Here is a 72089-nt window from a genome sequence, read left to right on the forward strand (position 1 = left end):
CTTATGTACCTACTGTATGCAGGAAATACAAAATGTACTAGAAATATATACCAACAGTGCAAGGTTTTTTTACCCCGGTTCAAACTCACAACAAGGTCACATTATATAAGTCGATGAGATTGGTGTTATCTGTTGTAAAAGTTTGGAGTGATGGTATTATGCTTTTTCTATTTACATTAACTGTAGCGACAGTCCCCCTCAGTTAGCTATGGTTGATTGCCTTATACTCTTTCTAAGCCATAATGGTGATAAAGACAGTGTTATCCGTAACTCTCCTTTCATTAGACCACAGAATAATGGAATAGGGTGAACAGTATATTGCACTGATTTAACTGAAGGCTCATCTAATGGACCATGTCACCACAAACGACTGATGTTACAATTTGAACTAAGCAAAAGAACAGTTTCAGGTAGACTTGCTACGGAGCACTAAAAAAACAAACGTTATATTCTCAGCCTATAAGGTTTACATATGATGCCACATCCCTCCTAAAAATAAATGTATCAAAAACAATATTATGAGGCCTGACAGGGCTAACAGTGCTGACATTGACCTGGTATGATAGACACTACCAGACCAGGTTAATGTCAGTCCTGGTGGTCCAAATGATCAATCATCTAGACCAGCGAATCACCGGCTTGGTCGAAGTCAAACCAGCTGCCATCATAAGCTGCATTTTCCGAGGGGAACACGAGTGTGCTTTAGCACTGCTATAATTAGCTATTATAGCATATTAGGAATCTCCAGGCTATATGACATGCTATCTCCTAATAGCATGATAATTAATGATCATAATCCAACAGAACATTATACAAAGTGTTCCACTTTATATTCTTATATATATATATATATATATATATATATATATATATATATATATATATATATATATATATATATAAGAATATAAAGTGGAACACTTTGTATAATGTTCTGTTGGATTATGATCATTAATTATCATTATCATATATATATATATATATATATAGAGAGAGAGAGAGAGAGAGAGAGAGAGAGAGAGAGAGAGAGAGAGAGAGAGAGAGAGAAGCTTATGCTCACGACGAGCATATACATTTGCAGCTAAATATGTATGTATGTAACATATGAGATTGAGAGAAGCTTGATATACATTTTGAGGATGTCAAGCAAAGTAATTTGAGGATTTAGGATACTTTTAGGATACATAACTTCAGCAAAAGACATCCCTTTTCCTAGTTATTTTCAATCACTTTTGTCATTTCATAATATTTCAATATGGATGGACCCACTTTGCACATGTATTTGCAAATTTATTCATCCCAGAAAAAAAAAAAAAAAAAAACTACTTATCAAAAATAATTTAAAATAATGTATTTAAAAAAAAAAAAAAAGAGCTGATTGATATGATTAATGGAATCACAAATAATTAATTAAAGCTACATAAAGTAGACACCATGGTCAAAAATAAAACAATGAGGGCCCAATGCAGGAAAGGAAGAATGATTAAAAAAAAAATACCGACGATGCTTCTCTGTATATAAAAGTTAGAGATGTAGCTAGTGTTTCTGGTGATGGTTGGCAAATTGGCAGAGACCAGAAATATCGAGAGGGCGATGAAAACCGGTAGGTGGCAATCCCACGTCAATTTGTGCCCAAAAAAATCACTACGGAGAACACACACACATATTAATAAAGCCAAGTTTAAATAAAGATATTGCGCTGTTCTTTTGGCTTTGGACGAAATGAGTGAGTAAAGACTGGGCGCGCGCCCGAGCGCACACACTGTGATGCGCATCATTCAGCAACAGATGCGTTTCAAACGCGCAGTGTCAGGTTTAATACATCATCCGTCAATCGCTGCAAATAACCCTTCTCCTGAGCCACATTTTCTCTTTTCGTGTGCTTACACTTTCTCTTTACATTTTCTGACGAAACATAGACCTGGCCGGCGCAACAGCGATATTTTGTAAGCAACACTAAGCAACACAAAACTGCAGCGCCAAACAAACGTCGCTTTAAATGAACCCAGACGCTGTGAGCTGAGATTCACGAAGGCAACGTATTAAGTTAATACGCTGACATTAAACGACAGAATTAGCCAGAAGATGCATTACCAACACGAATTAAAACGTTACTGTTGGATGTTGAGTCTCAAGTGTTCATTCGAGCCTATGGTTCAACTTTGAGGAGGCTCTGCAGTGGACATCGCTCACGAGAAATGAAGGCGTGCAGACTCAAGGAAGGAAGCTGAGAGGTGATGCTGTAACACATTCAACAGCATTCAGCGGAGTCAGCACGTTATGTTACATATGTGGACTGCGGTGGTGGATGTGGGCAAGATCTGAGGAGCGAGGGGCCAGAATGCGTTGAAGAACGACAGTATATGGAAGTGGTTTTAAAGAGCACATCTCGATCAGAGAAACCTACCAAACTACTAACTCTACTGGATTTTACCCAAAGGGGGGCTGTTGAAAGCCCATGTGGTTTAGACATTTCCTTCCCGGATGTGGATACTAGGCTTATTTTATGTGTCCAGCAAAACATGCCAACGGTGGTAGATTTATCCCCGTTTTCTTTACAGATTTTGTAGAAGATTTGTTCTCTTCCAGCCCCCCCTCCCCCTTTTTTTGCACCTGCTTTGCTTTGTCAAAGCTCACCGAGCGCTTTAGAGCGCACTGCTCTTACTTGCATCTCCGTACATCGTGCATGGATTCTACATGAACTGGGGTTTTGTGAGGGCTGCAGTGATGCTCCCATTTACTGATATCGCTTCACAGCTCGCATTTCCAGACAAAAATGGGTAAGGAACCGTAGCCTAATCTAACCGGTCTGTGCAGATCTATTTTAAAACGAACCTATTTTCTAATAAGTTGACGCTGAATGGATGCATTTCATCTTTTTGAACATTTTCATATCTATCTATCTATCTATCTATCTATCTATCTATCTATCTATCTATCTATCTATCTAGCTATCTATCTATCTATCTATCTATCTATCTATCTATCTATCTATCTCTGCTGCAGGGGGAAATGGTTTTGCATTATTTCTGTGGCTGTAATGTGGTAGATTGTGCAATATTGTGCATTTTTATCTGTCTTATGCTATTCTGTTGCTCTACTTACCATTACTTTTGCTAGAATATGGCGTTGGGTCATTCATATTCTGTTCACATGTGCATTGCTATGCTCTAAAGAGACAAGGGGAAAGAGGCAGTGTATCCATGATGGTCGACACAACTGTCCCTCATTGCTTCTAATAGACCCCAGTGACTTTTGAGGCTTCCTGAATACTGCAAGTAAAGCTTAGTAGTAAACAGCTTGCATCATAAACCATTTTATAATTATTTTGTGATTAAAAAAAAAAAAAAAAAAACTCCCTGCAGTGTAGTTCCAGGAAGGCTGGCATCTCGCACTGGTGCTAATCTGCATTTAACATTCAACCCTCACAAGGCTTCAGAACTTCACTAGGTAGAGACTGAGGTGCTGTAATGGACACTATAAGCAAGTATGATTCATTGGGAAAGCTTCTGAGCCATGTATTGGTTTTTGAGAGAGCTTACGCAATTTTTTATGGATGATTCATGGGTTCGTGGGTTGTTGCTTCACCAGAGGTATTGAGGAGCTATCTTTTTTTGGGAAGGTGCTGAAAACCATTGCAGAAAAGCACATTATGAGATGACTACATCAGAGTAGCTCAATTACAATATTTTAGAGAAAATTAATTCTCTCAAATTAAAAATCATTTAGGGTCACTTAAAAAATCATTATATTAATTTGTAGTTTGCAAGGATGGAGTGTTAATGTTTTCAGTAAAGTATCACCTGATAAACACACATTTCCGTTGTGAAAACATTCTTATTCAGTTGGTACTTATCAATGTTAACAGACAAGTATTGGCTAATTTAGTTCTATAAAAAGTTCTGTCAAATAAGTCTTAGACAAGTAGGCAATTTCGTAGAGGCTTGCTATAGCAAGCTACCTTCGAAAGCATGAGATCCCACATGAACACACAGAGCAGAGTCTGCAAAGCGTCATGAGAGACGACATTAAATTACCTTATGTCTCAAAGCACACAACATTACAATAAATATGAAATTAAACAAATTACAGAGCTCAGACTTGTACCACCTGACTGCTGCAAATTGATTTCATCGTTGGCAGTGTTGCGATAGATATGCATAAAATCGAGTCTGAGGATGTGAACAGTTCCAGGTAGAATGTCACAGGTTGCCATCTCTTCAGGTGTGAACACAGCATAAGCTCGTTGTTTTGGTTCAGGAGGAGCTATAAAAGGTGGCTGCTGTTTGTTTGCGGCGCTCTGTGACTGTCTGTCTACAACTCTGCATAGCCTTAAGGAACGCACTGATGACGTGTGATGTCTGCGCGAGCAGGGTGCAAATACATAAGTTGACAGGCAGGTATAGGACATCCTATTATTGCATTCGGACCTAATGAAATGATTGGACAAACATTTTTTTGTCCTGAGACTTCCACAAAATATATAAGTATATTTTTAGCGCAATTTTCCACCGGACAAAATTGCGATTGTTAACTCATGATTTCTGTTCTGTCTGTGCGCACCAATCTTGCACTTCTATCTACTCCTCAACCAGACCACCTAGAGACTTCGGGTTTTCGGCATTATGTTAAGGAAGGTCTAATCTCGGGAACGCACAAAAAAAAACCAGGAAAAGATTTACTATCTCTTAGTGTTGTGATCCCATGAGGTGAGAAAATTGCGCTAAAACACTCACCGAGTTTTTATTACTTGTTTAACATTTAAACCATATATTATTGATTGCTATCAGGAGAGTTTCAACCAGTTTAACAAAAAGTGTCAACGGAAAACATTGCCTATACCTTTAAACAAATGAGCTAATTCATGATGGGTTTTTTTATGGGTGTCCTTAATACATATTTTCCTTCAAGCACTTTTGTGCTCTGCTTAAGATCCTACGATGAAAGAGTAACAAATAATAACAGAACAGCAATACAATTTGACAGGTTAACGCTTGCAGATATAAAAATGATTCTCTACGTTTTAGATAAATATACTAGATGGGCTTTAATTTTGCCTTTTACTGCAAATAATCCATGACAGATGTTCTGAGCATTTTCAGTCCACTGTGGACCATAATCATCTTAGCCAGCTTAAATGAAAGCATCAAATAGCTTAATTACAGAAAATGAATTCTCTAAAATTAAATGTGTGATTAAAATCGCATATCCATTGGGGTCACTATAAAAAAAAATAAAAAAATAAAAAAAAGTTAAGAATGGAGTTATACTGTTCCCAGTAAAGTATCACCTGATAATCACAACTTTCTGTGTGATCACAATTTTCTATAAGATTGTGTCCTGAAATTAATTCCTGGACATTCATTATCCCCTCTTGTTTGGTTGATAATATTTCACAAGCAGTTCAAAGAAACAAGGTTCAATGTGTGATGCAGACACTGACGTGCTGTCATGAGGATGAGTGTTAATGTATTGAATGTGTCTTCTGAGCCAAAAAAATGCCAGATACCATTCAGTTCCCCTGAGGCAAGGAGAAGCCTGTAAACGAGAGAGCATTTAGCCAATATCACACACATTAACCTCAGTAATCTCTGCCATTTAGAGAAAAATGAAGCAGTTCAAATGCTTCTGCTCAACCTGATGCTTCATAAAGACCATCTCTAATGTGGGTTAGGCTGTGAAAAATTAAAAAAGTTTAACAACAGCGACTGAAGGGATTGTGTGGACTAACTTCTTCAAAAATGCAACCAAAAAAAAAAAAAACTGTATGTGCAAAAAACGAGGAAGATTGTGCTAGCAAAATTTGTAAATGCATTTTTTTATCTCATTGCTGGAGTGTTAATGCAGTAAGGCTGAATGAATGACCGCACCGTGGTGTACTGTTCTCAGGTCAGAGGAAGTGATGTTAGACAAGATATAATCCAGCCAACAGTGAGCCCTGCTTCTGCCAAACACACAGTCTCACTGGCTTTCTCTTTAAAAATTGTTTTATTAATCATGTGGCGTCCCTTTTACTCCATCCCAGCAGAATTTAAAGTAACAATAGTACAATGATGGAATATTAAGTGGGATAAATGTATGACTTCCTCTTTAGCTAAAATGTTTGACCTTTGGACCACTACTGTAGAATCGATAGCGCTTGTTAGATGCATTCATGCTTATGTCAGCCATTGTGAAATGTACAACAACAAATATTGAATTATTTTGTGGTTATTGATGAAATCTCTCTGTTATGTTTGAAGACAATATCAGCTACTCTATACATCGCTAACGCCAGACTAGCAAAGATAGTCACTCAAAAAGAAATTTGTGTATTAGTGTACTGCCAATAAATTAAAGAATCACTGTGCTAAAATATTGGATACAAGAAGACTACAAGGCACAAGCTTGTAAAGCTTTGTTTATCCTGTAACTTTTAACAATCCCCATATCTGATCTAGTGCCCAGGATGACTGAGGTACGAAAACCCCTCTGGTTTTTATGTGCTTTATGTTTATGTTTAATAAGGTCTCCAGTGGCAGATTCTTGCTGATGATAATTCTGGAAATCACCAAAAGCTGTTGCTGGGTCATGTGGCCTCTGTGAATGCCTGTTCACATTACTCTTCTGTGAATTTGTACTGGAGCGAAGATACCGTGGTTTATTACCTGCAGTATGTTGGTTGTCACAGTAGATCTCCCTTAACAATTTCGACTGCAATGAGGTGAATGTGCTCCTGGAATGGCCTAACCTGGTTTCCTTGCTCATTGCTTACTTGCCTCCCGAGCAATATTGGGGTCATGGGTTCAAATCCCACTTGGAGTCATGCTAAAATTCATCAAGCATATATGTAATGAGCTACCCTGCATAGTGACACAATCTAACAATTAGATCCATCCAAAATGGCTTCATTTATAGTCCTGTGAAGCTGTGTGAACTGATATATAAGCTCGTCCTATTGATGTTTTTAGCTCTAACACATTTTAGATTCTTTATCGTCTCTTTTATTATGTGATAGTGCAATGAATCAGTTGTTGATGTAGATATATCAGTCTGTGATTTATAATTAGTCTGCCTGTGGCCATTGCAAGGAGCAGAACGCCTGTGAATTACGTAAGCAAAAGATGTAGGTCTTGGAGAACAGGATGCAGCCCAAATGGCTACAGATAAATGATGGAGCGAACATGCTGCACTGGTTTTAGTTCTGCAGCAGATGTCTAATGCCATACATGGACACAAAAACCCTTTCTGAGAGACATTTGGCGCACTGGAGAGGAGCCAGGGTGTTGCACAGATGCATAGGCACAGAGAGGTGAACGTTCGTGCATTTTAAATCTATGAGAGGTCCTTTACGCAGCTTATTAAGCAAACCTCTCTTTTCAGTGAAAATGAAAATTGACTCCCATATCCTCAGGCCTCAGTAACTGTAATAAATGTCTGTGCATTTGAAATTCTCAGCCTTTGCGGTTCCGTCAGAGCCACCATAGAGATTGTGCTGTCACACACAACCACCACAAGCGACAACCTCTGTGTTGATTGTTAATTCAGAAATCCTATGTCAACACTATATCCTACAGATGAGCCAAATGGAATAAATTGTACTGTTCAGTGAGATTAGTCAGTGGAGACAGAGAGGGAGGTGTTCTCAGCTCAGCTCAGCTCAGCTTATAAATATCACTTTGCCTTGATTGCACTGTATGTTTGTCATCACCGCCGTGGAAGGCACAGTACAAATCTGGGTTGCTCATTATATTGGAACCCCTTTTCAAACAGCCACCCTCCCCTCCCCTAGAGGATGTCTTCTCCTACTCTCAGCATATTTCGGATATGGGAGAGGAACTTGAAGGCAGTTGGCTTTTTCAAGCCTCTCAGATCAGTTGGCCTGGATTCACAAACACAAGTGTGTCAAAGAGATCCATGTCTTTGAGGCTGATAAATCACAGACTTCCTAGAATACATACTGTTGTGACAGGGTCCAGGATCGAAGCTGTTCCACAATAAAAACATTTGCCAACTAACAGACTCTCCTAATATGATGGCAGAGGCGGATATAGATTGAAACAGCTTGGCATCTCAGCAGACACATCATTCTAGGGCATCATTCTATCTATCTATCTATCTATCTATCTATCTATCTATCTATCTATCTATCTATCTATCTATCTATCTATCTATCTATCTGTCTGTCTGTCTGTCTGTCTGTCTGTCTGTCTGTCTGTCTGTCTGTCTGTCTGTCTCTGTCTGTCAAGTTTCTTCTTCACACCAGATTTTAATTTCTTAATTAATTTAATCAAATTGCATGTGTTTTTGGCACATGTGTGTAAAAGAGAAATATAGTTATAGTTATAGTATACTTATAAACGTTCTTTCATCGTGTGAGCCATCACACGCAAAACGATCCATTCAATTATCAAAATCTGTTAGACAGATTTTGTGCATCTATATACCATAAATATCTATGACATAGAATGTTTGAAAGTAGCATATTGCTACAGAAATAAAAGTACTGTAAACATACAAATGTGCATGTTCTTTGTACTACAGTATCGACTTTTTATCAGTAAACTTTGGTAACACTTTATTTTGATGGTCAATTTTGAACATTCTGTTGACTATAAGTAACTTTGCAACTACATGTGAACTAACTCTCATTAGAGTAATAGTAGTCTGTCTGCTTCATATCTGCTAATACTTTATTATGATGCTCCCAACAGACACTCTACTGACTATAAGTAACTTTGCAACTACATTTCAACTTATTCTGACCCTAATCTTGACCAGTCTACTAATACTCTACTAACACTCTAATGAGAGTTAGTAGACATGTTGGTGCAACGTTACTTATAGTCAACAGAATGTGTTAAAGGGACCATCAAAATAAAGTAAAACCTAAATGTTTACCTACTGCTAAAATCTGTGTCTAAAAATCATACACACAATAGCATTCAGCTAGACAAAATGACATTCTTATCTTAGAACAACATGATTTTTTATGTAACAAACAGGATTGACTGCCAAAACCCTTTCCATTTTAGTTGCATTGGCCAATTTGCCGATACAATAACCATGTTTATAACTAGAGTTACTACATTTTGCAGACATGCAAAGTTGTGATGTCCCATAAAACAGTTGTGACAAAACTTACAGTTTAGAGAATTTCACTCATCTAATCAGATTTTAGTGGCAGATCTGTTTTAAAATTATTCTTAATTTTTTTTTTTGTGAAGCTTAAAAGCATTTGGGGGGAGCCAGGTGTTTTTTTTCTCTCTGTTTTATCAATCAGTTTTTGAGAGTTTGATAAGATATGGTATTACAGCATGATATGGAAACTTAACTGTTTAATCGAAATCGAAGCTTGCACGAGTAGTACATACTGCCCTAAAAATTGTAGAGTTGTAGTGGTGTCTATTTTAAAACAAGCAAAAAAAAAAATGCTACTGACAACACACATCTTACATGAGAATTTTAACGTTACAATCGGGGAGACGATTTAAGATTTTGATGTGTAAATCAAATCATTATAAAAATTCTTAAATTACTGAATAGAGAATTCCAAAACTGAGATTTTTAGATTGGTATATAGTAGGTTTTTAATACATATTGGATTGTTGCATTATTATTATTGTATTGTATGTTATGGTCAACGCACATTTCGTCTACATCCAACGCACATGGCACCCTTTAGCGTCAATATGACACGCACAGAGCTTTGTTCGGTTATGGGTAGGTTTAGGTTTGGGGTAGGGTTAGGGTTAGACCGCTAGGAGGCACCTTCTGGCCCATATCTATCTGCGTCTCATATTGACGCTAAAGGGTGCCATGTGCGTTGAATGTAGACGAAATGTCAAAAGCGTCAGTATATGACGCCTTGGGATGAGATCGGGCTGGTTATGGTATGTATTATGTGTTATGTGATTCCAATGTTGTTCATTGGCCGTGTTATGGTTGTCCAAGACAAATTTCCCAAAAATGGGACATTCTATTCTATTCTATTCTATTCTATTCTATTCTATTCTATTCTATTCTATTCTATTCTATTCCAAAAAAAAAAGTAAGAAAAGTCTTGCATCAGAATTGATTCCATCCCAAGCCAAGCCAAGTTTCTGTTGGAGATTCTATCACACACTATCCAAATATTCCAGTTGTTCTATAAAATTGAAAACCAGAATGAATTGAGGTAATGTGCTAGCCTCCTCGGAGAGCCACTCAGGGGCTTGAAACACACTGGATTTATGTGTGCCGGCATGCTAGCAGCTGAGTGCTTCAATTGGCCAGGCTTCATGCAGAGTCAATACTAATGACGGAGGAGACTATACGGCCACATTCAGATTATAGCTTGGAGGCCCTCAGCTGCTCCTATTATCATCTCAAGCAGGGAAAGTAATGCTTACCACTGTTTACCTCCCTGTCTGTGTTGCGCAGTCATTAAGGTTAATGACTAGGTGGATATATTTGTTTTGAACAGTGAAAAACATAGCTCACGGGAACATGTAGGTGCGCTGAATGAGATTTGGGGCAGTGTGCTTCACACCATGTTCCTCCACCAGAAGTAAGTTGTTGGTCTGGTGTAGCGCGTTCCCTTCACTTCGGTGGAGTGAGCGTTGCCGCTCGAATGCGCATGCAGCAGAAGCTTACATTGTAATTCATGTTTTTTGTATGTGACAGCACCGTGTTGGTGTGATAGATACCTCGGCAGAGGCGGCACTTCAGCCACATCTCATTCCTGCAAATGGATGCTGAGTGTCCAGCCGGATAACACCTCTGCCTGCAGGAGTGCAAACAAATGAGGGCGTTCCATACGTTGCTAAATTAATCAAGATTGTCATCACCAACAGCCCATCTCATTTGAAGACTTAAAACAGGCCTCGTTTCATCCACCGCGAGTCGATATAAGAAGCGTCAGCCCCTATATGTCCTACTTTTCAAAGGAACAGTGGTAGGTGTGATAATGACAACGGCTAGTGTCTCACTAACAGGGGCTTCATCGATATTGAGCATGGTGGTTGATGAGTAAAACAGTCTTCCTTGTATTAATCGACCATGGGGGACCACTTAACTGAGTGAAACGGCCCGCTTCCACACACTAAGGCATGTCAGTGCATTAGAGGAGCAAAGGCTCTTTGAGTGGATTGGCTGTGTAATGCAATCTGTATGCATGGGATGAGCACCATGCTAGCTGTGGCTCCTTCATTTGTGCTCAACCAGCAGGATCAGGCTGTTGTTGTCTTTTTCCTCACTCATTCTTGCTTGCTGTACTTTTGCCTTCAACAAATCATCAAGTTTAATTTAAACAGATGCACAAAGCAAAAACACCAAGTTCTCAATGCAACACTGAAACTGCCACATCTGTAGTATCTGTGCAGTGACACATCACCATCGAATGATTCTTCTGAATGCAATAAAAACCCAGATGTACATTCCAACAGCCTACCTATAAATCTAATAGCAGAAATGAGAGCATAGAATCATCTACTAAAGCAATTTCTGTTTTAGACAAAGATTTTGTGTTTTAATTACTACACATGGTAACTTAGCTAATGAATAATGAATGTGGCTCTGCACTGTATGTGCTCTGCCTTTTAATGCACCACTATCACTCTTTGCCTCAGTCTCCTGACTCTCTCTATTCTGCTCTATCTTCGTCTGTCTCTTGAGTTCAGTTTAAGAGGAAGACAGGATGGATATGTCTTCACATCTGCAGAATGTGGAATTAGGAGATATTGAAAGGAAAGTGAAGCAAAGTTAATGGCTCTTTCTGATTGTGGGCAGAGTAGCATAGTCTCATTATGAAACGTCACTCTATAGAGGCTTTTATGCTACACCACCAAAATGTCGCTCTTGTGTTTCAAATAGACTACCATTTCAAAATTTGGGGTTAGTATGACATTTTTAAAATGTTTTTGAAAGACGTGCTCACCAAGGCTGCATTTGTTTGCTCAAAATTACACCAAAACAGTAATATTTCTAAGTATTGTTACAATTTACAGAAAATGTTTTCTACTTTAATATGTTTAATAATGTAACTCAATATGTTTTTTTAATGTAAAATGTAATTTATTCCTGTGATGGTAAAGCTGAATTTTCAGCATCATTACTCCAGTTTTCAGTGTCACATGATCCTTCAGAAATCATTCTAATATGCTTATTTCCTGCTTAAAAAACATTTCGGTAGCACTTTGTTTTACAGTCCTGTTCCGCATGTACATACTATGTACTTATTATACAAGAACTGAGTTATAACTAGGTACTACCCCTAAACATAACCTTAACCCATGTAGTTACCTTACATTACCAGTACTTTCTTCTGTAAGTACACTGTAAATACATGTACTGTAAAATAAAGTGCAACCAACATTTATTATGATTATTATCACTGTTAAAAACAGAAACTTTAAAAATTATTTATTTGAAATAGAAATCTTTTGATACAATGTAAACATATTTAATGCCATTGTTGATCTGTTTAATGCACCATTGCTGAATATCAGTTTTTTTTTTAATGATTCCATTACTTTACCCAAGGCAGAACTGTTAAAAAGTTAAAAAATAAATGAATGAAAATGCTGTCATTGTTTACTAATTACTTTATCATACTTTTTTATTTTTATTGCAACACAAGTATCATAAAGTAGGCTATTCCTTTATACATGATTACCTTTATTCTGTGGAACACAAAATAATATATTTTTAAAGTCAGTGGGGTCCAAAAACACTGCACCCCATTAAAGGGTTAGTTCACCCAAAAATGAAAATTCTGTCAGTAATTACTCACCCTCATGTTGTTCCAACCCCGTAAGACCTTCGTTCATCTTCGGAACACAAATTAAGATATTTTTGATTAAATCTGAGAGCTGGATCACTCCTCCATAGGCTTCTAAGACATTATAACTTGCTGGCCCAGAAAATGCATTAAAGACATCGTTAATATAGTCCAAGTGACTACAGTGGCTCAATCTTAAGTTTATAAAGCGACGAGAATACTTTTTGCGCGCAAAAAAAAACAAAAATAACGACTTTATTCCACTATTCATTTCCTTCTCTCTGGGCCTCGAGTTTTTTCACGTAGAATAACTGTGTAGCGCTTCTGTGTTGCACGTCACCACGTAGGCTCACTATTGGCCGACGCTGGTCATGTGTGTGATGCGTGTGACGCACAACACAGAAGGGCTACGCTAAAACACTACGAAAAAAAACTTTTGTTTTTTTTTGCGCGCAAAAAGTATTCTCGTCGCTTTATAAACTTAAGATTGAGCCACTGTAGTCACTTGGACTATATTAACGATGTCTTTAATGCATTTTCTGGGCCAGCAAGTTATAATGTCTTAGAAGCCTATGGAGGAGTGATCCAGCTCTCAGATTTAATCAAAAATATCTTAATTTGTGTTCCGAAGATGAACGAAGGTCTTACGGGGTTGGAACAACATGAGGGTGAGTAATTACTGACAGAATTTTCATTTTGGGGTGAACTAACCCTTTAACTTTCATTGTATTTGTCCAAAAAAAAAAAAACATTCTTCAAAAATGTCTTCTTTTGTGTTCCACAGAAGAAAAAAAGTCATGGTTCGAAACAACATGAAGGTGAGTTTTGGCTGAACTGTGCCTTTACATTGTTATTCACTGAAAATCTTTCCCTCCACCACAACACTCTAATCACACACTCATTTAAACATTCAGAAGTTGCTGATTCAAGAAGTGCTACAACAAATTTGTATGAGCGTTACTAGAGTGACATTCCCCTGTTAGATGCCCCAGACAGAGTTAGTGAACATGTTGAAGTTTAGCCCTAATGACAGCTACATTTTGTGACTCTCAAGATCTACCTGTTTACATATCCACAGATACAGTACAGGCTTATAGGAGATAAAGATGGACATTTGGATGGATGGATATTACTCATAGAATTATAGACCTAGGGGATGGAGATGGACCACTCATAGAAATATAGATCTAGGGGATGGAGATGGACCACTCATAGAAATATAGCGACTATAGGGATGGAAAGTCCTGCTGAGTTTGTTCACTCTAGTATGCGCATTCACTGGTCCAAACAGATAAATACAGTTTTTAGTGTGATTTGTGCTAAAGAAGTACAATTTATGGTAATTATGCTGTGAGAGTATTTGAAATATAAATGTGTTTGCCATTTTTAGCGATTTCCCCATTCAAGAAGATATTGGCTGTACTTGTATACCAATTGCCCGCATTAAAAATAGCACCCCTGGGGGTGTCACCATGATGGTCGCCGATTGACTTGTCTTAAAGGGACACTGAATAAATGAGAGGTATCTCGCACAAATGGAGAAGGACCTTAGGTGTTTGCATAACGTAGCGTGCCAGCAGCATTGTAAATTCCCATTCTTTTTGATGTGAGATGAAAACAGTCATGCTGTATACTCTTGACAGTATCTCTTTCACGTTGCCAGCGCAATGCTTTATGGACTGGCTATGCAAAAGATTTAACAGGAAACAATGACAAGCACTTCAAAGTGGAATTGAACTTGGTTGATCTCAGCCATTATTAAAACACCTATTTCAAAGATACCGACCATAAAAACTGTAAACAACAGTATCAATTTGCTTTTGCAATTGTTTAGCAGTGACTGTAGAGGCTCTAATGCAAAGCCATGAATTATTCCTAAGCAAGCTGTCTGTATGAGAGAAAGGGAGACAGAAAGAAGTAGACAGACAGAGGGACGAGAGAGGGAGTGAGTGTACGCTCTGACTCACAACTGCTGTGCAACAGCCTGGACACGATGTGGGGTCCAGTCGTTGAATTAAAATCACAGCAACTTGAAAGAGGAAAGCCTGAATTCACTGCCGCAAAACATGGCACGGTTCTCTGAAAAATCACTCTACTGCCCCCTTTTTCTTAAATCATACTACCGAGAACCAGATGCCACAGCAGTGCAGAGCTGGTCATGCATTTAGCCCTGGGTTTTAAATGTTTTTATATATATATATATATATATATATATATTTTTTTTTTTTTTTTTTTTAGCTTGTCTTTGCACTATGGGACTGGTTGAGGAAAGTTGTAAACAGACTCAGATATGCCAGATATATGTGGGTAGGACGCTCTTTTAAACTCAGATATGCCTAATTCTCTAAAAAATCCAAAATATGTTGCAAAGCCGAAGTGGTTAATTTAGTGGTCACACAAAGAGATTGTATTAGCATAATGAGTATTCAATATTTTTGTATATTTTAGATACTAAATGCTACATACGTAGGCTAACTACAGTACGCATGCAAATATTTTTGTCTTAGAGATCAGAATAGAATTTACATTTACAAATGATATTAGTTCAGGCAGTTCAGAATACATGACACTTGCTAGGTCTATTTAGTTGCTTGATGGTTTCTAATTTCTAGTCAGGATGCTATTAAACATACAGCTTGGACATGTTCAAACTGGCAGCAAAAATCAGTTTTATTTTGCATTTCAAGATTTTATCCAGATGGGTTTTTGAAAGTCTGGACATTCTGATTTTCAGGTGGTTTGAAATGCGATTCAAATCAGATTTTTACAGATGCGTCACAGTCTGGACACTCTGGCTGCTCAAAACAGATTTCAAATTGTCGGTAACACTTTATAATAATACTGTTCTGTCATTAATGGATAACTACACAGGAACAAACGAGTAACGCACTATTAACATTCTAGAAACTACTATTAACTATTAAACTCTGATTAATGAATTATTAAGTAATAGTAAATGTGGTAGTTCACTATTAGCTTTTCAGTAACTAAACATTTTTTCATACCTCCCAGAGGATTACTAAGAACTACTATAGACAGGTCCATAATTAATGTGAATAATGCACAATGTATTATTAATTCTAAAGTGAAGGTCATGGTAACCCATTAGTAATGTCTCAAGTATCACCAAATCCTTGAGAAGGAATTACTAATTATTTGTATCAGTATACTAAAGTAAAAACCATGATAACTCCCTAATACTGACTGAAATCATTGTAAGCTTTTGAGGTTTTTGTAAGGTTTTGGATAGTAATGACTCAAGTGTTAGTACACCCTTCTAAAGAATTACTAATTATTTTGATCAGTATTCTAGAGTGAAGATCATGGTAACCCACTAGTAATAACTCAAGTGTTACCAATCCTTCGGAAGGAATTACTATCCAAAACCTTACAAAAAACTCAAAGGCTTACAATGATTTCAGTCATTAGTAGAGACTTATCATGTTTTTCACTTTAGAATACTGATCCAAATAATTCCTTCTGAAGGATTTGGTAATACTTGTGGGTTACCATGATCTTCACTCTAGAATTAATTATATATTATGCAAAATTCATGTTGATTTTGAACCTGTATATAGTAGGTATTATAGTACTCTGGGAGGTATGAAAAACAATAGTAGTTATTGATTCAATAATAGTGAACTATTACACACAACTGAGCACTACTACTTACTAATTTGTTAATAAGAGTTAATAGTAGTAACTAGAGTGTTACTCATTTGTTTCTGTGTAGTTATTCATTAATGACAGAACAGTATTGTCTTTTGCATCACTCTTAACCTGACACACAATGATAACTTCAAAACTGGTGAACCCACCGCACCCCTCACTAATTTGAACAGGGAGATATGATGCACCTCCATTTTTCCTGCAACCGTTTTTTTGTCAGAAACGTGGGTACGCCTATGTCATTGCCAAAGCAACCGATGCAGATACATTGGTTATGTCTGGACACACAAATCTTATTTAATCACTTTGAGAGAAAAAAAAATCGATTTGCCTGCAGTCTGAACATAGTTCAAGTTCAAAGTGCTTTATTGTCATTCCAACCATACAACAATAGTGTACAGCAGAATGAAATTGCGTTTCTCCAAGCTCAAATGTGCAAATTATGTACAAGCATAAGAAAACAAAATAAGGGTAGTACAAGCAGGACAAAAACAGGTGGACAAAACATACACTATAGATAGACCAAATAACAAATCAACATATAAGACAATCAAAACTAAATATGCATAGCCTTAGCTGAGTCTCTAAATCAGGGCTGGACAACTATGGCCCTCGAGATCCACTGTCCTGCAGAGTTTAGCTCCAACCCCAATCAAACACATCTGAACAAGCTAATTGAGGTCTTCAGAATTATAGAAAGATACAGGCAGGTGAGTCTGATCAGGGTTTGAGGTAATCTCTGCAGGAAAGTGGATCTCAAGGGCCAGCCTTGCTCAAGTGTTACTGTATATGCATATATAGCTAGATATCTTCACTGAAAACACAGTAATAAATTATATTAGTACTACAGTACTAGTAGCCATGATACTGGTACTAGAGTAGCCATGATATCTTAATTAATTTTCACAACCTATCATACTATTGCCAGCAGCACTAATTTTTTTGTCTACACAATAACGTAAATAGTTTGATTATAAACTTTGACATAAAGATAAAGAAAAAAAACACTTAAAAGAATTAGTTCAACCAAAAGTCACTGACAGTAACAAGTAGCATATGCACGATCTAAATCAACATAGAGAAATAAAAATGTTGCTGATTTTCCTCATTTTCAATATTTAGCTTTAGCGATAGCCCCAGACTATTACCTCACTCTACAAGCAGTTACCATTGTTTGTTACCACAGCAACTATTTGCTTTCACAATAAACATGCTTCTTTAATGTAAAAAGTACCTGTACAAATGAGAGGTGGCAAGATCACAGGATGCTCTGTAAGATGTCCATTAGGAGACAATACAGTAGGCTATTCTATTTGTTAGGATATCGATTTTGGAACTGTCAGCTTGATCTCACAGGACTTACAAGGTGGCAGTTTTGTGTGAATGTGTATGACGTAAAGTGTATGAAATGTTTAAGATTTTCTGATAGAAAGTTAGAATGAAGGTCCACCCCTGAGATCGAACGAATTTTGCCAGAATTTGCCAAAACGAATTGTCATGAAATTGTGTTGGAACTTTTTGGAACTTTTTCGGTCACAGGGGTGTCAAGAATGTTTCATTCATAGTTTTTCCTCCTTTAAATTGGTATGAAATCTCATTCCAGGATGATCCCTTATATAACCGATATACTGTGGCTGGTACTAAAACCACATTTTTTGCATTTTTCTAATGTAATCCTTTTTCTATTATTAAAAATACATTGGCAGCATAACAGTTGGAGTGAAATTAAACATGCATTTCTTAATGACTTAGTATTTTTTTTTTGCTTTAACAACACCATCACTCGAGCTGCATGAACAATTTTATGTAAAATCTAATGTTCTCCATCAAACTAAATTAATGCTTGAGCATTAAATCACTTAATGGCATGTTTAACTGATTTAATTAGTGACCTAGCCATCTTCAATATTTGTATACATTTTATAAAAAGTTACTTTTTCGTTTAAAACTTTTCAGTGCAAAAACGATCCAGGTTTAAATAAAAACCTGTCAAATACAGTATATAAGATTCTCATTGTACAGCATATTTTGTGTACATGGGCAGAGGGTAAGGTATAGAATACTGTAGGTAAATGTTGAAAGGTGACTCTTGATTTTCCATTTCATATTTCATGAGGTACTGTCCCTGTGGTTCTGGATTCGTTTATATTGCATTCAGGGGTCAGAGCGGTGCGCTTTTAAAGATTGCTGTCTGCTGTGTTTTAGCATGGTCAGCACACTGCCTCCCTGATTTTCAATTTGAACACTGAAGTAAACTGAAGGGGCCAGGCTCAGGAGTGATCACTCTACTTGCATAGTCTGGAAGAAAAGCGTCTTGTGCCCTGTCACTACAAGTACTTTGACTTAGCAGGGGGAAACAGCAGGGGCATTAAGTGTTTTAACTAACCAGGTGTTACTAACTCATTTTTCCTCAACCTTTCTCTGTACTTTTTATTTTTAAAAAGCATTCACTTTTATATTGCACGCTAAGACAGGTGTAGTTGTGAGCGGCTTACTAAAATATTCTAGAACAATGAGAATATGCGAGATCCCCATCCCTCCAGCTGTGTATTTCCAGCAAGGCCGTCTCCTGCCAAGACTCTCTTTGTCTTGTAATTGTTTTCTTACTCAACAACTTAGCCTATTACAATATGGATATTCTCTCAGGGATGTGGTTTGAGAGCCACATACGACTCATTCGAACACTTCCGCTCTGAAAGATTATCTGCTAGGGTCTATTGTGTCGAAGATTACTGATGTCATTAAATGGGCAAATCTGATAAAGTCCTGATGTATAGATATACAGTAGCTAGACAGAAATATTCAGATGCTGCTATGCCGCAGTGACATCAATTTGTCGAGAGCTGCTTTCAGTAACCCCTTTAACTGGCGCAACAGTGCTATACGTGCTTTAGCTTCATTTCCTTTTCAGCGCAACAATATGATAAAGATAGAGATTCAGTTTTCAGTAAGGAACTTTTTTTCCCCACTAACCTGCTGCAGTGCTGTGGGATGTGATTTTGGCAGGAGTCCTGACAGTTTAAAAGTGCACCAATATTTTTGCTAACAAGGCCCTCACGACGTCAGGAAACATGAGGGTGCACCATCCCACAGCCAATGAATTACCCCCACGGCTTCTGCCTCTGCCTGAAATTTTGCAGTCACATGCTTACATGCCATATCTCATGGTTAAATGATTCCAGTCAATATTTAAGGCCATCGCAAGACCATAAAACTGACTATCGGCATGAGGTCCTCTAATGATTTAGGAAATGGCCATAAATATAGACAGCTGATTTGATTTAAGTCAATATCTGTAACTCATCTATAACTCTGAGTTTCCCTGTAGTATTGTACAGCTAAGTGTTGTTCATTAGAGAATGCAAGTTCTCTTTTTTGCTGTGAATATAAATAGGTGACTAAATTAACTGCGGAAGGTCATAATTTCCCAAGTGAGGGTTGCTAACATGCTTACAAGTAATGATTGCAATTTCATTTTCTTGATTTAATAGGTCAGAAGAAAACAATTAAATTGCAAGTGATTCTCTCTCTCTGTGTTTGTTCCTGTGTTTATCTCTGTAGATTCAAACTCTTGAAAGTTGCTCTCAGCTGAAGGCCCAAAGGGAATCTGGGCTGGGCTAATGATAATTTTTCTTTAACAAGTTCATCAGACTAATACAATTACTATATTAAAAGCTCCAAGACTAATGGAATGATCAAATATCAATAGTAATTACATTAATGTATTAAATAATTGTAAGCAGTATCCTTAAGAAGATCCTAATACTAACATTATGAAGTTTTGGCTTCAGACATATTTGGTGGGAACATTAGATCCATAGACAAGATCTCCCTGCAGTCTGATCCACCCACACAGCCAGAAAAGAGGGAGAGAGAGAAAAAAAAGAAGAGTGATTACGGCCATTTCATCTGATTATTCATCAGTGTCATTATGATAATGGAGGCAGCATAAGTTATTTTGGCACAATCCAATGGTTGTGGTGATTATACCTGGCCATAGACGCTTAGATCTAAATTACATTACAAACTAAGACTCCTACTGGATGTGCAGGGGAAGTAGAGGAGCTGAGGAAGATCTATGTGGGAGTAATTTGCATTACTCCCTCGTTTTGTATCTATTTTCCCTGGCTAAACTGCTTGAAAAGGCCTTCTAAGAGGCAAGTAAGGTATTGATTTTTTACTTGTTTAAACACACCGGTAGGATAGGGCTTCGATCATTTAAAAGATGTGCATCACTCTCTTTAGAATATACTGAAGCTCAGATGCTGAATTAAATTGTATTAGACACCCGACTGTAAATGCAGTGCATTTTGGTTGTATTTCGTTGAGCTGGAATATTGCGATAATTTGAATGTGTGTGAAATAACTCGCAGAAGGATCATTTATTTTCAAAGTTACTTTAGAATCGCACTCTTTCAAAATAAAACAGTGAGTTTTATCCCATCGTTTAATGTTACTGTCTACTCAAGGTGAACATGACATGTATTTATAGTGTACTTCAGTCTTTGCAAATTTAAATGGAGGGCTTCCATTTGTAAAGCATATTCTTTGGCTTCAACACAAGTCTCCCCATTTAAGTAAAGACCTTGGCAGGCATCCCATAAGCAAAATCCTTTCGGTATGCCATTGTTTCCAGGTCCTGAGGAGTCAACACAATGTCTCCTGAGAACTCACTTTGGTGTGTTGTTTTGGTTTGTCCTTTACTTCTAGGGCAAATAAGCAGAGCACATTATAGAACATTGTACTGTGTATGTAAGAGTTTTTACATAATATTTCAATTTAATTAAAAACGGATTATGCAATTTTATGTTGCCTCTAACCCAACGATGAAAATGCGAAAAGGAGATACTGCATTAACTATTTACCTTTTTTAACGGCATTTAATATTTTACACAGATTTTATTAGGTGCACATTTGTTTACAGTCAAAGATGTACAGTACACTGCTTGTATTCACAACACAACCATGACTTGACTGCATTTGGATGTGTATTCTTCCATAACACTGAATCGATTGCTGTCCTTGTGGAGACCCTTGGTGTCCTAAATGTAGGAAACGAGAGGAGCACAGAGTGTACCGAAGGATTGCTTCCAAGAATAAGCTATAAGATTCTGTGAATATTAATTGGCTGATTTACCGCCATATATATAACACTGCTAGAAATTATGTTTTATATTTATTATATTATATTTACATGTGTTTTACTGAAAATAAACAACATAAAATAATAATGAGCAATAGTGGATGAATAGAGTGCAGTTGGTATAATGACTAAGCAGTGTCCCTCATTGTCCTTCAGGAGCTGTTATAAAATAGACCTTCATCATATGCTTTCTCTCTGATGTCTTAGAACGCATTTGAAAGAGTTATCAGATATTGATTGTGAAGGAAAATGCAGAGGATGCCAGAGAACAAGTTATAGCGACCAGGGTATACAAGAGACTCTCAGTTGTGTTTTTTTATAGCGAATAAGCCTAGACTGTAGCACTCATGTGAAAATAATATTTGGGCAAGGGTAGGGTGTCTGTTTGAGACACGATTAAAATTAATTAGTCTAAAAGCTCCACAAAAAAAAACTGTTTTCAACAGCTCTCTGAAGGAGGTTAATGTTTATTAGATTTTTAAACTGATGTCCCTTGATTATATTCATCTTGAACTTTATAAAGAAGCTTGTTTTAATTTGTTTACTCATAGAACCTGTTTCATCAAACCTCATCTTTATCTTTATTTGTGTGTTATATATGTGTTAGAGCTTTATCTGTGAAACACAGGTCATTCATTTGATTGGCATAAGAGACCTCAAGGAATATGCAAGAGCACTGCAGGGAAAAATTCAGTCAAAATGCACTGAATTAGCACATCACTCTCAAGATTCATCATCATCATCAACAACAAAAAGCAAGGATAAGCCTTGCATATGCGTTTGGAGGATTATTAAACTGCATGCTGTTGTTTCTTATGTGACTCAAAAAGTGTTTGTATATCATCAAATTATTTTGAATATTTCCCTGCAGCATATTTATGTCTTGACTCTTGATTATACAATTTCTTCTAAAAACAATTATCTGTATACAGTATAACAGCATATGAGGCCTTTGCAGATATTCTGGTTTGAGATACAGTATGTAAAATACATATGAGTTTGAATGTGACAATTTTAATCCTACTTACTGTAGGATGATGTGTGGATTGCTATTATGTAATTAATGAGATAAAAATGGGTTTTAAAGTAATTCTCGTGTTTCCGATTTTTTATGCAGGCCTCGAGCTAATCACTCAATCAATACCTGAGAGATTAGTGTGCTTCCTCTGTAAATTCCTTGGTTATTTTTGGTAATGAAAAAGAGGCTCCTGCCAGGACATGCCCTGATTATCCAACGCATCTCATTAAATGTGCGTCCATTGGAAGTTCTCTCAGCTTCTCACAGTAAGGTGTCAATTGCTGCTGCTAAGTAACATTCATTGCCTACCAGCGAGATTACCGTCTCACTGTGACTAAATCAATCACAGTCCTCAGTTTTAACAATTTTATAAGATGATCAGGAGCACAGATGCACAGTGAGACCATCTGAGACATTTCATGGGGTCAAAGACAAGAAAGACAGTTCATTCAAACTGAATCATTCATTTTATCCTAAGACTGAGATATGTGAGATACACATACTATTTAGACTTGATCATCTCTGACAAAAGCATTGATATTTCCAGTCAGGATTTAGACTGCTTCTAACAACAGACTGAAATCTAATACTCATGACAAAAGTCAAGCTCACAATCATCTGGAACGTTTACTCATTGTATAATACCATTTATCAACCAACATACAGCCCACTCATTCATTGAGGTTGTTGAGTAGGTCTTATTGGACTTTATGGAATTACCTTTGTGCCAATAATAATGAACGCAACTTTTCAAGAAACTAATGCAAATATAAATTGAAACTGAAGAAAATATCTGTGAAACTGAAGGAAAAAAAACGCAGGCAAATTTTTTGACTTCATTTTTAATACGCTGCATGTTTTGCTAACTGTTTTCACATCTTTCTTTCGCTGATCTGAACTTACAAATGCGCTAGCATAGTTTTCATTTACGCTTCTGAAGTTTTCGTTTACGCTCCCTGAGTTTTCGTTCGCCATTCTGGCACATATCTCTCGTGGGGGCGGGGCTAGCAGCAGTGTGTTCTCATTGGCTACTGAGTTTTTGATTGACAGCTTCTTGACCTGGAAGTGAAGACATCAGTTTTGTGTTTAACGTTACATGTGTGGATGTAAACGTCTGTAAGCACAGCTTTCTATTTCATTTTAGTGATATTAAGTTATGAGTTTTATTTTTAAAATTGTATCTGTATTTATCTGCTACTACTACTTTGTCAACAGAAGCTTTTAGGAGCGCAAGAGATCTATTCAGTCTATTCAGGTGTAATTGTACATTAAAGTACTGTATATAATACTGAAAATATTGTATAGTGTCCAATGTTTTCGGAGAAGCTGAGCTGTTACAATTAAAAGAGAATACTAGTATATGTGTGTGATATATTCATCCGCCAAGAAAGTCTCACTTCAACCAGGTAATCAGGGTTGGCAACCATGGCCATCACACTACATCACACTGTTAGATTATGCATTTACACCATCACAATTAATGATCACTTAATTTAAAGGAATTTAAACAATATGAAAATTACAATCGTGGCTTGCTGTCAGATGAGACCTCTAAGGGCATTTCATTATATTTCACACAAAGAATTTTCTTATTGCCATTTTATTTTGTTATTTCATTTAGTTAATATTATCTTCTAACATTTAAAATTGGAAAATACATTTTTAACAATCATCAACAATTTCAGTTGTGACTTATAAAATCAGTTGAATGAATGTAATTGAAAATATGAATTAATTCAAATAAATGTACATTCTTTATTGTCACTACAGCATATACACAAGTATCAAAGTGAAAGTCTTGGATGCAATTTGTGACAGGAAAGACCAGAATCCACAAAACATTACCTGCATACAATACATTTGATATACACCTCATGATATACATTATTATACAAAATGCACAATTACAAATATAGAATACATATTTAAAATTCATATACATTTTAAATTATGCAAAGATCCTTTGAATAGTTCCTGTTACAGTAAAAGTAACAAAACAGTGACTGGGTGGGTACAAGGATAGTCAAAAATTCAGGTTTAAATAGCTTGATTGGCATGGTAAAAAGGCTTTACATTGCCAAAGTTGAATCAGGCAGTGATTGACAGCGCTCTGGTCCAATAGCATCGGTTGTCAGATACAGTACTTTTTGTACTGTACAGTACTCTAGCCCAATGTTGTTTGGGGTGGCTGGGGGGAAATATGATCTAATCGAAGTAACCGTATGTAGATAAACAGGCCCTGTAATGATTGGGCTAAGTCAAGACAACACTGCAGTATAATGTTATGGGCTCTCACTGAGCTCTAAAATACCTCTCCATCTGAAAAAACAAGTACTGTATTATAAATAGTATTAGTATATTAAAACTTTTTTTAAAAATCTGACTTACCACGAGTATCCAGTATCCTGATAGCGACGATGACTAATGATAATGATTTCATTTGTCTGAACTATTCATTCTATAAGAAATCATCTCAGCAATGTAGTGTAGCAGCAGATAAATACAGATATAAACTTTATATCACTAAAATGAAATAGAAAGCTGTGCTTACATACGCTTACATCCACACATGTAAACACAACACTGACGTATTCACTTCCAGGCCAAGAAGCTGTCAATCAAAAACTCAGAAGCCAATGAGAACACACTTACTACTAGCCCCGCCCCCATGAGAGATATGTGCCAGAATGGCGAACGAAAACGAAAAAAATATATATTTTTTTCAGTTTCACAGATATTTCTTCAGTTTCAATTTATATTTGCATTAGTTTCTTGAAAAGTTACGTTCAGTATTATTGGCACAAAGGTAATTCCATATGACTTCAGCTCCTGTTGCCATTTTGATCAGAAAGCTCTCTGTCTCATATTTATTTACTTTCCTACTGTGGTGGGAGATTCTGAGAGTAAAATGTTGTAATTATGACAGAGCTTTCTTGATCTTGTAAATGAAAGCATTTCTATTTATTTCAAGGGGTCAGGGGTCCTAAATTTCTCTCTCCTTTTATTTCCCTCTCATTATTAACGAGAATACTGATTATAGTAACCTATTTGCAAACAGCGTAGGTAATAAGACATCTTATTTTTCATACGAACACTTTAACAGATAATGAGAGCAGAGACTTGTAGGGTGAAGGAATTTTAAATTTAGTGTGTGCTGTAGCAGTGGCACATTTCTTGTGGGTTTTGACAATTCAGTTTCGATGTATCTTCATAGTATGTGCAAGCATAGAGTGCTGAATATACAAGCCAAAGACACATCCTTATCTCCTAGATATGCCCAGAGATGGACCTGTCTGCAGCTTAATCCATCCCTCTGACAGCTTGCTGTGACAGAATTTCCTTATATATCTCATTTTAGTGCATAGCATACAAGATTCAGGAGTGTTTGTACTTATAATATTATAGTAAAAGCACAACAAGAACATCACAAAAGCATTTTCTTTACAGGGTTTGGGTGTGGAAAATGATGTTACTATAATAAAGTGACATTTTATTATTCTCTTTTGAAACCAACTAGGGTTGTTGTTTTTTTTCCTGTGTTAATTGCAGGAAGTCTCAATTGGGTCAAAAAAGTGGGGACAGAAACTTAGGTTTGGTCAAAGTTCAATTCTTGACTATAAGCTCATGTCTGCTATATACAGTGCAAAAACAAACAAAAAAACAATCAAGAAAATGACATCTTTCCATCCCTTATTGTTTTAATTATTTGTGTTGTGTTTCTGTGTGCAGGCTCATTAAACTACTGCAACAGTAATTATGCTCAATTTATCAGCCACATTGGAGAACTATATCTTGCATGTACATTGCCTAAACAGCGATACTTGTTTTTGTTCGACATCATCAGAATATCAGAAATGTACATGCAGCGCCATTTGACAGAAGAATGTTCTTTTTGTTGTAAAAAATTGCCGAACATCAGCGGAATTTGATGTTCTGTTTGACTGCCATCATGCTTCACTGACATTCACTATATGACACATTTTGCTAACAGATTTATTTTCCTCTTCCTCTTTTTCAGACAGCCTGTAAATGTTTGGGGAGAGAAAATCAGCTGGCATTAAATTATGAATGTTGAACAAGATGACCTCTTACCATCAGCGCCAGATGTTGAGAGGTCCTAGATGGAAAGGGGCTTGGTTTGACCCCTTGTTTCTCCTGCTTTTAGCCCTACAGTTGCTTGTTGTCGCCGGATTGGTGCGAGCCCAGACCTGTCCCTCTGTATGTTCCTGCAGTAATCAATTTAGTAAGGTCATCTGCACGCGCAGAGGGCTAAAGGATGTCCCTGATGGCATCTCCACCAATACACGGTATCTAAACCTTCAGGACAATCAAATCCAGGTCATCAAAGTAGACAGTTTCAAACATCTACGACACCTTGAGATTCTTCAGCTTAGCAGAAACCACATCCGCAACATCGAGATTGGCGCCTTCAACGGTCTAACCAGCCTTAACACTCTGGAGCTTTTTGACAATCGCCTCACGACCATCCCAAATGGCGCCTTTGAGTATCTATCAAAACTGAAAGAGCTGTGGCTTAGGAATAACCCTATTGAGAGCATACCGTCTGATGCCTTCAGTCGCCTGCCCTCCCTGCGGCGGTTGGACTTGGGAGAGCTGAAGCGTCTCTCCTACATCTCGAGTGGAGCATTTCAGGGCTTGAGTAACCTTCGCTACCTGAATCTGGGCATGTGTAACCTCAAAGAGGTCCCCAACATTCAGCCCTTGATTCGCCTGGATGAGCTGGAGATGTCCGGGAACCAGCTCACCGTCATCCAGCCCAGTTCTTTTAAGGGTCTTGTCCATCTTCAGAAGCTGTGGATGATGCACGCCCAAGTCCAAACCATAGAGCGGAACTCCTTGGATGACCTGCACTCTTTGCGAGAGCTCAACCTGGCTCACAACAACCTTTCCTTTTTGCCCCATGATCTCTTCACGCCTTTGCACCACTTGCAACGAGTGCATTTGCATCACAATCCCTGGAACTGTAACTGTGATATTCTTTGGCTGAGCTGGTGGCTGAGAGAGACCGTACCAACGAACACCAGCTGCTGTGCACGCTGTAATTCCCCTCCCAGCCTCAAGGGGCGCTACATCGGTGAGCTGGACCAGAGCTACTTTCAGTGCTATGCCCCCGTTATCATCGAACCACCTGCCGACCTCAATTTGACTGAGGGAATGGCGGCAGAGCTCAAATGTCGGACAAATTCAGTGACCTCAGTCAGCTGGCTAACACCAAATGGCTCCATCATAACACATGGGGTGCTCAAAATGCGCATTTCCGTCCAAAACGACGGAACGCTAAACTTCACCAACGTCACCGTCCAGGACACAGGAACATACACTTGCATCGTAAGCAACATGCAAGGCAACATTTCAGCCTCTGCTGTCCTCAACGTGACATCCGTTGACAACAGTGGCTTTAGTTACTTCACAACAGTCACCGTAGAGACAATTGAAACCCCTATCGATGGGGAGAGTAGGACACCGGTTCAGCCTTCTTTTGGCTGGGCATCCTCCTCGACCACAAGGGGAACACCCATTGCCACCGAGAGAGCGTACACTATTCCTGTGACTGACATAGACACTGATGGCTCTCTCAATGGTTTGGAGGAGGTGATGAAAACCACCAAGATTATTATTGGCTGCTTTGTGGCCATCACGCTCATGGCTGCCGTCATGCTTATAATATTCTACAAAATGCGCAAGCAGCACCACCAGCAGGATCACGATGGGCCGGCCCGCTCCATTGAGATCATCAACGTCCACGAGGAGCTGACGAGGGTTCCGGCCATGGAGAGTCACCTGACTCTTCCGCCCCTGGAGCATGAGCATTATAACCACTATAACTCCTACAAAACTGCTTATAACCATGTGTCTGCTCTTAGCTCGCTGCATAGTTCAGTGCATGAACCTTTACTAATCCAAGCCAGCTCGAAGGATAATGTACAGGAGACGCAAATTTGACCATGTTGGACGAAATGAATTCTACCAATGCTGTTTAAATTTTGGTTGTGGACATGCTGTCGTCATGAAGATGACAGCGTGCATTAAGACGTTCAGCAATGTCAATGAGAGCCAGGGTGTATGTATCATTATTTTAACAAGTGTCTTTACAAATCTTATTTATTTAAAGATATGTGAAGTGACTGAATCATGAAATCATAAGACAAAAAAGGTTAATATTGTCTTCTCTTTTTTTTTTTTTTTCAGTTCTATATTTTGTAAACTGGGCTAATCAATGGTTTACTTTAATGTGCTAGTAGAATTAAGGTCAACTGCCATGCTTTTGAGAGCAATGAGACAACAGTTGTTGTTTTTTTCGTTTGTTTGTTTTGTTTTGTTCTTTTTAGTTGTGGCATATTACATCCCATTGCTCCAGTGTGTTTTCATTTTTTTTGAGACGGTGAAAACAAAAACTGGCCTCTGAAATCTGCAGACTTTAAATTGCATAGGGCACTTAGATATGAATGGTGGGCCTGATGGATGCAGCGACTCCAGAGAGGTGTATAAATGGTTACATTTCCCCATGAAAAATCCTGTTACTGAACAAAAAAAGGGAAAGCTTTCATTATCAGGGCCTGGATTATTCTGCAAATGCAGCTAGTGTGAAAGGAAACATTTCTAGTATTTATAGAAGCTACTGTTCTGAACACACATCAATTGACTTCAATTCAGAAAATAGGTTTGCATAATTGCCTTGAATTACAGTTCTTAAGTCAAGTTATTATCTAAAACGTGGCATTTGAAATTCAGCATTTTATTTTTGTTTTCCCCCCCAAAATCTGTAAATATATTTATAAATATAAATGCCACAGACCTATAAATATAAAAATGTATTTATATACATCAGTGAACATTAGGGTAGTTCAAATATAGCCCCAATGTCACATGTGTGTGGGATGTGATCATGAAATACAAGATATGAAAAAACCCTGAGTAGCTGAGGATAGAATATGATTTTTGCGGCTTTAAGACCAAAATGGCTATGAGGAAATAAATAATGAAACAAAAAATAGCCTGTTAATGTCACTATGGAAACCAATAACCTAGTAAAAAACACACTGGACAAAATCAGAGTGCACCTAGTGCATAAAATGTGTATTGTTTATTTGAGTATTTTCAATTGAAGGGATTTTTTAACCATGTTTTTTACTGTGAATGTGTGCTTTTGTATGTTTGTGAGTTGTATCTGCCCTATACTGTACCATCAGTTATTATTTTATCATTGTCTATAGAATATTACGTTCATTCTGTTTTTCGGTATTTTGAAAAGAACTCTTGTATGGTTTATTTGACTGGCAACTGCATACCTCACCTAACATGATGATGATGACGAGTGTGTGAACGTGTCGTTGAGTCAGTCTACACGTGCAAAGGGTTGTATGCTGTATGAAATTCTGTTTTTCACCAGCTTGTGTATTGCTTTCTCAAAATGTTGCTAAAAGCTTATGTGTGATATCTCTCTCCCCCCTTTTAATCATTCTGGACGGCATGATAAGAAGATGTGATACTGGTCTCACCAGTCATCTGCTGAAGTAAACCTAATAGGTTCATATGTCAAAGGCATCAGAAAAGTACATGAAGAATATACCTCTGATTCATCACATGTGCTGACAAGTTTCATTTTAAATACAACCCCAAATCCAGAAAAGTTTGGAGATTTTGTAAAATGCAATAAAAACAAGAATCTTATTTGTGAATTCTCTTTCAACTTTATTTAATTGACAAAAATGAAAAGAATTAAAATGTTTTCACTGAACAGCTTAATTATATTTTGTATTGTATTTGTTTTTTGATGACTGCAACACATTCCAAAAAAGTTGGGACAGAGGCATGCTTACCACTGTGTCACATCACCTTTGCTTTTAATTACACTTTTCAATAGTTTGGGAATTGAGGATGTGAATTGTTAAAGTTTTGCAAGTAGATTTTTTGCCCAATCTCGCCTGATACAAGACAGCTTCTCAACAGTCCATGGTCTTAGTTGCCTGATTCTCCTTTTCATGGTGGACCATACATTTTCAGTAAGAGACAGATCTGGACTGCAGGCAGACCAGTCAAGCACATCGACTATGAAACCACTCTGTTGTAGCACATGCAGAATGAGGCCTGGCATTGTCTTGCTTCCCAGGAAAGATGTCATCTTGATGGCATTAAATGTCTCTGTACAATCCCAATATATGCCTCCATGTCATTGGTACCTTCACACACATGCAAGGCACCCATACCGCTTGCACTGATGCTCCCCCATACTAGGACAGATGTTTGCTTTTGTACCTGTTACTGATAAAAATCTGGATGGTCCCTTTCAGCCTGAGAACTCAATGTCCATTTTTCCCCAAAACAAGCTGAAATGTGGACTCATCTCCATTGTTTTTTGGAACATCTGAGACGAGCTCGGGCCCAGAGAACTCGGCAGCATCTCGGCATTGAACTGATCTATAGATTTCTCCTTGCGTATCAGATTGGAGTTTCATTTCTTGATGCAGCAGCAGACTATGTTAAGTGACAATGGTTTTTCAAAGTACTCCGAGCCCACATCGCTGTATTTAACACAGTAGCATGACGGTTTCTCATGGAATGGCGTCTGAGGGCTCACACGCACATTCAGTGGAGGTCTCCTGCCTTGCTCTACATGTACTGGGATTTTTCTGGATTCCCTGAATCACAATATTATGTATGGTAGATTGTGAAAGACATAAATTCTTTGCAATCTTGCATTGAGAAATGTGATTTTTGAATTGTTTGACAATTATCTCATGATATTTGGCACAAAGGCATGAGCCATGGCCCATGTTTGCTTGCAAAGACTGAGATGTTCATTTTACACTCAGTCACGATACCTTTAGCCTACCTAAAATCTATTACCAATTCACCTACTTATTGTGGACTGTTTCAAAAGAGATTAACTTGGATATTCTATGAGATTTTCACTTTTATTTTGCCTCTGTCCCAACTTTTTTGGAGTGTGTAGCAGCCATCACAATCCAAATGTGTTTATATTGACATACAGTGGAGGAGAGAGAAGCATGAAGAGGGAAGTTAGCTAGAGGAGATATGTCCTAGACAACGACAACGACTAACGTTAGAATTATATTCTCTTGAATTTTGATATGGCCGACACACGACCAAAGAGACGACTTTCCGATGAACAAATAGCAAAGAAGAGGGAAAAGGAGATGGAACACGTGAAGTCCCGAATTCATGACTGTTTCAGGAAGCACGGAAGGGGGAGGGGACGGGATGAGGAGGAGGGAGGGTCGAGCTAGCCTCCGTTTTGTTTGACAATACTTCTAACGTCAACAAGAAGTGACGTCACCCAACATCGCTTATAGCACCTTTAAATAAAGTTGAAAGAGAATTCACAAATCACAAATTCTTGATTGTATTTTACAAAATGTCCCAACTATTCTGGATTTGGGGTTGTAGATGAGTTTGCCAGCAGGGAATTCATCACACAGCATTTTGTATGTAAAGATGCACTCTTACATTTTAGCATTTAGCATCTACTAAATGTGTCAAATTTTATCGTACGTTTCCTTTTACATTTAATTCATTCTACATGGTTAAGTTTTTGGTGGCCCCAGTCTTTTATTTTCACCCTCATTGCCACTCATATTTGGAAGATGAATGCATTTCATAAAGGATAAACTGTTGCTTCCCAGCATATGTGTTTTTTAATCAATTAATTAGTTTTTGTATCCAATTAAAAATGTTCCTACCATTTTTATTGTACATAATCGATGGGATAAATTGGGACACAAAAAAACAGCATTGTGCTGTTGAAAAAAAAAAAAGATGAAAATGTCTGTTTTCAGAGGGTCTGTACATGAATGCTAGCTTGCTCCTATCTGCTTCAGTGTTCCTGAGCACTGCATCAGTTACAGAAGCTACTATGACTAGCTCACTGAAACCTACATGGCCTACATGGAAAATCTGTGGTGTTGGACTAAGCGGATTCTCTTTTGTTTTCTTCTTGTGGTTTGTTTGTTATTGGATTTCTATGCTGAACTGAAGCGATTTTTTTGGCAAGAGAATGTCTCTTTATTGACATATTTCTACAAGAACTGTTATTGAAAATAACCAATAATATTTCTGTCAAACTACATATTTGCTGATCAATTCATAATGCTATGGGGATACAGCTAACTAAGCGTTAACCGTGAAAAGAATATAAAATACCAGAGATTGTAGTTCATACGGTACATGCTGTAAATGTAAATAAAATGTTTTTTTCTAAAGTGTGGGGCTATGTATTTTTCAGTGTTTTAAATGATGTTTGTGCTCATTTCCACAAAACCTATAATTCTCGTATTTCTTTATTTTCTCTGTCTATTACAAAAAGAAAAAAATATTTCAGACCAATGTAGAATCCAATGGTCTCAGGGGTAAATGTTAACCTCATCTAAGCCCTGAACTACATTTTAATAATATGATGTTTATGAGAAATGGAAATATTTCTGACTTGTGGCCCAAGCCTTGATCGGGAGTGTGACAAATCAAGGCTTGGGCCATAGGATGCATTGGCTCAAAGAGGAGGCTGATTATGATTTCACTTTTCTAACTTTAGTTAGTGTGTAATGTTGCTGTTTGAGCATAAACAACATCTGCAAAGTTACAAAGTTCAAAGCAAAGGGAGATATTTTCTTTTAAAGAAATTGCTTTTTAAGGACTACAACAAACGGCTAGTTGGGACTACACTACATTCCTCCCGGGTTAGTGACATCACTAACCCTAACATTTACATAAACCCCACCCCACCCCTGATAATTAATAGATTATCATGACAGAATATGCTGATCAATGACTTGAAGACAATTCAGAAATGACATTCAGAAATGTTGTTGTCACTTCTTCTTCTAGTCTATCCATCTTTGTCTGACTCCGGTTTGAACATAAAAGGCTAAAAGTATTTGAAATTTTCATTGCATGTCTGTGTGAGGTAATCGAAGCTGCTAAGAACAAGCTGTTGAAGCTCCGCCCTCTGTACCGGGAGCAGCAGCTCATTTGCATTTAAAGGGACACACACAAAAAGGCACGTTTTTGCTCACCCTCAAAAACTGACAATTTTAACATGCTATATACAAATATCTGTGCGGTATTTTGAGCTAAAACTTCACATACACACTCTGGGGACATCAAATACTTATTTTACATATTGTGAAAAGGGCATTATACCACCACTTTAAGTTTTCAATATTTTGTTCGTATTACACCAAGTAATCTTAAGAAGTTACAGTTTTTCTCAATTGCTAAAACACAATTTCTGAAACCTTGCTCCATTTTCTGAAAACATTAAACACAAAACCTCATCAAGCACTATTCACAAAACCTCTGACTCCTCTTGCAAAATGAAACTTTCGCCTCAAAACAGTTTTACCTGGGTTCAAAATCAAACACTGCTCTCAAATCCTAAACAAAGTGATCAAAATGATATACACTATCAAGCAGTCAGTAAACAATACACCTAGGCCTACTGTACCATCAAAAAGTTCAGGGAGAAGTACATTTTTAATCTCAAAACAAATTTCATATGTTTCCATCATTGTCTTTTGATGAACGAAAACATGTTCTATCATAGTAGCTCAAAATTGATCAGAAATTACTACTCTGCTTTGCTTTTTGCAATTGTATTTTTTGTTCTTCCTCCTCCTTGTACCCCTATTTTTACAGTACTGTACCCTGCATCTCACAAACTTGTCCTTTGTCTCTGTGATACTGTAATTCTTGTTCTTTGTTGATATGAACCTGCAACCTCTATTGAGCAGTCAGTACTGTTAACAAATGGAAAGCACAATGTTCAGGCCATACAATTTGTTCATTGTACAGTATACAGCCTACAATGCACTGTACAGTATACAATACTAACAGGGACAAAAATCAAAGGAGTAAAGATGTGATCAGTGTGCTTCTTGTCTTTGGGCTGGGTCAGGCCCGGCCAGAGCACTTCGTCGACATCACAAGCAATATTGTCCCTCCTCCCCCTCTTCCTCTCCTCCCCCTCTTCCTCTTTCTTGCCCTCCTCCTCCTCCTCCTCCTCCTCCTCCTCACATACGCACTCATCCTCATCCTCTCACAGTTTATTCTATCCATTCTCATACTTTCTCCTTCCCACCTTCAACAACCTGTTTGCTCTCTGAACTGGCGTGCCACATCTTTTGAAACAGGTTAAATAAATTTTGAGTGGTTGTGTTCAATCAATGACATGTGTTCTCTATTTGTATTTGATTGTTGCCACTTGTGTTTACCAGTATGGATGACGTGTGCATTAGAGTGCAGAATGTGTTTTGAGAATGAGAATGTGTTTAGAGTTTTGATGAAAAGTCTAAGGCCCCATCCACACTACTGCGTTTTAGTTTAGAAACGGAGAATTAAAACGAATACGATCTCCGTCCACACCAGCGTTTTAGCTGCGTATTAGAATTGATCTCCGTCCACATTAAAACGAATGAAAACGCGGATCACGTGACCATTCACCAACACTGGGCATGCGCGTGCCGGTGTAAACCTAGAGACTTTCAAACATCAAAATGTCATTTATTAATATGTATTTGTGTCAAAATGACATATAAACATCTTTTCCTATTCTATTTTGCCTGGAAACGCTTCCAAAACGCTTGCGTGTCGCATGAAAAATAGGCGTCGGTTCTATTTCTAGCATGCAGCGTTTTCTGTGCAAGCCGCGCCTTAGTTTCTTACTGTAAGAAACTGTTCCAGCGGGTGGAGTTTACTGGTACTGAATATTACCTGTGTATACTCCATGACTGATGACACCCAATCATAGAGCCGAGCGTGAGCCTCTGCGTCATCGTTTCTAAAGTCCTCCGTTTTGACCCGGCTTCACTAAAACGCCCTCCGGAGATTCAAAACGCAAAACGGGGTCGGCAGCGTTTCTAAACTTCTCCGTTTTAGGTCTTCGTTTTTGCCGTTTTAGTCTGGACGGGAGGTGCAAACGTAGCAAAAGGTCTCCGTTTCTAAACGAAAACGCAGTAGCGTGGATGGGGCCTAAGGCAGTTCAGTCAGTTTTGAGTGGTTGTGTTCAATCAATGACATGTGTTCTCTATTTGTATTTGATTGTTGCCACTTGTGTTTACCAGTATGGATGACGTGTGCATTACAGTGCAGAGTGTTTTGAGAATGAGAATGTGTTTAGAGTTTAGCTGAAAAGTCTAAGTGAGATCTGCAAATTGTGTTTTACCATGTGAAATGGTTTAAGGTATTGACAACAGACTGCACAATTAGCTAAATGAGTTCAGGCAACTGAGAACTTTGTTCAGCCAATGAGTTTTAGCGTTTTAGCAATTGAGAAAAACTGTAATATTCATTGATCATTGCTGTTGTATTAAATAGGTATCAAATCATATAAATAACTTGTAAATTAAATGATGCATAAGAATCAGTAAATCAGAGTCAACATAAGTCTGTTTGGAAAAGTGCAAAGAGACAGTACAGTACATATATGAAGACAAAATCATTAGCACATTTTATGATCTTGTTGTCAGATATGATTCCTGATTTGGAATATGTTATTTAAATATAATTTTAACAAACTGCAATAGATTTCTCTCTTTCCCCATTCAAGTAAATATGAGATGAACATGGCTGGAAATAGCTGCCTGTGGGCATTAAAAACATGGCTGAATAAGTGAAGTTATGTGTCACACTACTGCAAGGATGAGGACACAGAGAATGACGTTAACAGGATTTATTTTAGACACTGTATGCAACTCCTGAATACAGGAAAGGCTTTTAGATCCACACAGGGAAGCACAGGGAGAATACTTGAACTTGATGCAACCTCGTAGATACTTGGAATAGATACTGACTCGGAGATACTTGGAATAGATACTGACTCGGAGATACTTGGAATAGATACTGACTCGGAGATACTTGGAATAGATGACTACGGGAGACCTGACTAGAGATCCGAGAATTCACTGGAGAACACGGAGAGGCGGTCTGGAGAATCCTGGAGAACCACAGCACACAGATGCTGCTTGGAATACACACACAGAGAGAGGTTAGTGTAGAACTTGAATATACTTGCGGAGAGTACACAGAGTATCCTGAAACCAGACAGAAGCGTTAGGAACCGGGGAGTCACTGGCATCAAAAGACGAGACCAGACAGTTAGCTGTAGACTGACTGGGGTTTATATGCAGAGCTGGCGTGGTGGGTGAAGTGATGAGGTGCAGGTGCTGTGAATCGGAACTCCGGTGATTGTGATCGGGACCAGGTGTGCTGAGATGATGCTGGCTGGGGTGTGTCGTTGAGTGAATCCGTGACATTATGTGCCTTAACAGGGCTTTGGAAAAAGCCATATGTTCATGAATTCCTATGTGAATCAAAAACTATTTAGATACTATTCAGAAGTCCTCCACAATAAGGTCACAATAGCTGACATCAGATCACCTATTGTTACTCTATAAATGTGTTTTCATCTTAAAAAATTACACACACAGGTCAGAAACTATAGCATTTCAGTATGTGGGTGGAATGTAGAAGATGTTGATAATGAATCCTTAGCATATCTCTATGGTCAAGATGTGTGCACTACCACAGTTAGGATACAAAATCCATTGACACAAACATATGTGCAAAATCTCACTCTATTACTTCATATAGGATGGTTTTGAAAGCAAGCTTTTTGTGCACCTGTGGATCTGCAAGCCCATTGATACTTTATTTTCCATGCCAAGAAGAAGCTGTCTTCATGCATTATTTCATTTAAATGAGGAAGCCTGCATGAAGCAAAGCCACAGGTTCTCAGTGAACACTTTATAGCACTAACATCAAATTGAGAGACAAGTTACCCCTAGACACCCAAAGGCATATTTTGGTTTAAGATAGACTTGATTTTACTGCACCTTCTGTTGAGTTATGAGCCACCTGACATCTAATCCATAGGGCTTAGACTGAGGGCTGAACACAGCGCTACAAACTTGTGAATTGGATTTATAGGTGCCCTGCATTGTCTCGTTCACGTGATTAATTGTGCAGGGCCTCCTGACAGACGGAAGTACATCAGTTAATTAATTTTGCCAGGACAACGCCATTAGCCACACAGGAAGAGGATGGGTGTGCGTTGGAATAGAATACAGGTGCAGTCTGTGTGTCTGCATGTCCCAGCCCACAGAGCCGCCTGTAATAATTAATCTCTTCAATGATTCACACAAGCTGTCAGCAGCCCTCGTCATATTTACAGGTAGCAGTATCTCCCATCACTGCAATTACTGTGATATGGAAGGGATCAGTTACAACAACATACCGTTTGAGCGATGACTGGTTCCTCTACAAAGAAACTGTGCAGACTTTGGCATCTTTATCTTTTAAATAGTGCTGATATAGTTATCTGCCGTTATGATTCTGCTGTATTGGCAGCGAAGAGGCGATGAAATACGGAAAGCTTTGCCTCTGCCAGGAAGTCCACTTACTCCTCCCTCTGCAGAAACATTTAGGCACCACATCAAGTCATCTTCATCTCATATTCTTAGGCTAGGCTGCTGGAGGAGAAGATGTGAATATATGAATCTGACAAAAACAAATGTAAAATAAAAATAAAATATTTTCTTGTGGATTATAAGTAAATGTCATTAAAAAGCTTCTTTAACAACAAAACATGTAGTTGGACTTGATTTTGTCCATCGGGAATTAAGTGACTCATTGAATTGTTGTCTTTTAATATTGCTGTGATCTCATGTGAGTGATAGGTTGTCCCGGCCTCGCTCCCGAAAAACACGACATCAGAAGAGAAGAGAAGAGAAGAGAAGAGAAGAGAAGAGAAGAGAAGAGAAGAGAAGAGAAGAGAAGAGAAGAGAAGAGAAGAGAAGAGAAGAGAAGAGAAGAGAAGAGAAGAGAAGAGAAGAGAAGAGAAGAGAAGAGAAGAGAAGAGAAGAGAAGAGAAGAGAAGAGAAGAGAAGAGAAGAGAAGAGAAGAGAAGAGAAGAGAAGAGAAGAGAAGAGAAGAGAAGATGTTATTTTGATTAAAGATTAAAGATTACAAGAGCACAAGAAAAATATATACCGATGTGCACGGATAAATCATGACCAAAAAATGCTATTCCATTAAAATATATATATATATATATATATCTTTCTGATATTATGGTTCACTTTAAATATTGATTAAATTATTTCATAATTTTACCTGTAAATAATCTTTCTCTACAAAAAAAATAATCCATTTCATTGTACAAAGCAATCAGCCATGCAACATTACGAACCCAGCAACAGTAATATTAATACCGAAGTCCTCTGTGGCCATTTTCACTATAATCGTTAATTGAGTCACAAGATGGAATTTAAATGATGAGGGAGAGAGTGAGTCAATATAGTGTGATGAGAGAAGTGTGGTCTGATATACAGCGTTGCCATGATGAAGACGAATATTAGAAAATATCAGACTGCAGAACACAGCGATTGACCAATCAGAATCAAGTATTCCAGAGAACCACAGAATGGGTAAATAAATTGATTTACTGGCTGAAACTCCATGCTGAAGTTTGCTGTAGGCAAAATTCTGACTGTTTTGTTTTTATTCTTTTGACATTATTATTTCATGAGGAAAAGCTGTATCGATGCCAGAGAACCAACCCAACTCACAGTGTTAAAGCTGCATAAATTCCCAGGTCTGCTTTCCACCTCTTTGATTGAGGGGTAACTGTTCCATCATTAATAAATAACTACACCGGAATAAATGAGGAATGCAATATTAACAATCAAATATTAACTAACAAGAAACTTTGATTAACAAATTAGTAAGTAGTAGCACTCAGTTGAATGAGGTAGTTCACTAGCTAACTTTTTTTTTCATACCTCCCAGAGGAATACAAAGAACTCCTATATAGGCCTACAGGTTTATAATTAATGTGAATAATGCATAATGTAAAATTAATTATAAAGTGAAGATCATGGTAACCCACTAGTAATGTCTAAAGGAATACAAAAGCCTTCTAAAGGAATTACTAATTATTTGAATCAGTATTCTGAAGTAAAGATCATGGTAACCCACTAGTAATAATTCAAGTGTTACCAAATCCATCAGAAGAAATTGTTAATCAGAGTTCCTTGATAGTTACTAGAATGTTAATAATGTGTTACTCGTTTGTTCCTGTGTAGTTATTTATTAATGGCGGAACAGTATTGTAAAGTATGGTGGCCCAGACACACAACATTGTCCACAACACAACAAAATTTAAAAAGCAAACATAAGTTCACAACACAACAAAATCAAGCCACAACACAATGAAAACAAGCCACAACACAACGGAAATGCTCCGGACCACTAGGGGTCTCTGAGCACAGTAAAGTTTGTTTTCCGTGCCACTGTTCTATAGAGTATAGAGTTGCAAATATATCAATACCACGATTAGTTTTAATAGTATGTAACCACTGTATCAACATGAAATATTTAATTCAAAATCACCTAGCTGCATATTTATACTCGAGAATGCTTTGACGCGCTACCACGGCGCATGATGCCTAAGGGAACGTCTGCCAATTCCACCAAGGGGTTAAAACGTATAATTTGTATTAATTAAAATTATTTATAACATTTAAAAACAGACATGTTCAAATTCCATTGTATTGGTAAGACTGATTTTTTGTGCTATGGCTTGTTTTCGTTGTGTTATAAACTTGTGTTTACTTTTTAAATTTCGTTGTCTTGTGCAACACTGGGCCACCGTAAAGTGTTACCGATTAAGCAACTGACATGGCAATTTGCGTATTATTTGATGTGCTGAATCTGTATAGGTCCCATGCTGAGCAACTTCTATTAAGCGCTTGGGTTTTTGAGGCCAGGGTCACCCTGGAACATCCACAGAGATTTCTCTGCGACCCGGGGGGCAGACAGTTTTGGCAACTGATGTTCCCAGCTCTCTGAAGTCACAACACACAACATCCTTCTTCAAACAGCAGCTGTGATTATAACGCTTATCTTCAGTCTCTTCATCTTTAGCAAAGAGTAATTAACAGCTAGCAAGAAGAGTCTGTCTGGTGCTAAACCGTAATTACAAGTCCCATTACTCCAAGGGGGCGTTCAAAGCAATTAGCATTTCTCATACAGAGGTTTGAAAAGAAAGATGAGAGCATTTCATTCAATTTGATTGCGTTACATTCTGAAGATGCTCGCAAACTGTTGCACCACCAATAATTTAAACGGAGATTTGCTTGATGTTTACCCACTTTGATCTAAACTGAATTACACACCGATGTTCTATATATAGTCCATTCTATAACATAAAATTATAGTCCTTTCATTGATATTATGCATCTTTAGTCTATAGTCTGTATGGTTCAAATTTTGGTATAAAAGCTACAGAAGGACAATAATCACAGTTTTCATAGCTCAGTCATCTTCCAGAGCCATTGACAGTGCTTAGAAGAATCCTAAGCTTTGGTGTGAATGAGTTAAAACCATCTTCAAAAAATGGATACCTCGTTTACGTCAACCAGTAATAACCATAATTTGTGGTTCCACGTAACCAGGTACCGATACAGAAATTTCACAGCTTTTATAAAGTAATATTATTCTAAATGTGTAATATTTGTTATTTAAAAGTGGCTTTGTTTTTGAGTAAGACTAAAAAAAGTGTTCATATTCTCATTGTTCTCATTAATGAATCCCTACTCAGACCAATGCAATACTGACTGATGAGTTTTTCTCTCTGTTTACCTGTTTTGTATTCCGCATAGGCCAGTGTCCTTGCCTAATTCTTCGTTTCACTCCTCTAATTGTGTCTAAGCGCAATCACTTTTTCTTGGTCACAGATGGGAAACATCAGCATACCACCACAGTTCAGCGTGCATATGGGACTTTCTTCATGAGTGAAATAGAGATCACATGCATGGAATAACGACTATTGCTCTGTGCTATATTTGAGTTGACATTTTTAGACAGAGAATTGAAAGAAAGAAAAAACATGTGGCTACACAAAGAGTGCCAGCACTGCTGGGACACCCTTTTAACTATTCTGGCACATATAGTGCTGTCTTTACGCATTCTTGATGATGTGTTGCCTCCAGAATTGGCATTCTTCGTGAGTGTTTTTGTTCCAGGCTTACTACAGAGACAGCAGTGGGTATTTGCCATCTGTAGATAGATACACCTGCTGTGCACTCCAGATTACATACACTGTAAAACCAGATAAGTTAATATAACTCAAAAAAAATTGTTGAAACTGATTACATCGAAAATTTTGAGTGATACTAACTAAATTTTATAAGTTAAAGAAACATCCTTTTTTTAAGTAACTGGTACTAGGCAATTTTAACTGATACTTACTTAATCTTACAAGTTACTATAACATTATTGATCAAGTCATTTTATAAGTAGTTTTTGGGTTCACAGTACATATTAAAATTAATTAAAGATAACTTACAATTTTTTACCTTCATAAAAAGTCTTAATTTATTAGTAACAAATTACTCTATTCATTTTTGCAAGTTTTTAAATTTACATTATCAAGTAACTTAAGTGCTAACTATACACATTCTGAAATTAAAAAACAGGTTAACACAGAAAATTTTAAATTCAAGTTACTCTTTTATTAAGAAACCAAAAAACATCAACAATAAATTGTTTATCAAATGGAAATTCTCCAAAACAGTGCAAGGCCCTTGAGAAATGTTTGTTCAATGATTTACTACACTGCACATAATAACCTCATTAGCATACAGAAATCAAAGATATACATTTTTTACATCGTAAACTGCAATGTACTGCATTGTCGTACTGTACATTGGCAATCATACTTTAAAACACATCTGTAAGGTGTTTTCAAAAAAATAATTTCCTTTCTCTATGGTGTGCACTAAAAGTGCAACTGTTAAATTGCCACTAATGAAGAGGAGACCGAGTGGTACGTCATCAATGTCTGGTTCATCAGAATCTTCTACCTGAAGACAAGAACAGAGAACTGTTACTCTAAACTTCCAAAGGAGGACACCTAATAAGTGACATATATTTACATCTATTCCAAACCATTCTATCCCATACAATAACTACAATTATAAAAAATAATATATTAAAAACCTGGAACTAGAACTAGGATGACATCTGAATGGCAAGTGAGATTGTTGGTAACCAAACAGTGCAACACTTACATCCCATGTCTTGAAAAAGTTGGAGTTGCAGATAGGTGGGGAGAGCACGGAGGACGGCAGCTCGTCATACATGGATGTCCACGGTTTCCTTCAGTGTGAGAATAAAAGACTTGAGTATAAGAATATTGATTTAACATGGAATATAATCCACACAGCCACACGATATGCATCACCCTAAAATGTCTGTAAATACAACCAAAATATTTCAAAATCCACTGCAGTTTCTATATCAGGCATCAAGAAGTGTAACCAACTGACCTGGTCATATATCCCGAAGAGCTGACTCAGTACTTCAGACCACTTTCCCTGTGCGAGCAGCTTTCTTTCTGAACAAGTTCTGAAGACGGGGAGCATGCTGGTCCAACACGTCCAACAAGTGGTTCTTCAGGTTGACATTGTAAATTTTGTCAGATCTGCACAAATGAATAAGTGATTAAGCCAAGGTATATGTACACAGTGTACATTTGTGATCCTGTAGAAAAAAAACTTGTTTAGAGTGTAAACCTGAAACTGAAAAAGAACCAAAAATAAATATTTGCTGTCAGTTTACTCACCCTTCGGCCATCCAACATGTAGGTTACTTGCTTTCTTCAGTAGAACACTAAAAATTATTCTTTAGTTTAACCTGTGGTCCTTGGTGATTTATAAAATGCAAGTCAATGGGTGCCACCACTTTGTGAGTCAAAAAGCAGATATAGACAACAGATTATAACATTATTACCAGGAAAAAAAGAGTCTGAAGCTCAAGATTTCTGTCTCACAAGTATTAATTTTGTGTTGCTTGTTTATGTTTTTTGACTCATAAAGTGACGGCACCCGTTGACCTGCATTTTATGAATCACCAAGGACCATTAGTTCAGCTAAAAATCATCTTTAGTGTTCTACTGAAGAAAGAACGTCACCTACATCTTGCATTGCCCGAGAGAGAGTAAAATAACGGCAAATGTTCAGTTTTGGGTAAACTATTCCTTTAAATATAAAACATTTTCAAGTGAACTAAGAAAAATATTTTTTACCTGTGACTCCATTTTAAAGGCAGGCCAGCGTTCCAGGATCTCACCAAAAGGTTAAGTTATCAGTGATGACCTCTTTGTGCCGTCTTCATTAACTCCTTTTAACAAAGATAGCACCAAATAATTGTAATAAACTTGTGCACCAAATAATATTAATTCACATTTTTTTATTATGCAATAAAAGTGTATTAAATAAAAAATTGGACATAAACATACCAAACTTGCCAGCTGCTTCACTTTTGGCCTGAAAAGAGAGATTGAGAAGTTAGTCAGGTTGTAATATTTGCCAAAATACTAGGAAAACTGTAACTTGTAACTTAATAGGCATTATGCTCAGTCTGATCCCATAAAACAGACCTTAAACGTTTAAATGTTTTTATAGCCTACTGTACAATTTGCTTTTTGAAATGTTACATTTTAAGAACAACATAAATGTATCTCCTAAATAACACAAGCTTTAACGTTTAGGTATGGCTTGAGCAAACTATTTTAATACATTTTATAAATATGTCCTTACAAAAATGTACAACACGTGGAACAAATTGCATCAAATTATTGTCAAACCTCTATGAAAACCACTAGGCTACAGTTACTTTACGTCTACAGCCCGCCATTTTGAGGTCATTCAAATTGTTGCCCGAAGCCCCGAAAACTTGTTTTGTGTGCACAACCGATGCAAAAACACAGACTTTAATATATTTAAAAAAAATTAAATAACAGTTAAATACAGTTGCTTTATCAAGTCAATCCATATTAACGTTACCTTTAGTGAGACAGTATAAAATGACTCAAATCCTTATTCGCTTTGCAAATGCATAAAATACATTACGAAGACACTAAAACTATTTGCAGAAAATAAAACAGGGAACTTACCAGATTAGTTCGCCCAAAGAGAAGAGGAATATAATGGTGGGCACTGGGCAGCACAATGAAGAAAAGCTTGTCACCAGCAGGTTCAGAAAACAGTTTCCTCACAGACAACACCGATCGAATTGAAATCCCGATCGAAAAACACCATATCCAACGCTCTTTTTATTAAATACGAGCGAGGTTTTTACAGCGTTGCAAACTTATTTTCATCCGAGGCGAGCAGCAAAAACATGGCGTCTTCGCGAACTTGCAACGCTAGTTGAAGGAGCAGGAGCACGTACGCACGTGCGTGACGTCATACGAGATCATAGTAAAACTATTTGAGTGAACTGAAAAAAAACAAATTAAAGCAATTGAGTGCTGTATACTTAAATTTTCACTTTCGTTCTAATTACACAGAAAATTAAAGGCGAATTAACTTTTTAATTATTTTGAGTAATTAGAACCCATTTTATTTATCAAAGTTGTACTGTTTGGTTTTACAGTGTAGGAACTTCTCCATTGCATTCATTTGTAAATGTCATGTATGAATATAATATAATTTAGGCTTCCATTTCTGCCTCTGATTGCCTCATCCTCTTTGTTGGGAACATCACACTGTGAACTTATGAAAACTGTGAAGACCGGGGTGGTTAAAAACTTCTTTATTCAATAAAAGTGTGTATAGATGCTTTAGTTAAATCATTAAATAATGAAGTATTTATTATTAAACCACATTTATGTGGAACATATATTAAGTTAAGTGCACAGGTTTGGCACTTTACTTCTATAAATGAGTAATGATGACATGAAAGAAAAAGAGAAGTATGCAAAAAGAATGTGTTTAGAAATGCTGCATCAATACAAATGCTGTATACACCATTATAAAAGTATCTATTACTTTATGTATTGCAAGCCGATCTGTTTCAGATGGATTGCAATGCTAAAAAATCAATCACTAAAATATATTTTCAGTATATCTGCACATACTGTTAATAGTACTGTATTGCCATATACAATACATTAAAAAACTGCTTAACTGTTTTTATCTGTACAGTTAATAAACCAGCACTGTAAATGCAATTGAAACCACAGTATTTATTTAATATTTCTTCTACAGAAAAACAATCAATACTGTAAATACAACTAAAATCAGTGTTTAATTGTTTTTGATTTTACAGTGAATACACAAAATACTGTAAATGGAGGTACGGTACCTTTACTGTAAAAAGTATTCACAGTAACTTACTGGCTAATTGTTGCCAGTAAGTTACTGTAAATTTAACGGTATATTTTTTACAGTGTAGCTATAAATGAAAACGAATAGACATACTGCAAGTATATTATCATGCATCTGTTATCATAATAATTTGAATATATAACAATAATATCTAATAACTCAGAAAATAGCAAATTATTTTGCAAGCGTGTGGTTTGATTTAAGTTTTTTTTTTTTGTCATAGACCAAGTAACTGGCAACAACTGTGTTGCGAGTCTAAAATTTAAGTTACTCGATATTAACATCTTGTTATATAAAAATAATGTCACACTCACAATAGTGCTGTTTTACTTAATATCAGCATGGCTGGATCATAAGCATCTGCAGATATTCAGAATAAAAACAGCACTCTTGCTTATGTGAAATTGATTAAATTCATTCTATTCTATTCTACTATTCTGTGAAAACCTCAGTCTCCGTGTGATATTTGCAAATGAGGAGCTAAACACATGCGCTACATAAAATATATAAGAGGCCAGAATTGCAGAGCTCCTTAAGCACTAAGTGCCCTGATGCAGAACAGAAATGTATGTATCATGCCACAAAACAGCTTCCATCGTAAATCCCTGCAAATGGCATGGTGTAAAAGCTCAGCTGACAAGGAATTTATTTCAACAGCAGGCCTGAGATCTGACATCAACCCCTGTAGCTTAAATAGGAACAAAGAGGGAGAAGAAATCCAATTTGAACAAGAGAGGAGTGGGACAGATCCACCTCAGCACTGAGATTCTGCGGTTCAAAGAGAGGTGTCTGACACAGACACAATGGTGGCGCTGTCATCTCTCACTGTGGAAGAGATGGACATTTGATACTGGAATGAGTAATGGAGGTTTGTGCTCAGAGCATTTGTCACCCATGCTTGTTCATGAAGTACAGAGCGAGGCTGATATTATGTACTGCATGTCATTAATCTCTGTGCAAATGGTATTTTTACACTGCTGAGATTCTGGCATCTGCTACTGCCATTTACATTTCTGTTGGGAGTCATAATGAATCACAACATAAATGGAAATGAAAAAAACCCACCCCTCAACAGTAGCTGTCATATCTCATTCACCTGTCCCATGACTTGAGAGAACCAATAATGTTTGTTATCGTTGACATCTAAGCTACATTACCCTTTGCATTTCCTCGTCTTTTGTCGAGTCTTGTTTTTATAGTTGTTTGCTGATTTTATCATTTTCTTTTTGGGATTCCATGTTGAAAGATCATTAATATCTACACTTGGGTTCACAGTTCAACTCGCCTGTAGCTACATGTTACAAAAAGAGAACATACGATACAAATGACCTCTGAGATCTCAGAAAAAGGCCATTTTACAGAGTGAAACTATTCTCCGGCCTCAGGCAGTCGATTGTTGGCTTCAGCCTTTTATAGAAATGTGCTTACTCTCACAGTGCATGGCTATTATTATAATATTCAGATCTACAGCCTTGATCAACACTCTTTTGTTAAATGAAATATAAATCAAGGTTACTTGCACCCTATGAGAAATAATTAAGAGTGCATATCCTTTATCAAAAGCTACTGGAGAAGGATAAACAACAGCTGTCTTTATATATTGTTGATATGCTCATTTAGAAGGAGAAAGTCTATTTTCTTGAATCTGCATAAAAATATAGCTTTGCAATTAAGTTTTAGGATTCTCCATTTAAATTCAGTCAGCTCAACAAATATATTTTTTGTTTTATAACTGCAGACAAAAAAATATATAGTTGCACTGTGCCATGCAGACAGACATTATTTGTTTTTTGGAATATATCTTTGATTTCCTTCCAGTTATTTGGCACTAGCTCATAGAGTGGGTGATTGTTCTGCTTTACCAAGCAAGTATAGAGTACTTTTACACCTGCACATGGGCTTCATTGCTTCTGTTTTCACAGAAGCATTTCAGAATTAGTCTTTGTGTGAAATGAATTCAGTTGTAGACAGTGGTTGTAGAAAATGTAGAAAAATTTTGAATGTAAATTCAATTACTTTGTGAAGTAATTTATTTATTGTCCAATAAAATAAGAAATTATAAAGTAACTCAAATAATGATCTTTCAGTTTTAAAAAAAAATAAAAAAAATAGAGAATCATTGCACTTGCATTTCCACGGTAATTGCTCACTGAGCAAATCATACGCTTCAGTCCTTATGTAGCCACTCTCAACCTAAGCACAACCTCCACCTTACTCAGCTTAATGGTAACCCTCAAAATACCAACATAACAGAAAAGTTTTCAATCCCAACATAACTAGGACATCAAATTCACCATGAAATCAACCATTCTTGTATTTTATGGAATAATTGTGTTATTATAAATGATTAATCCATGCACAAAATTCATGTGCACTCATAATATTTAATCAAAAACATCATTATCTTTAACATAAATGCAACAACATCTCTTTTCTGATGACTTGTTCAACGATGCAAGGGCAGGACAATAATCCATCCCCTCCAGCAACCTGTCCATCCAATCAATTTCATTTGAGAATCTTTTTCACTTGTATATGTCACAATAGAGAAGAAAAGACAATCACAATTACAGTTACATACTGACTTTAAACACTAAAAAGATTCAATCTTGGTCATAAACAAATAACATTATTTTAAACATTTACCTCATCCATTACCATGCAAAGCATGCTGGGAACAGGGAATGCCATGCCCTGTTTCAGTTAATGCCAAGAACAATTATTCATGTAGTCTTGTAAGTGTAACGTGTATGTTATGTCCCTGGTTGCTGGGAACATTTGAATCAGACATAAATAGTTACTTTGTGTTTGGTTTTGCATTTGGATATGTATATTAAGACATTAAAGACACATTTTTGTCAAAGTGGAGTTATGTTGATTTGAATTGTCAGTTTTTGCATTACAGTCAAATCTGGACACAGAGAAAGCATTTTGTTACTCATAGCTACATAATAGCTTGATCAGTCACAAGAAAGTTGTTGACACAATATTGACAATCAACCAGGACTACATATACATTACATATACATTACATATACATTACATATACATTACATATACATTACATATACATTACATATACATTACATATACATTACATATACATATACATATACATATACATTACATTGAGCTGAGAGCTGACAAGCCAAGGCGATGCTGAGGATCTGGAGGGACATGGCGATGGCGATGGCTCTGGCGACCGAGGCGTAGGCTGGCATCCAGAGGGCCGCGGTGGAGCCGGAGTGACAGAGGACCACGGTGGAGCTAGGGGGAGTGAGAAGTCCATAGCCAGAGGGGCAAAGGGACGAGCTGAAGCCAGATAAGTGTAGTCCTGAGGCGAGGGCAGGTCGATGAACGACCAAGGCGCAGCCAGAGGGACGAGGGAGCTCGGCGGAGCTGGTGGACTGATGGGCCACAGTGGAGATGAGGGAGGTGGGAGCCAAGGTGGAGTTAATGGACCGACGGGCCGAGGTGGAGTCCTGGTCGCGGAGGCCAGAGGCAGAGACCGGGGATCCACCGACCATGATGGAGCTGGAGACTGGCAGACCCACAGCAACCCCACAACACTGATGGTGGAATAAGGGTGAACAAAGGGGCTGAAAGGAAGCAGCAGAGGCGTGGATGAGGAAATTATAATGGGAGGTGGACAGGATATATCGGTATCGAAGTCTATCAAATCCACTTCCTCTGGACGAGGATAGGGACAGGAGACTCAGGCGCGGCGGCGGCCATCTTGGCTGGAGACGAGGGCTCATTGCATGACGTGAAGATGCTTTGGAAGGGCGGTCTCGACAGGACGAGACTTTGGAAGGGTGGTCTCAACGGGACGAGACTCTGGAAGGGCGGTCTCAATGGGACGAGACTCTGGAAGGGACTTCAAGATGGGCTTGGTTCCAGACCGGGACCCAGCGCTCTCCAGAAACCAAATCAAGTTTTCCCTCCAGTCCAGCCCTGTGGTGTCTGGCAGATTAATGGGGTAGTGGAAAGTTTCCCCGATCTGGAACAGGGTCCTCAGAGTGTTGTTATCAAGGGAGCTGGTGATGGCAAGCCGGAGGATCTCCCTCGAAAACTCTAAAAGGTTGTGGCTCTCCTGAGCCACGGAGATGAACATTACCCATTCATCCATTTGGGTTGGTCCGATCTTGTCACACTGTGGTTTCCTCAGGAACAGACTGAAGAATCTGATAATTCATACAAACTCAAACTTTAATAATAGTAATCAGGAACAAGCTGACAGGCATAGAAAACACACATAAACACAACAGAGATCAGACAAGGACTACTAGAAAGGGTGTATCTTAAATAGCAAACAGAAACAAGATAATTAATCATACACAGCTGGGACAAATTAACTTAATGATAGTAACCATAGAAACGAAGGAGTGGCAGGAAAAGAACAAATGAAAACAGGAACCAATCAAAACACAAACTGAAAGTCCAAACATGCACTGACACGTGACAATTAGATGTTAATGCAATGCCAAACCAATCCAATAACGTTAACACTAGCTCGAAATTCAGTACAAACAAATGGTAGTCAACCTAATGGTACACAGCTTATTGTGATCTATATAAGCAATCATGCTTTAATTTATTTATGTTTACAAGTATGTGTGCCTTAAAAGTACCATTTTGGCAAAGAGAACGATGATTCAAGAATTATGCTGCATTTGCCCTTTTTTTAAATAAATTAAATAAGCAGCAAAAATCTTTGAGTGAGGGCCAGTATTACTTATCATATTTATCTTTGTTCAAATGGCTACCTTACACATAATTCACTCTCTCTTTTTCTCTCTCTCTCTCGATTTATTGAGCAGATATCTTTTAGACCAACTCTGCACGTCATTGTAAACCTGACAGGTGAAAAGTGAGTCTATAAATGATTTGTACAATTTGCTACACAGAAGTCAGTGGCGGCAGTCAATTGACAAAGCTGCTATCCACTTCAATAGTGGACATTTGATGATCAAACAATAATGAGTGAGTGATGCTAGAACATAATTAGGTGTTTGCAAAATGTCAGATGCTGCTAGATGCAACAGCAGAGATGTGTCGCATTACTGCTTTAGTTAGTTAGAAAAGAGTAGTACAGCTACTGCATGGCATGAATTTTGCAAACTTTAAAATATTACAAAATCTTCAAAGAACTACTACTGAAAATAATAGCATCAGGATACTAACAATTGGAGGGGAATATGTAATTGGTGATTTGCAGGATGTACAGCTGCCCATTGGTCCTGTAAGACTGTAATATATGATCATATCATGCATCTTATAACATCAACAGACTTGTAGCTGATGTGACTCAAAGGTGACTCACAGCAATTTCTTGCACAATAGAAGAGACCTAGATCTGCCAGTGGCTTGGTGGGCTTTCCAAAAACACACACACATACACACACACACACACACACACAAAAACAATAACACAAAAACAGTCTCAGCATGACAGCCACTCAAGCTGGTCATGTCAAAATAAATGGTTCCTTTAAATACATATGGCCATTTTCTCTTTTTGAACCTTTTGCCCCCATCACACATTCCCTCGACAACCTCTCAAGAGTTTTTGGCATTAATGTGCGAACATCCACATTGCGAGCCAAGACACTCAGGCCTCGTTCCGCAGTGGGCTCAATGGACATATGGAAGCGGCAGTTTTAGACAGTATTGTCAACGCTGGGGAGTGAGTCGCCTGCAGCGCCACACACTGCCTGTCAGCCAATGATATCTGGGACATGTCAAGAGGTGTCACTGGTGCTTTCATTTCTTTTGATAGAGATGTGGTTGAGAGAGAGAGAAAAAAAGGCTTCATGAAAGAAAAATATTAAAGTGACATCTATTCATAGTTTTTATAAATGCAGAGGCCCAAGAGGAAGAGCATTTGTCTGTATCAAATTAATTACTTTACAGTGAGGAAAATAAGTATTTGAACACCCTGCTATTTTGCAAGTTCTCCCACTTGGAAATCATGGAGGGGTCTGAAATTGTCATCGTAGGTGCATGTCCACTGTGAGAGACATAATCTAAAAAAAAAAATCCAGAAATCACAATATATGATTTTTTAACTATTTATTTGTATGATACAGCTGCAAATAAGTATTTGAACACCTGTCTATCAGCTAGAATTCTGACCCTCAAAGACCTGTTAGTCTGCCTTTAAAATGTCCACCTCCACTCCATTTATTATCCTAAATTAGATGCACCTGTTTGAGGTCGTTAGCTGCATAAAGACACCTGTCCACCCCATACAATCAGTAAGAATCCAACTACTAACATGGCCAAGACCAAAGACCTGTCCAAAGACACTAGAGACAAAATTGTACACCTCCACAAGGCTGGAAAGGGCTACGGGGAAATTGCCAAGCAGCTTGGTGAAAAAAGGTCCACTGTTGGAGCAATCATTAGAAAATGGAAGAAGCTAAACATGACTGTCAATCTCCCTCGGACTGGGGCTCCATGCAAGATCTCACCTCGTGGGGTCTCAATGATCCTAAGAAAGGTGAGAAATCAGCCCAGAACTACACGGGAGGAGCTGGTCAATGACCTGAAAAGAGCTGGGACCACCGTTTCCAAGGTTACTGTTGGTAATACACTAAGACGTCATGGTTTGAGACGTCTCAGGTGTTCAAATACTTATTTGCAGCTGTATCATACAAATAAATAGTTAAAAAATCATACATTGTGATTTCTGGATTTTTATTTTTTTTGATTATGTCTCTCACAGTGGACATGCACCTACGATGACAATTTCAGACCCCTCCATGATTTCACAGTGGGAGAACTTGCAAAATAGCAGGGTGTTCAAATACTTATTTTCCTCACTGTATCTATCATCAATTATCTTTCAGGAATAAATACTCTTGGAGAAGCCTCAAAGAGTCTCAAAGCTTCAATATGTCTAAAAGAGTTTGAAAATTAAATGATTAGCAAATTAACCTCAATCTATCTATCAATCACATCACTCCTTACTATTAAGGATTAATCTAAAGGGATTTCATCTTTCAAAGACCTTTTGAAAGATGAAACAGAGATTCAATAATGCTTCAGAATCATTTTAGAGTCCAAATGCTTCTAATGTTAAACTGTCAATCTTTTCATGGCAACTCTAAACCATTCGGAATGGAGAAAAGTTATGTTTACCTTGGTTGCTTGACAGAAGCTTGCAGTTGTTTATGATCCTTGCCTCATGAAATATTATTACTGAGGAGTGTAACAGCTAGTTGCTCACGGTGTCGGGCAGCAATAGCCTGCAGCTCCTTTTGAAGGTGTGTCAAAAATGTGCCCGCAAACTGTGCTGCTGCAACACACTGACCAGTGGCCACTGCTGAATTCTTTATTTTCTCCCTTCATTGGTTTGCAGAGGCTAGAGGAAAATTAAAGGGCCCTTCAGAGCATGCAGTGTTGTCATTTGAAATGGATATCTCAATTGTGAAATTCTGCCCTCTCATCACTCTCCATTTATATGAAATATGTACCAGAGCAAAACAAATGAACAAGCAAAGACGATGCTCCGTTGTAGGTGCCATTATGATTCATAATCCAGTTATGAAAACAGAGAATGGACATGTATCACTTACCAGCCTGATAGGACCCTACATTATTATTTTTTATCTGCATAATATGAATTGAGCTTATTTTCTTTTGCTTTTGGGTGAAATAAACAAGAATTAATTCAATAGGACGTGAATCCAATAGGGCAGATGTTGTATTCAATGTGCAATGTTTATGTGTACAGAACTCACTTTTGCTTATAAGCCTAATAGAAGAAGGGAAAGGGTACTGTAACGTATTATCTGTGTTCAGTGGAGTGCTGGGTGGAATGAGTCTCTTACTCAGCAGAAAATCCAGGTCACAAATGATAAACAGCACCCAAGTCTTCCGTCATCAATAAGACTATGCAGTTTGGGAAGGAAGGAACAGTTCAGTTTTATGACCTGTCAGCTGATAGAATTGCTCTCATATACAAATTAGGTTATTTGTGTTTTGAAAGACTACAAAATATGTGAAAACATAGTAAGGTGACAAAAAAAGGTGACTGAAATGGCATGTGCCATACAGTACAGTATAGTATAAAAATAGAGACCAATGCTTTAAGATGAAATCCTCTACTAGATGAAATGAAAGGGCTGGAAATTATGAGGGGAATCAGTATGATAAAGCAATTATCTTGGAATTGTTTGGAACTGAATACAACCACTGGACTGTTTCCCTGCCTGTAATTAAATTCATTTTCATGCTTTTCATACTAATCTGCATTAGAATAAACAACACGCAGTGGATACACATTCAATTTCAGTTTACTCTAGAACTAACTGAAATATTTGAGGGCCACTCCAATGCACAGACCAATATCTTTAGATGTCACACCCCAGAGCTATTTTGAAAGGCTGAGTAAAACGAGATATTTTGTGCTTATCCAATAACTGCATGTCTGTGAGGAGGAGATGCGATTAGAAAATGGTTGCATTTTAAAATTCATACTAGTAACCTTGCCTTCAGTGTTAATAAAAATAGGGCTGTAGTGACTCATACAAAGATAATTATTTGACTTTTTTTGAATGTGCAAGTGTTTTATGGGATTAGTCAATTGTACTTTACAAATTAAACTTGTTTTGCTTTACAAATTAAACAAATTGCTTTGTCCCCTAAATGTAAAACTGATTTGAAAAAGTTCATTGGCAATTGCAACCTTCTGAGACATTGCTGTATTATCTTATGAAATGATTTTGTTGCACATGATTGCACACTTTATCAAATTTATTGTCACACAAAAACTAAAGCAAGCCCTGTTTGGTACTTTTAAATCTTGGAAGACTGCATGGTTTGAAAACACAGCAAAGCCAAATTCAATCAGTATTTCAATGCCTCTACAGCAAATGTCAAAAATTTGAACAACAGCAATCCTCAGGCAAACATATTGTCAGGCTTGGATGCCCAAATAAGCATTTCATCAACTCAATCTGTTTGCCATTGACTAAAGACAACTCATTTCATTACAAGAAAAAATATTTCACTTTATATTGACACTTAATTCATGCTCCACATGACATTACGTTTCCAAGACACAGGGCTGGTAAATAACATCTCTTGCTGTAACAACCAACTGTCACTACTACTACAAGGATCTGCAAAAGATCTTGTTTGGCAGAAATAACCAAAAGAGATGGTTCCCCTGTAACACACAACATGTGAAGGAAATTTCCAACTGCTAGGTCATATTTTGAGGGACAAAATAATCAATTCCAGATGCTCCTTGTCACCTTAGCATCTGTCTGCTCAACATGATTTTAATATGTTTAACAGCATCACATTAATTTAACACAGTTAATTTTAGGATTTATACAGACTAGTTGAACTATTGTGACAGCAAACACACAAATCAATAAATGAGTGAAATACACCACCATCCACAGTGGCTCCGGTTCTGGCTATTTCAAATCTTCAGGAGATCAGAAACGATTTGTACATTTCTAAAGTTGTACATAAATAAAATGGTTCAGTATGTTGTTGCATGTATACACTTCACACATGAGCACCTTTGAATATGAATGAGATCACCATGGTCCGCTACACACCCCGAGATGCTCCCTCCTCGTCTTGTAAAAGCCCTATTTATTGAGCTTACTGTGCTTCCACCAGCTGCAGAATAATGTCCCTGAGTTTCTAATAACAGGCATTAATAAAGCTGACAGACTGACGTTTGTAAGATCGCAACTGATGCAAAAACAGCAAATGAAGTAGGCCTAGCATATTCTGTGCACTTAAACTTGCTTTCAAAACAAGTGACCTTTATGTTGTTTTATCATGATCATGCTGATGGTAAAACTGAGCAACTAGGACTGCTGTTTATTTGCTCTCTCTCAGTACTGTGCCAGTGAAGATGTGGTTTTCCCTCGGACAGAGGAAAGTCATTCAGAAAGATGTGACAGTTTAATGGAATTATGCATGGTTAGCGCTGGGAGAGACAGCAATAGTGCCCTGAGATGAGCAGAGAAAACCCAGGGGTATTACTGTAGCTGTCATTGTTCTGCCTGTTACCGGCCTGATGAAACCCGGAGCTGAAGACATACACAGATTCTGATCATGCAAAGAACTCAGAGCTGATCGCAAATTAAGCTGACTGACATTTCATGAAGTTTTGCAGAGGTTTGAGTCATATTTTTGCCATGTAATATTGGCATGCAAAGCGTACTAACTAACTTCACCTAACTGCCATATAGTTACTGCCGTTATTGTTACTATAAAACTATTAAATTCTTATCTTCACAACACAATAACTTTAGCTCTGTCATGACAACTCTCGAGAGATTGGTATGGTAATAGAGATTAGCATGGTAATGTATTTGGCAATGTTAATGTATTTGGTCTTGGCGGAATAGATCTGTTACGCTGCTGCAGAGCAAGTACCGAGACTTGCTACTGCTGCACATGTAACACATAACATATACACACTATGCAGGTGGAGCTGGGGAAGTTGGAGGGTTTCTGAAAGCACGCTGCATGCTGCTACCAGCAACACCCTGGTATTTGTTTGAATGTTGAGCCGCAGCTCATTGGACGTTGATGCAACAGCAACCAATCAGCTGTGCCATGTAGATAATCTGATCACTGCCAAAAGACTTATCAGCCTGCGCCATCTAGAGTTTCATGCCAGAACTAGGTTATAAACAATGGTATTTCGGGCTGAAATTATGGGTGCCATGGTAAAATTCTGTTTAGGGTTTACAAAGTAACATGAGGATTTATTGCAAGTCAATCTGGTTCCAGTTTCACATGTACATGAAATCATAGTAAATTTGGCGTGCTGTCCGGAGAAGGGCTCCAAGCTCTGAGTTTGGCCCAAAACCAGAGTACTCCCCCCTCCTTGGTTGGGATAGGAACCAGCCAAGAGTTAGGCGATGGGGTGGTGGAGGGATGCTGCGGAACTGTTGCTGGACAGATGTGAGGGACGACTGTATATACCGGCTTCCTCTTGCGCCGATTGGATGGTTTATCTGAATGTGCTCCTCCCGAACTTTGTTAAATAAACTTAAAGGATAATTCCGGTATTTAGCACTTTGAGTCTCTTTTCTGGTTTGTTTTGGATGAACTAGAGTGGTGGACACAGAAATTTTGACGATGGGTCCTGTCTCGACTTTTTGACTCGTTTAGAATCGCCTTTGACCGCTTCAGAGTGGCTACGGGCATGCACGAACATGTCCTTAAAACAACCCTTGACGTTCGTTTTCAAAACTGTGCAACTCACCGAGTGGTTAGTGGTGTTCGCTGATGATTAAAAACAAATATATCGGTGCAATGTATGATTTCAATACGTGTTATTTGCTATAGTGGAACTATTTTTTCAGATACCCCACAACCGCGTATAAACTTCCGCTCGATATTTGAGTCTGAAGCGTCTTTTCCGTTTCCGGTAGCGCAGTAATATCAACGAGCAATGAGTCCTCCAACAGAAATCAATGGGATTTTACAAAATGGCAAATAAAACACGACAGAAACTGTATTTCGCTACGCTACTTGTTTTGGAACATCAACGAACACCACTAACCACTCGGTGAGTTGCACAGTTTTGAAAACGAACGTTAAGGGTTGTTTTAAGGACATGTTCGTGCATGCCCGTAGCCAGCCACTCTGAAGCGGTCAAAGGCGATTCTAAACGAGTCAAAAAGTCGAGACAGGACCCATCGTCAAAATTTCTGTGTCCACCACTCTAGTTCATCCAAAACAAACCAGAAAAGAGACTCAAAGTGCTAAATACCGGAATTATCCTTTAATGTTTTTTAGGCCCATGGAAGAATGATAATTTCTATAAGAATGTGTCTATATTGCAACTCATTTAATCTTAAAGATCCCAAAGAGAAAAGATGTTAACTTACAGTATATAGCAAGTGTGGCACATTTTACGGTTTCTGTAATTGTGGCTCCCAGGTAAAGACAAAATGTATTTTGTCCTGGACAGAGAAAGTTTAAAAATCCATGGATTAGAGGATCTGAACTAACTGTTCTGAAAAAGCTGTTTATCTACAGCTAGCTAAGCAGTCTTATAGAGAATAACATGGACATTAACTGTTTCCTTTATGTAATCCCCTGAAACGTCTGTCTTTTAACTGTTCAATGCTATTTAATATGAGCAACAGAGGTAAAAGCTTATGATGCCTAATCCTGTAAAAGCTTGTAAGCCTTAATGCTTTTTTCTCTGCTTTTTACAACAAACAGGAGGCAGGACCTTGTGCTCCAATGAGATCAATTAGGTCCAATCTTTTTGCCAAATGGGAGAACCATAATAAATACAGAAGTAGGATTGTGAAATGGGCTTGTTTAGACAGCAACAAAGATACTTGGGCCGATTAGCAGCCGTCCTAGTGAGCATGTCCCTGGAAAAAAAAAAAGTTGGTGAAAAAAATGTTTTGTTGTTGTCAGGGATTGGTTGTGTCGAGTAAATAATAATAAACTGGAATTACAGTCGGAAATCTAACTCAGCATATTAGTCTCCTTTGAAACTTGGCTGAGGTACAGGTTTCTGTCTAATTAAAACTTTGACCGTTTGGTCTTTAATTACATCAGCAAACAGAGACTGACATTTGGGATCAGTCCTGGATTTGAAATCATATTGGGGTAAATTAACAAAACTCTACTATATGCATCATCAACAAGAACATCATAGCAACGTTTTTCCTCTATGATTAATTACGCCCCTCTTTCTTGATGCATTTCCCATCACATCGGCTCATTAGTGGTCATGCAAATTTCCCCTTAGTTGCTTATGTTGCAAAGACATTTATTTTAAATTAAGTTCATATTCACTCCTTTTCGCTGGGTTTTAATAGCTCAGTGAGATCGGTCAACCAGATTTAGGGCCCAAGGCAATGGCCTTGCCTGAACTGTGGGTGTTAAATTGTGCTGTCGAGAGAAATCACAAACATTACAGCCTTATGCTGAGAGGCAGAAGGGGTGATTTGGAAGACTAATGCTGGTGTCAAAAGAGCTTTTGTTATTGCCATTGCTCAGTATTGATATTGATGTACCCTGCACCGCCTCCATTGGGTTCTAGAAAAAGGGTGCCGGTGGGCACTATAATGATTGCAGCCCTGCATGGACAGTAGTGCAGAAACAGACATATGTGAGATAGCAAGATACAGTACGAGGTGATTTCTGTGGCCCCGTATCAATCAAGCACGACACATGGTGACAGTTTAGTGCGACTGCCACTTACAGGCTCATTGGCTACAATAAAACTACATACTGGAATAGGAGAATAGGAGTTTTTTTTCTGCCTACACGTGACCAGATTTAGTTTCTGAGCAGTTTTTTAAACAAAAAAAATAAAGAAAGAAAAATCAGACCTTTACTTATTTGAGCCAGTGATTATGACATCTGCGTTCTGCAGAGCTGCTTTATAGCTGATTCAACTGTTTCATAATTGACAAATTTGTAACATTGACACTGTTATTGTACTGGATTGAATCAAGATTGAAATTATTTGAGATGAATAATGACAATATTGGGTAACACTTTAGTTTAGGGTCCAATTCTCAATATTAACTAGACTAGTTGCTTATTAGCATCCATATTACTAGGATGTTGGCTGTTTATTATCATAAAGCACATTTTAATGCCTTATTCTGCATGACCATATTCTACATCCCTTAATCCTACCCAATACCAAAACTTAACAATTGCCTATTTCTTATTAATTAACTATTAATAAGACGTAATTGGGAGTTTATTGAGGTACAAATCATAGTTAATAGTTAGTTAATAGTGAGAATTGGACCCCTATCTAAAGTGTGACCCAATATTGTCTTCTGTAGAGCTGCTTTACAGCAAAAAACTTGTCTTATGTCTGAATTTTGCATCACTGATCGTTATTTTCCTGTTTATTTTTGTAAAGCCAATATGAATCAGTAGCTATTTATTGTATAAAGCTCAATAAAAATAAAGGTGACTTGATTATTACATAAATATTTTTTAAATGTGTCGGCGTGTAGGATGGATGACAAAGCAAAACGATCAGATGAGAGCAAAAAATCTGGACTGAACTGTAAAGGCTGTAAAGGGAATGTCACAGACAAACAGGTAGACAAACATTTACATTTATTTTATTTGCCAGATGAATTTGAAGGGAAATTAAGTAATCAAACATTTCATTATTAGGCATTAATACTTCCTAAGTGATGTTTGCCTTTTTGTTATTCTCTTTTTAATGCCCTAATCTGTATCCTCCTTGTGTTTGTCTCTGACCTCCTAACAATACTGCACTTGTTGCCATAGAAACATAATTTTCATCTCACTCACAGGCCATGCAATATAACTTCACAAACTGCACCCACATTCACTCTCACAATGACACAGTATACGGACTGAGGCTCATTCTTACATAATGGCACTCACATATAACAGTGGTAAAACATTACTACAGTTTCGTTAAAATGACTGTATTTATGGCCGTTACTCGGCTTGGAGGGAGAGAGAGAGTGAGATTGTGTTGAGATCAAAATGAAGTGTTGAATTGTATGTGAAAAGGGTAGAACAGAACAGTCGGAGATGTAGGCTAAAAGGCAGATGGATGGGTGACTGAGGAACTGCCAGATAAAGCATGTGTGTGTTGGGGGGGTTAGTTGTTTGCATAGGGCTCATAATTTGGCATTAGAAAACACTCAAAATCAAATATGCAGTTAGTTACACAATAAGCTGCATGCATAATATAGACTTCGTTAGAAAATCATATCTTTTTTACAAAAAAAGATAGACAATTGTATTCTTAGTATTTTTAATATTTCAAAATTAATATTTATCAGTTCATTTTATAAAAGCAACTAAAGTTGTGCTGTATAAGGGGCAGCCTAACAATGTCCTTTATACTGTATGTTCAAAATGCAGAACATGTGAACATATGTTGAATGACAGAACTTTCAAATCAGAAATAAAAATAAAATGGTTGTAATACTTTCTTTTGTACTTCCACTGGATTCTGGACAGTATATAAGCCACATTTGCAACACTTTTTTAATTAAACTGCTTCAATGGTTGGATGAGGAATGGCAAAACCATTATTTTGAACAAGTAAATTTGATTAGCACACAATCAATTCATTCACAAAGCGCTAAATATCTATGTGTTATAACCCAACCCACCTACTGTTAAAGCCCACAAAGACTCAGTGAAAGATTTGATATGCTGTTCAATTGCTTTTCAAATCCTTGTATTTATCTTTGCCCATATATAGGCCTAGTGCCCTCCAGGGCTTGCCATTAATATTTTTGCTCACCAGCCACTGTTGCTAGTGGTTTTCCAAAGTTACTAGCCACTCAGCATTTCACTGGCCACAGTTTTGACATCAATACCATGGGGAAAAACTGCCATATATATATTTTCAATATTATCTCATAATGTGGCAGCAGGTTTATTAGGCTGCTGTCACTTTAAGACCTGACACACGGACCCATCATACTGTTTATGTTCACTTAAAACATAACTGACTGTTTACATGAATACTTGCCAAGACCAGCATTTTGACATTATGTTGTGAGTATTTGACTGTTTAAGCACAACAAGCAACAAAAAACGAACTCAATTTAGTAATGAGAGATGGCTTTATGTGCGCACACTTTGGGTGTGAGCACAAAATTTGTGGGAATGAGTAAAATTATGCACAGTACGTGCAATCCCACGCCGAAATTCAAGCCCTGTAACAGCAACAATATTCATCCAGAGCGAGTGAGTGAGGGGAGACGGGTTTGTGCGTAACTCGCTGTCGGAGAGATGAGAGAGCGAGAAAGCGCAATTATAAATGTGAATATATAGAACTTATATACGCACTCACACAATATCATATTTTATCACATGTATATCTATGTATTATATGAAGTGTATTATTGAATGTAAAATAACATACATTACGATACTTAAGTAAACGAAGTATCAATTCTTTATGTATTATTCAATATATTGTAATATATTAACACAATATATTAATCTGTATATTTTTTATATACAATACATTAAATACATTTAATTTAAATAATTAAATATATATTGATTGTTCATGCATAAGTAAATATATTTTGTTTCCCTAATTGATTGGCAGCTTTAATTGTTGAATAATTTTAATTTTCTATTCGTTCACCATGAGCTTGGACTGCAACCACCCGTGACTCTAACATTTTCATTATGTTGTGATTTCTAAAAAAAATAAAAAAATAAATAAATGTTTTCATAGTTTGTGTTGTCCCCTATCAATGCAAAGTCATAACAAAATAATAATTTATGCTAATGTTTTCCAAAACTCTACTTGGCCTAAGCGGTTTCTAAACTTTTGAAGGACACTGTGTGTGTGTTGTGTCGTGTCGTGTCGTGTCTGTGTGTAATGAATGCAACACTCAAAGAATAATACACCTGATCTGTCATTGGAACAAAACTTGGAATTGGAATGAACCAAAAATCAAAGTGTGTTAGCATACAGGTTTAAAAATCCAAACAAATTTTCAGTGGCAATAAGCCAGAAATCGAAGTTTCATACATAAATATGCAAGAGTGTCTCTTTGCATGTAAGACCAATGGACAGCACCATTATAGATGAAAGCACTTCATGAATATCAAATTCCTGGCAGAAGCTTGTTTGGGAACGCCATTTAGAAGATGTTATATGTAATGGTCTTGTTGCCCCCTATAAATGAAAATGCAGAGATGGAAATTTGAAGCCCTGATATGTTGTTTCCAGACAAAAGTAAACCTCTGTCAGGCCTTTGTGTGATGTGGGTCCCCTTCTCATGCATAGTAATGGTTCTGAGCTCTGGGGCCGGTTTCACAAAGCTATTTTAGACCGGTCTATAGTGTTAGACAAGTCTAAAATTTGCTCATAGACTAGTCTAATGCAAGTTAGACTGTTTCACAAAAATAAATACGGACTTAATTTAGACCAAAAAAATTAGACACCTTACCCCCAGGGGCCGGTTTCACAAAGCTATTTTAGACCGGTCTATAGTGTTAGACTAGTCTAAAATTTGCTCATAGACTAATCTAATGCAAGTTAGACTGTTTCACAAAAATAAAGACTGACTTAATTTAGACCCAAACAATTAGACACCTTACCCCCCCAGGCTAACTTAGGTCCAAGACTCTATGTTACCTTGGCAACCAGCAGTAACAATCAGTTACATTACAAACAGCAAAAAGAAAAGGGAAAATGGCTCATAATTTAAACATTTCTTCTTGTTACTACATTCTCCGCTAAATTTCCCAAGTAAAATGTCCTTGTAACTGTTATACTCCTCCAACAAACACTATTTTCCGCTGGGGTAAACTGCACTGAGCGGTTGAATGCGCTTACTCGATCCGCCATGTTTTTTGTTTTGAAAAGTGTCTTATTTTACCCAGAATGCATTGCAGTGTAGTCCTACTTAAGATAGTCAGAGTCTTAAGTGCTTTGTTCAACGGTCTGATTTTGATGTCTATCTGAAGTCTGACTATCTACTATATCTAAGCCATAGTCAAAGTCTATCTTTGTGAAACTGGCCCCTGGGCTCTGGGCTTGATTTCCTTATCTGCCTTCCTAATTATCAAGGCATGAGAAAGGTCATTTTGCTGCTAAATGATCTGCTATGCATGTAGAACTGGAGTAACCTTGGCTTTTAGAAGTACTGACAACAATGCTTAGAACCGATACTTTTAATTCACACTTTAACTTCAAAGAATATCTTGCTTATGTCTAACCGCGTCCTATAAAGAGAGAATCTCATTGAGACCTTGGTCAGGTTTGTTCAGTATAGGGTGTGTCATATAGGTTATTTCCTGCTATGTGACACACACACGCAGGCCTAATATATATATATATATAAATTCTTTTCAACTCTTTACTTATAGTTTACCCGTTCATTGGAAGCTATGTCGCTTCGAGGTCCTCACACCTTATGTTTAACGGGGGTCTCATACAGAGGTATGGCCACTACAGATATAAGTCAACCAACATTACTTCTTTTATAATAGCTTTGGATTGGCCATGCTGTGGTTTCCCATGTACACTTATCTAAAGTAACATTAAATTAAAACAGAGGTAAGACACACCCAGATTTAGGTTGGTCAAGCAGCACGTTTGCTGCCCTAAATGGAAATTTACTTCTTGTCTTTACAAGACCACGTACACCTGAATCAGTGCCAAATATTAGTCGTCACTAATCTGATGCAGATTTTGCGGTAACATACGCATCCGTTTAATCTACTTGGGAAAACAATTTCAGAGCAAGTCAGAATAAAATCAAATGTAACAATTTATTATGTCAGGTAAATGTTTCATGCCAATTTCATAATCAGTTCAAAGATAATCAATACAATAACATCAAATGCTCAGAGATAAAGAGTAAAAGATGTACCTGACTCAAGAAATACATGATGCTGAGTGTCTTGCCGACACTCCGCATCACAGGATAATTTGAGCTACAAATTGCCCTGAGCCTCTTGTTGCATTTCGTTATATAGACAGAAACTTCTTTCACATGGAAACATTTGCTAACAATGGGAATTTGCATTCAGAGTTTACACCTTTTTGGGAGCAGGATGCCCTTTGCCTGGAAGACACACCCTCCTCTGTGTGCAAGTTATCTCTAAACTCTTAAGAACTTTTTTACCTTTTGGTTTACTTCTTTGGGAATGATACCTTTGTACCAGTCGCACTGATACATTTCAAATGATACCAAACATGTATGTGTGTGTACTGTGTATAATTAATTTGTATATATAAATATGCACACATGCATGTATATATTTAAGAAAAATGGGTTATTTATATATAAAATATTTATATATAATATAGCCTAAAGTATATACAGATATACACTCACCTAAAGGATTATTAGGAACACCTGTTCAATTTCTCATTAATGCAATTATCTAATCAACCAATCACATGGCAGTTGCTTCAATGCATTTTGGGGTGTGGTCCTGGTCAAGACAATCTCCTGACCTCCAAACTGAATGTCAGAATGGGAAAGAAAGGTGATTTAAGCAATTTTGAGCGTGGCATGGTTGTTGGTGCCAGACGGGCCGGTCTGAGTATTTCACAATCTGCTCACTTACTGGGATTTTCACGCACAACCATTTCTAGGGTTTACAAAGAATGGTGTGAAAAGGGAAAAACATCCAGTATGCGGCAGTCCTGTGGGCGAAAATGCCTTGTTGATGCTAGAGGTCAGAGGAGAATGGGCCGACTGATTCAAGCTGATAGAAGAACAACTTTGACTCAAATAACCACTCGTTACAACCGAGGTATGCAGCAAAGCATTTGTGAAGCCACAACACGCACAACCTTGAGGCGGATGGGCTACAACAGCAGAAAACCCCACCGGGTACCACTCATCTCCACTACAAATAGGAAAAAGAGGCTACAATTTGCACGAGCTCACCAAAATTGGACAGTTGAAGACTGGAAAAATGTTGCCTGATCTGATGAGTCTCGATTTCTGTTGAGACATTCAGATGGTAGAGTCAGAATTTGGCGTAAACAGAATGAGAACATGGATCCATCATGTCTTGTTACCACTGTGCAGGCTGGTGGTGGTGGTGTAATGGTGTGGGGGATGTTTTCTAGGCACACTTTAGGCCCCTTAGTGCCAATTGGGTATCGTTTAAATGCCACGGCCTACCTGAGCATTGTTTCTGACCATGTACCCATCCTCTGATGGCTACTTCCAGCAGGATAATGCACCATGTCACAAAGCTTGAATCATTTCAAATTGGTTACTTGAACATGACAATGAGTTCACTGTACTAAAATGGCCCCCACAGTCACCAGATCTCAACCCAATAGAGCATCTTTGGGATGTGGTGGAACGGGAGCTTCGTGCCCTGGATGTGCATCCCACAAATCTCCATCAACTGCAAGATGCTATTCTATCAATATGGGCCAACATTTCTAAAGAATGCTTTCAGCACCTTGTTGAATCAATGCCACATAGAATTAAGGCAGTTCTGAAGGCAAAAGGGGGTCAAACACAGTATTAGTATGGTGTTCCTAATAATCCTTTAGGTGAGTGTATATATACAGTATATACATGCAAATATTTCTCAAATATATACATGCATGTGTGTATATTTATATATACAAAATAATTATAGACAGTACACGCAATACATTATGTAAACACAAACTTTTATTTTGGATGCGATTAATCGTTACACTATATATATATATATATAGAGAGAGAGAGAGAGAGAGAGAGAGAGAGAGAGAGAGAGAGAGAGAGAGAGAGAGAGAGAGAGAGAGAGAGAGAGAGAGAGAGAGAGAGAGAGAGAGAGAGAGAGATCACATTCTATAATCTTTACTTTGAAATCCTCCATTACTCATAAAAACACTCCGTGAACTTCAATAAAAAGAAAAAAATATTTAAAAATTCTGCTCAGATAGTTTGCACTAATAACTAGCTTGTATGAGAGGGCTTTTTTCCACATACACCCAGCCTTTGTAATGAGATGATAATGAAATATGCATGGCCAAACTCCAATGGACATTAATGCACGTTTATATAACAAACAAAAAAAATGTTGCCACCGCAAAGAATTTTCTCTTTTGAGGACTAATAAAAGAGATGGCAGCAGCAGATAGAAAACAACACTAGCCAAACCGCACAATCTTTGCCAAAAACATCTTTATAACCTGCACAAAAAGATCTACTAATCAAACACACCTGAATCAGGTCATTAGATCATTATAGAGGCTCCAAGACCTGAAATCAGACAAAGAAGACATTCAAAATGTGCTGTATTGGGGGGTACTCCAGGTCTGAACACACTCGTTGCGTCCAAAATCGAATATAGTATATGAAAAACAGTACACCAACAGAGTAGTATGACACTGGTAGGTCACGTGAATGTAACAACATGGCAGATATAGTATGTCCAAATTTCATTCATACTACCCATATTCATACTACATAGAACATTCATGTTTTTTATTTTATTTTAGCGGTCGCAAAGTAAGTTCAAATTCAAATGTAGTACCTACTCAGTATGTGATTTGGGACGCAGCCACTGGACTAGATCACAAAGCAGTTCAAACTCAAGATGCCCTTACTGCACACTTAGCTTTACTTATGGCACAGAAACTGGGACTGTCAATTTACAATTCAAATCAACCAAATTGCGTGAATGTTTGGCAAGAGTTATCCTGCACCTAAAGGGCAAGATTAGAGCTATCTGCATAGAGCAGACTAATCATGAATAATTTGACACCAAAAATGACTTTTACGTTGTTTATTACAACACTGTCATATTTTTCCTCTTGTCAGACATGCAAATGTTGCCCTGTCTTGGCTTAATTAGCTCCACAGTCGCACATTTTTTTATTTGATCACTCGCTACTGGAGTTACCGAGGAGAAAACATAGCCCAGAGGGTCTTATCAGATAAAACAGGATGATATCACTGCAGACACTTAGCATCTATTCCAAATTCTGTGTTAAAACCCAGTCCTTTCAATATTACATAAATATCACTACTGTTTATATATATATATATATATATACTGTACTGTGCAAAAGTCTTAGGCATGTTAATATCCACCCCACCCCCCCAGTTTGCGGTGTGACGTGAGAGTCATCATGAACTGGATTCAGTCACCCGGAGGAGCGGAGTGATATAAAGCAGTGACATTACAAATGGTTTAGATTCAGTTAAATTAAACTGACCAATCAGAATCAATTATTCCAGAGAGCCGAGTAATAACAACCATGGATTAACTGAAAATTTTGTTTTGAATAATTTTGCACATTTAAAATGTAAATGAAAAACATGTCGGTATAAAAATGCATTCAATGACAAGCATTAGGCCTATGGTATAGTATGTTTCAGGATTTCTTTCCATATTAAACGTAAAAGGCCTAAACCGATTCACATTTCTTCCATTCCTGTAGAAAACTTGTGTAGGCCTACTTATTCTTATTCAAAAGTATACTACCCGACTCAAGAGCTACACTAATTAACTGAATAAGGTGCATTAGAGGTGTGTTCATACTGGGACAAAAAAATGCTTTCTTCTGAGGTCCTCAAGGGCAGAAGTCAGCTACCTCATAATTAGAGAACTCAAACAGCTAAGAAAACTGGAGTAGCTGGAATTCAGACTTGGATTTTTTTTCATGACTATATTTAGGTTATGTCTGAGCTGGGAACGCACTTCATACCATTTTTCAATTTAGTCTTGTGTTTCAGATGGCTTGAGTGAGAGGTGGCTGTAAATTGCATTTGCATTCATTAGTTTCATCCCTTGTCTCTGCACTGCCATTAAGTTAATGTGTGTGTGTGTGTGTGTGTGTGTGTGTGTGTGTGTGTGTGTGTGTGTGTGTGTGTGTGTGTGTGTGTGTGTGTGTGTGTGTCTGTGTGTGTGTGTGTGTGTGTGTGTGTGTCCTATTTAGGTGAAAATGGATTTGGGCTCCATTAGCTGATTAACTGTAAAATGACATTATCTCTCACAATGTGAACTTAATGCCAGTAATTTGAAGATGGATTACCCTGTGCCGAGACCCTCTCCCCGTCAATCATTTCCACTTCATAATTTCGTCATCTAACATACATAATAATTATAATACGTAATATAGCCTATAATCTGTGCATTGATAAATTAGCAAACATAGCCAGAATAGATTGTCCAGGACACAAATATGATTTTTTTTTTTTTTTTTTTTTTTGAAGAACAAGAAATGTCAAACTATGGAAACTGAATTTCCCTAACGTTTCATTATTTATTTATATGTTTATGTATGATATAGTATGTATCCCATATGCCAAAAATGAGCTTTTCTTATCAGTTTCTCATTTAATTAAATATTCATTTAATTAATTTAATTTAAATATTTATACCAAATTAATCATTATCTTGGGTTCATCAATAATGTTCCTGAAGCATTAGAAATTGATTATAAATAAAACAACCATATTAAAATATCTGATGACAGTGTATAAATTCCCAATTAGAAAATGCATGAGTGCAACTCCACTGTAGTAGAGAGGTATCATATGGCAACATAGCAATTTTTCCACTGTGGGAGTGTTGTCACATTCACCATACACCATACACCATGTCATTATAGGTCAGTGAAAATAAACCATCCAACCTGGACCACAAAACCAGTCACATGGGTCAATTTTATGAAATTGAGATGTATACAAATAAGCTTTCCATTGATGTATGCTATTTGAACATCTGGAATCTGAGGGTGCGAAAAAATCGAAACGTTGAGAAAATCGCCTTTAAAGTTGTCCATTTATGTTTGCAATTGTGCTGCATTCACTCACAAAAATAAATGTTTTATATATTTACGGTAGTAAAAAAAAAAAAAAAAGTAAAAAAAGTCGGCACACCATGGCTCCAAAATATGAAAATTTAATAATAGACTTACACACGGGTGGTAACGTTTCGAGCGCGTAGGCTCTTCGTTTTTATAAATTCGAGCACCCAATTTGAGCAACATATTGCTTTGGATGTGCGTGCTTTTGATCTGATTTTATATATTTACGGTAGGAAATTTACAAAATATTTTCATGAAACATGATCTTTACTTAATATCCTGATGATTTTTGGCATAAAAGAAAAATCGATAATTTTGACCCATACAATGTATTGTTGGCTATTGCCACAAATACACCCGTGCGACTTGTGACTGGTTTTCTGATCCAGGGTCACATATCCTCTGTAAAACTATGCTAGACAAAAATTGTAACATCTAATAATCTTATTAAAAAAGTAATCACTGTAAAAACATTGAAATGTGTTTAATAGAGCAACTGTGTCTCCTTTTTTGAAAGAAAAGTCAATGGTTGTGTAGCTTAAAAAGTGCATTGGTCTCTTTAAAGAATGCCCTTTTATGTCCAGCAATGCAGTATGTTGTAGGTTTTTCTCGGAAAGATGAGAAAGTGAAGAAAAATAGCACGTTGCCATATGGCTACACCATACACCATGTCATTACAGGTCAGTGAAAATAAACCATCCAACCGTGATTAAAGTCCATATTACTTAACTTGATACTTGTATAGGCACATCATCAATGTGTATTTATGTAGATGAATGTTTTTCCTGTGTAGCTCCTTCCTCAGGTGTGTGAAAAAAAACTAATCACACAGAGATGTTGTGATTTCATTATGCACAGTATAATGTGCTGCCTGGGAACCCTCAAGATAATCAATGAAAACCTGATGAAATAGAAGTTGAGCTATTGTCGTGGAAAGGAGGGTCTTCAGGGAAAACAAAGACAGAAAAAGGAAAATGGATCTGCATGGTTGACGTAATAGAGAATGTCACATTTACATTTCACATTAGTGAAGTAGGTGTTATGCTTTTCTCCAATTGTTTAGGCCCAAAGATTACAAAACCAGAATAGAAAGAAACAGCGGATCAGCCTCATATAATAATAACAAACAATAACACACCTTATTATTAAGCACCTTTCCCACAGCTCAAGGTCGCTTCACGGCAAAGAATGAACTTTAAAGAGACAGATGCAACTGACAGACATGAGTAACTTCACATCACAAGACAGAGAGAAACACACATTCGAGAAACAATAGAGTGAAAGGATGCAGCAAAGACTCAATGGGAGTGAGATTCAGAGTTTTGGTGCCATGATACAAAATGAACTTCCACCCACAAAAGAAACTCGAAATCTTGAGATGAAGTAACTCACAGGTAGTGAGAGAAAAGGCAGTTGAGACATTTAAAGGTTAGGAGAAGTATCTTCTAATGGATACAAGGATGAGACAGCCAGCCAATGTAATTTACAAAGGATGGGAGTGATGTGGGCACATTGTTTGGTGTGGGTGACTTTTGCTGAAGAGGTTTGAACATATTTCAGGTACTGTAGGCCAATCAAGTGAGAAGGGCTAGTGGTTTGAATAGCATAACATCAGTCTATGTTTCATTTGAGAAAATTAAAGCAACCAGGCTTTCAAATCACTGATGCAGAGTGGGAGGACAGATCTGAAAAATATCAGCAGAGCAGTGGAAGCTGAGACAATGGCAGCAGACAATATGACCCAGGGAAAGCATTTAAAAATTGAAAAGCAAAGTCTGTCAGTGCGATAGTAGTAACCACGAGAGAGCAAATTCTGCATTTCCATATGAAGGGAGTCGAGAGATGAGTATGTTGTTGATGCAGACAGTATTGAACACAGCGCTAAGATCGAGACACATAATCAGCAGCTAAAGGAAGGTCATTGATAATCCTCAAGAGACCAGTGTCTGTGCTGCCGGAAGTGTGAAAAGCAGACTAAAAAGAGGGTCATAGAGACTGTGAGTAAGCAGACGCGATCGTAGTTGTGAAGCAACAACGAGTTTAGATAAGAAAGAAGATTTGAGATGGACCTGAAATTGTTCAGTTCAGACGGATCCCAGCCACATTTCCTAATGATAGGAGAGACAGCATCAGTTTTCAGGTGTATTGGGACACAAAAGAGAAAGCATTTGATCAAATTTTAAATGGGAGCAGTTTTTTAAGAGAGGATGAGGGAAGAGTCTAGGTGGCAGGATTTTATAATTAACTCACTGACAGAGGATGAGAGAATTTGTTTCAAGGCCTGAAGCTCAGGGGTAAAGCACAGAGACGAGTAAGAGGAGGACACCAGTCTAGTTTTATTGGGAGCATGTCTCTATAAAACTTCCTAGACTTCACAAACTGCTGTTTAAAAGTTTGCGGTCTGTAAGATATATTTTTAAACTAAGTCTCTTACGCTGCACAAGGCTGCATTTATTTGATCAAATATACAGTACAAACCATAAAATTGTGAAATATTATTAAAATAACAGTTTTTTTTTATTTTAATATATTTTCAAATGTAGTTTATTATGATGGCAAAGCAAGAGTTTTCAGCATCATTTCTTGTCAATTCTATTTGTATTAATTTTGTCCAAAGAACACACAAGAACAATACAAATACAGAAAAAAATTCTTCCTAGCATATACAAAAGCTTAACAAAAATAGATTTAAAAATACATAAATAAAAATAGGTAACATATATATTCAATTATTTATATAAATATACAAACCATTGGCATGGTTTTATTTCAGTTATCCTAATAGCTGGTTTGATTTGCATTGAGAGATGATCTTATGGAAAGTACTCCATGCCAGTCTCTAGGTATGGTGAAGGGTGTGTGATGATGTGGGGCTATTTTAATTCCAAAGGCCAAGGGAACTTTATCAGGATGCATAGTATCCTGGATCCATGAAGTAACTGGCCTTTAAAAATAAAAATCTGCCTGCCTCTGTGGGAATTTAACATAGGAGTGTCCAAACTTATGCACCCTGTATTTTTAGGAAGAACATTTATTTATTT

At 37.4% G+C, this 72089-nt stretch overlaps 1 protein-coding gene across 1 annotated transcript; it reads left to right on the forward strand.

Moving 5' to 3' along the window:
• Window positions 1–2652: 2652 nt before the first annotated feature.
• lrrc4cb (leucine rich repeat containing 4C-b) lies at window positions 2653–28667 on the forward strand. Its single transcript, XM_084109265.1, has 2 exons — window positions 2653–2780; window positions 26588–28667. Exon 2 carries the CDS (start codon window positions 26638–26640, stop codon window positions 28531–28533), a length of 1896 nt encoding a protein of 631 aa, XP_083965391.1. The 5' UTR covers window positions 2653–2780; window positions 26588–26637; the 3' UTR covers window positions 28534–28667.
• Window positions 28668–72089: the final 43422 nt, after the last annotated feature.

This window comes from Abramis brama, assembly GCF_963993115.1.
Source record: "Abramis brama genome assembly, chromosome: 3".
Classification (NCBI taxonomy): domain Eukaryota; kingdom Metazoa; phylum Chordata; class Actinopteri; order Cypriniformes; family Leuciscidae; genus Abramis; species Abramis brama.

Excerpts from the sequence above, each read along its gene's own strand:
- lrrc4cb (XM_084109265.1), top strand. The coding sequence starts at position 26,638 with ATGTTGAACAAGATGACCTCTTACCATCAGCGCCAGATGTTGAGAGGT.